Source organism: Erigeron canadensis, chromosome 9 (assembly GCF_010389155.1).
Source record: "Erigeron canadensis isolate Cc75 chromosome 9, C_canadensis_v1, whole genome shotgun sequence".
In the NCBI taxonomy this organism is placed as follows: domain Eukaryota; kingdom Viridiplantae; phylum Streptophyta; class Magnoliopsida; order Asterales; family Asteraceae; genus Erigeron; species Erigeron canadensis.
In genome coordinates, this window is record NC_057769.1 from 2,916,098 (window position 1) to 2,988,186 (window position 72,089).

General features: G+C 32.6%; 5 protein-coding genes, 2 long non-coding RNA genes and 1 pseudogene across 10 annotated transcripts in view; 2 read left to right on the forward strand and 6 right to left on the reverse strand.

Moving 5' to 3' along the window:
* Nucleotides 1-1,648: 1,648 nt before the first annotated feature.
* LOC122583848 (zinc finger protein CONSTANS-LIKE 9-like) lies at nucleotides 1,649-15,917 on the forward strand. Its single transcript, XM_043756225.1, has 3 exons — nucleotides 1,649-1,901; nucleotides 13,772-13,948; nucleotides 15,652-15,917. Exons 1-3 carry the CDS (start codon nucleotides 1,665-1,667, stop codon nucleotides 15,823-15,825), a joined length of 588 nt encoding a protein of 195 aa, XP_043612160.1. The 5' UTR covers nucleotides 1,649-1,664; the 3' UTR covers nucleotides 15,826-15,917.
* A 2,494-nt stretch (nucleotides 15,918-18,411) lies between these two features.
* Nucleotides 18,412-21,456, reverse strand: LOC122582475 (cytochrome P450 704C1-like). 2 transcript variants are annotated; one of them, XM_043754870.1, is made up of 6 exons: nucleotides 21,088-21,456; nucleotides 20,761-20,976; nucleotides 20,401-20,691; nucleotides 19,686-20,012; nucleotides 19,260-19,463; nucleotides 18,412-19,106 (listed from the first exon to the last, which is right to left on the reverse strand). In XM_043754870.1, the coding sequence occupies exons 1-6, from the start codon at nucleotides 21,415-21,417 to the stop codon at nucleotides 18,909-18,911; spliced, it is 1,566 nt and encodes a 521-aa protein (XP_043610805.1). In that variant the 5' UTR covers nucleotides 21,418-21,456; the 3' UTR covers nucleotides 18,412-18,908. The 2 variants fall into 2 exon arrangements, with proteins under 2 accessions (XP_043610805.1, XP_043610806.1); XM_043754871.1 differs by lacking the exon at nucleotides 18,412-19,106 and having other exon boundaries at nucleotides 19,380-19,603.
* A 5,813-nt stretch (nucleotides 21,457-27,269) lies between these two features.
* On the reverse strand, nucleotides 27,270-28,248 carry LOC122582477. The gene is made up of 3 exons (XR_006321188.1): nucleotides 28,234-28,248; nucleotides 27,908-27,953; nucleotides 27,270-27,409 (listed from the first exon to the last, which is right to left on the reverse strand). It is a non-coding gene; the product is annotated as an uncharacterized LOC122582477 (long non-coding RNA).
* A 92-nt stretch (nucleotides 28,249-28,340) lies between these two features.
* Nucleotides 28,341-29,450, reverse strand: LOC122582478. Its single transcript, XR_006321189.1, has 3 exons — nucleotides 29,417-29,450; nucleotides 29,199-29,233; nucleotides 28,341-28,394 (listed from the first exon to the last, which is right to left on the reverse strand). It is a non-coding gene; the product is annotated as an uncharacterized LOC122582478 (long non-coding RNA).
* Nucleotides 29,451-40,730: 11,280 nt separating this feature from the next.
* On the reverse strand, nucleotides 40,731-44,201 carry LOC122581517 (annotated as a pseudogene).
* Nucleotides 44,202-46,468: 2,267 nt separating this feature from the next.
* On the reverse strand, nucleotides 46,469-52,058 carry LOC122582211 (protein GAMETOPHYTE DEFECTIVE 1). 3 transcript variants are annotated; one of them, XM_043754570.1, is made up of 8 exons: nucleotides 51,584-52,058; nucleotides 50,630-50,704; nucleotides 50,174-50,254; nucleotides 49,945-50,099; nucleotides 49,103-49,851; nucleotides 48,399-48,710; nucleotides 47,440-47,557; nucleotides 46,469-46,710 (listed from the first exon to the last, which is right to left on the reverse strand). In XM_043754570.1, the coding sequence occupies exons 1-8, from the start codon at nucleotides 51,992-51,994 to the stop codon at nucleotides 46,686-46,688; spliced, it is 1,926 nt and encodes a 641-aa protein (XP_043610505.1). In that variant the 5' UTR covers nucleotides 51,995-52,058; the 3' UTR covers nucleotides 46,469-46,685. The 3 variants fall into 3 exon arrangements, with proteins under 3 accessions (XP_043610505.1, XP_043610507.1, XP_043610506.1); XM_043754572.1 differs by lacking the exons at nucleotides 46,469-46,710; nucleotides 47,440-47,557 and having other exon boundaries at nucleotides 48,623-48,989; XM_043754571.1 differs by lacking the exons at nucleotides 46,469-46,710; nucleotides 47,440-47,557 and having other exon boundaries at nucleotides 48,623-49,007.
* Nucleotides 52,059-54,274: 2,216 nt separating this feature from the next.
* Nucleotides 54,275-59,813, reverse strand: LOC122582210 (calcium-transporting ATPase 1, endoplasmic reticulum-type-like). The gene is made up of 9 exons (XM_043754569.1): nucleotides 59,722-59,813; nucleotides 57,948-59,444; nucleotides 57,739-57,811; nucleotides 57,528-57,646; nucleotides 56,934-57,215; nucleotides 56,369-56,752; nucleotides 56,037-56,146; nucleotides 55,626-55,854; nucleotides 54,275-55,170 (listed from the first exon to the last, which is right to left on the reverse strand). Exons 2-9 carry the CDS (start codon nucleotides 59,358-59,360, stop codon nucleotides 54,592-54,594), a joined length of 3,189 nt encoding a protein of 1,062 aa, XP_043610504.1. The 5' UTR covers nucleotides 59,361-59,444; nucleotides 59,722-59,813; the 3' UTR covers nucleotides 54,275-54,591.
* A 12,207-nt stretch (nucleotides 59,814-72,020) lies between these two features.
* LOC122582828 overlaps nucleotides 72,021-72,089 on the forward strand; it is an 809-nt gene continuing 740 nt past the window's right edge. The window contains exon 1 of the mRNA XM_043755264.1: nucleotides 72,021-72,089. This exon is cut by the window's right edge and continues 740 nt beyond it. The gene's annotated coding sequence lies outside the window, so the exon portion shown is untranslated.

Sequence of the window (72,089 nt, forward strand, 5' to 3'; positions counted from 1 at the left end):
GTTTGCTTGTGCTTATTCGTTTTTAGCATTATTGTCCTTTTTGCGGAGGAGGTGAGTATATTTGCATACATTTATGTTTATGTTGGATAAATTGACCACATCATGTTGAAGCCTTTTGTCCATGGTGGTTTTGACCATTTCATGTTGAAGTTTGTAAATCCATGTGTCGTAATTGATGTGGCATAAGCCCATGTGGGGCATTGTGATTATGAGGTCTAAGAACCTCCGGGGCCTAAGAATCCCGATAGTTGATATGATATGAGGCCTAAGAACCTCTGGGGCCTAAGAATTCCGATAGATTTGATTGTTTAGCTTATATGGATCCATATATGTGTTGTTAGTGTACAAGGTGAATATGTAAATATGACATGACGATGCCATAGGTTACATGTAAGAGTCCTTGTACTTTGCCCTCCTTCGTATTCGTAAATGTATGCAAGTATATTCACTAAGTCTTTGCTTATATTTTAGTTTAATCTTTTATAGGTAGTTCCGGAAGAAGGAACTAGTGTGGTTGATTTGACAGATTTGATAGAGCTTGAAGTTGAATTTTGCAAGACTTGAAGGTATTAGGTCATTCATGGATGAATGGCTAGCTTTGGCTTTTATAGGCTTAGAAGTCCCTCTCCTTTTGGCTCTTGATACATTTCGTTTTGATGGTCTTGTTTTGTTAAATTGTGTAAATGGGCGGGTGTAAGTTTTAGCAAATTGTGAAGTTGTATTTGGACGAAAATAACGTCAAATGGGTAAATGACCCATTTATGGTGTTCATGGGTTTTGAAACTAGACTAAGTTGTAAATCTGTTTATAACGTGTTTGTAATGTTGTTGGTAATTTCTGAAATGTGTTTTGTAAAGTTCGTTTTGAAATTTGAAGGTGACAAATTCGATTTGGTGTCAAAATGTTTTTAGGGTTGCTGACATGTTGCCCACTGCGGCGCAGTGGGGGTGATTTTACCCACTGCGACGCAGTGGATTTCCTCGTCCTGAATTTGTGTTCTTCCCACTGCGGCGCAGTGTGGGAGGGTGTCAAGCCCACTGCGCCGCAGTGGGGCTTTGAACCTTTCTTTGCTGAGGCTTTCCACTGCGGCGCAGTGGTGTTAAAAAAAAAATTTGTATTTTCGGTTTATCGAGTCTGGTCCTTTCAACTCATTTTCTATTTCTCAAGCTTGGGCCTAATTTTTTTTTTTTTTTTTACATTCTCGAATATGACTTTTATAAATATGAAAAAAAATTTCTAAATTTGACCCCTCGTAAAAGAATATCTGGCTCTGTCCATGATCGTACCATTTGTTTTAATATTTTTACCAGAAAAATGTACATATGTTGTACCGATTGAAAAAGAAAAAAAAATACTAATATCGTTTCTCATTCTTAAGTATTAAGCAAGATCATATTTTTAACATGTGTAAAATAATAAAGTATATATTATATTCTTTTCATTTAAACTAACTTTGTCGTGTGAATGTATTACACTATTACGTACTAATAATGTTTGCACCCACTCAACATGAACGTACATAAGATAAAAATGGGTCAACTTAATAATGGATAGCTTTTTCTGTTCAAGACTAAGTGATAATTTTCTATATATTAATAATAGTGTGTCACAATAGCATAGCCATGCACACTTTCTTCCCCCAAAACAAACACCACACGATCGATATGCTCGGCTTTAGCCACGAAAGTTTCCCCTCAGATTTTGTTACCTTGTCGGGGCCAACACCACGAAAATCACTTCCTCTAGCCATTCCACAGTTTGAGTTGGACAACGAATTTGTTGTCAATCAGGTGAACAATAACGAAATGTTTAACGAATTCGTGTCATCTCCAACTCGGTTATTTGACTCGAAGGAGAGCAATTGTTCCATCATCAAGATTGTCAAGTATGCCGATTTGAAGGTATTTTTCTTCTTAATTTTATTTACATCTTATATACCTGTAATTTAATTATGATCATAATTATGAAAAAAATTAATATACGTTTTTAGACAATTTTCGACTTTAACTAATAAAAAGCAATGATCAAGATTCATGTAACTATTATATATATTCGTCAGACCGGAATTATATATATAAGTTTACTAGATTTAATTAAGTCTCATATGGCCATATATATATATAAAAATAAAATGCTTAACTATGGGCTATAGTTAGCTAAACCCTACTAATACATATTCATTGGCATTAGAAAATGATTAGATTTGAACTATAAGACTATTCTACAACTTAAAAAAAAGAGAGACTATTCTACATAATAAGTTAAGGTATATAGTCTTCTTTTTTCTTTATTTTTAAAACGACATTCTAATCTACTTCTGTTCCTAAATTACATACATGTCTGGGATGAACCAGAACTCTCAAAAGATCTCTATTAAAACACCCCATAAATATGGAAAGTGAGACTCGAACCTAGGTAACTTCCTTAAGGTCAAAGACCTTATTAATGAGTTTGTTTTACGCTTAATTTTATGTCAACGGTCTATTTCATTTGCTTAGAAAAGATAGGCTCTAACAGTTACAACTCCACTATATAAACTTTGTTCCTATCATGGGATCTTGTCAAAAGTTATAATATACGTACACAAACTCAAAAACTTTTCTAGATTGGGTTAAGGGTCTATTTAGGTGTGGTGTTTTCTAAATGGGAGGTGATATTTGTACCACAAGCTTTGATATATTTAACACTACTATATATTATTTACTTATACAGTCAGCTATAAAGCTTGTATATTATGGTAGATGAATCAAAAGTTGTGGTACATTTATCAATTCTCTCTTTGAATACGATGTCTGTCTAAGATAGCTAGGTAGTCAGAGGGGAGGCCTAGAGGATGTGCAAACCCGATTCCCGGTGATACACGAAGCAATTGATGCATGATCAATTTCATGATGCACAGTGATTTTCAGTGAAGAAAAACCTATTGTTTTATATGTTTTACTTTAATACTTGTTTTATTTTACCTAAAACCTAGATATATATTATATATATAATGTATATAATACGCTAAAAAGATGTGTCATAATATAAATATATATTTGATTTTATTTTAATTAATGTCTAAAAAGTAAATAAGTAACTACTATGGAATTGTAATTCTAAAATTGTGATTTTATTATCCATATATAATTTTTTGTTATAATGCTAGTTATCATTTATAAAAAAATAAAATTGTTTATACATTTAAATTCGGTAGAAGTTATGGACATTTATTTCTTGTTTCGGCCGGGATATTTGAATTCTCAGAACCGCCACTGCTAGGTACAATAAGCATATAAGATTATATAGTGTTATTGTGTGTTTGAGTGAATGGAAAACACACCAGTACACTACATATCTATCAATTTTTCTACAAAAGGATTAGAAACCACAATTTTAGTCTTAGATACCGATAGGCCTAAGAACCTTAATCCATATTTCTATACTATAAATAAAGATTATTGTTGTAAAACTAAACAAACAGAATAATAAAGAATACAAGAGAAATAGAGAGAATGAAGTTCAATATTATTAATCTCATAAATACATTTGTTTATATAGATACAAGATGGAGTCTTCTCCAAGAAACAAATCTCTCTAACGTAATACAAAGATATTGTTACCATATATGGACATCCATATAATATTTATTCATAATACTCCCCCTTGGATGTCCATCGATTAAAGACATTATGCCTCGTTAAAACCTTACTAGAGAAAACCCAATGGGACAAAAATCTAGTGAAGGGAAAAGAGTACATAATTCTTTTGATATGCTTGGGGATGTTGCCTCATTAAAAACCTTGACAGGAAAACCCAGTGGGACAAAGCCTTGCTCAAAGGAAAAAGAGTGCAACGCGTATCTTCTCCCCCTCATGATCACATCACTTAAAATTCTTATCAATCCCAAACATATTCGATGTTTTGCATATTAAATGTCTAAATAATATAAATCTCTTTGCTTCAATTTCAGTGCTTCAGTGACACTTTCAACTCAACATTGTAATCATTATCTTGAAAGTCATAGGGGCATTACAGTATTATTTGACCCATAAACATGAACGTCATTTATCTCTAAGATTCGTAAACAAGATAATCCTTGTCTTTTATTTCACATTCCATTATTCAATCATTATTGAAAACTTCCTCATAGTTCCATTAATATTCAAATCATCACAATAAACGAAATTTATATCATACTCATATCCGGATTTCTTTAATATTTTCTATTCTCGAGAACTTTTCACACGTGTTTCCATCATTTTAAATCACAAGGCATGTTTCATGAATTTTATATTCCTCATGAAATCTCAATATCGAATGAGCTCTTTTCATATTCTTTAGACGCGAACCAAGACTTTCTCATTTTGCCAGACTTTCAATTTAGTTGCTTCCACCAAATTTCTTCAATCTCAACTGCTTGGACTTCATGTATCAAACTACTAGCGTCTTTTCATCTTTGACCAATTTTCCATATCATATCAATTTATGTGCATGCATACTTTCAAGATCCTCACTTTATTCAAACTCTTAGCGCTATCATATTTAATAAATCTCGACGTCGTTTTTATTTTCGATTCCATAAGTCTCTAGACATGTCACAACTCATGAGATCTCATTATTTCCAGGTACTCGGGGTTTCTCAGAAACCTCCATGTATAGTTTCTCATCATCAATCTCTTGGGGTCTTTGTACCTCGAATTTGACCATCGAAATTTTATGCTCCTTTTATTTCGAGGCTTTTATTTTGGAATCGACTTTTCTATCACTCATTATCAATTGGAGCATAAGCAGCTTTTTCGTCAGTTAACATTGCTGGCAATTACTAAATACTTTCAATGAATTATCCCACAAACTTTAAGCTTATATTCATTGGTGTGAGGATCTTTGATAATTCATTCTTAAGTTCTTTAGCTGCTTTTCACTTTCCCTAATGTAGGGAACATCTCCCCCTAATGTTGGGAAAACTAAATTATGTTAATGAAAACTTAAGCCATAAACAATATTCCAACGATGACTTTATTGAATACGTACGATGACTTTATTGAATACGTACACCTCTTTCATGTTCCAACTCATGCCCAAAACAGCCATACTAATGTCTAGTGTAATCAGACCGTTTCGAACTGAATCAAAGCATGAGCCTACACACTTCCAAGGCACGTCTATTTTCCCAACATTATTTCCAACATTCTTCAAAGTCTCATCTTTGTGCATTCTGGTGGAGCAACTTAATCATATATTGCACATTCAAAACTCTTATGAGACATTTGGTTTCTGACCATAAACTAATTTCAATGGGAGGAACATTATTGGCATGATGCAAGTTCATATTATTGCATGTTAAGTAACATGGCCCCAATCTATAGTCATTCATTTGCTCTCAATAATCATTATTGCCAATACAATATGGAACATGCTCTCAATCTTACAAGATAAGCAATTAATTACGCAAACATCATGTTGCGACTTTGGTGACCCATTTAGACGATGCATCGATTTTAAACACTAAATGGTATTTCGGACGATGTATAGGCCTACTTACATCTCCTTCGCATATGTTGTTAAATTAACATTTCCAGCTCATCTTTGGAGTCCACGTGTCTATGTTTTAAGTTTATTGTTTACTTTTATTTAAGTAATTTTATTTAAGCATGTGAGAGTAGAAGAAGTCATAGAAGTAGTGGGTAGTTTCCTATTTTGTTTCCTAGTCTTTAGGGCCAAGTAGAAAGTGGGTCAAGATAGTGGGTTTGTTCATATTTATCTTCATTGTATGCAGTTTTCTTAATCGTCAGAATTAAAAATCAGAAAAAGGCAACTTGCCACAAAAAGTCTTTGTGTTCTTAAGCATAATTTATCATCACTTTAATCTCTTGTATTTATCAAAGTGGTATCAGAGCCACCATTCAAGATGTCAGACCTGCAACTAATTGGCGGTGTGAAGAAATTGAATAACCAGATTTACAAGACATGGGCTACGTATCTTTCTTCGTATTTGCAGGGGCAAGATCTTTGGGAGGTTACTCAAGGGGCCGATACAGAGGAGCCCTCACCAGAGACGGCGGATGGTGCTCTACGGAAATGGAGAGTTAAAGCAGGTAAAGCGTTGTTTGTCCTGAAGACTACGGTTGAAGAAGAACTCCTTGATCATATCAAGGATGTGACTAATCCCAAAAAGGCGTGGGATACTCTGGCAGAGGTTCTGTCAAAGAAGAATGATGCCCGGCTTCAATTGTTAGAGAATGAGTTATTAAGTATAACTCAACAGGACCTAACAATTCCACAATATTTTCACAAAGTCAAGACTTTGTGTCGGGAAATCGAAACTCTTGAAAAAGAATCTGTTATTGGTGATGCAAGGATGAAACGCATTATCATTCACGAATTGAAGCCTGAGTACAGAAGTTATGTTATGGCTGTAGAGGGTTGGCCAACACAACCGACGTTGGGCGAGTTCGAGAATTTATTGGCTAGTCAAGAGACACTGGTCAAACAGTTGGGGAGTCTGTCAGTTGGGTCTAGTTCGAAGCAGGAGGATCAAGTTTTGTACGCCGAGAGATCAAAGGGTCGGTATAATAGTAGGCCTTAGAGATCATACCAGAATAACGACAAGAACAAGCCTTTTGATCAAAGTAACAAGAAGGCTGTGAATTCTGATCGAAGTGAGGGCTCTGGCGGACGAAAGCCTCGCTACTATGGAAAGAAATTTCCGTTTAAATGCCACAAGTGTGGACGTAAGGGCCACATGACTCGTAATTGTCCTGGTGCAGTGAACGATGAAGGGAATGCTGCTACGGTGGAAGTAGAAAATGGTTGGGACGTTGAAGCTTTAGTAGCTCAAGTAGATGAAGAGGTCGCATGTCCAGCCACTACTGAAACTCATGAAAACCGGTTAGATGACTGGATTGTTGATTCAGGGTGATCCAATCATCTCACTGGAGACAAGAAACGACTTCAGAATATTATCAAGTATGGGGGCAGTCGGGTTGTAACAATTGCTGATAACTCGAAACATCCAATAAAAGATATTGGTGATGTTGTTTTCAAATCAGAGGGTAGGAAACCCGAGTTGGTTTTAAGAGACGTGTATCATGTTCCAGGAATGTGAAGGAACCTCATTTCCGTGCCTCAGATGACAACAGATGGTTTGTACGTGCTCTTTGGCCCAAAAGAAGTGAGCGTGTACAAGGAATTTGAGACTCCATCGACACCAATTCTGCAAGGTCAGAAACATGAATCACTTTATGTTCTGAATGCTGAATCGGCTTATGTCGAAAAGGCAAAAGGAAAGCAGACCGGCGATTTGTGGCATAAGAGAATTGGCAATGTAGGGTTTGATAAATTAGGCCTAATGGTGCAAAGAAAACTTGTTGCTGGGCTGCCTAATTTAACCATAAACAAGGATGGTGTGTGTTCAGGATGTCAATTCGGCAAAGCCAAGCAATTGCCTTTCAAAAGCTCAGGTCATCGATCAACAAAAGCACTTGAACTTGTTCACTCAGATGTGTTTGGCCCGGTGAAACAAGCATCAACACAAGGTCTCAGGTATATGGTTACATTTATTGATGATTTTTCAAGATTTGTTTGGATTTACTTTATGAAGGAGAAAAGTGAAGTTCTAAACAAATTCAAAGAATTTGAAACTGATGCTGAACTCATGACGGGGTGTAAAGTCAAGTGCTTGCAATCTGATAATGGTGGAGAGTATATGTCCACTGAGTTCGATTATTATCTGAGAAAGAAGTTGATTAAAAGGCAATTGACATGTCCTAATACACCACAGCAGAATGGCGTCTCGGAGCGCAAGAATAGGCATTTGGGTGAAGTGACAAAAAGTTTGATTCACGATAAAAACTTACTGGGTCGTTTCTGGGCTGAAGCAATGCGAGTGGCCTGTTATGTGACCAATCGGGTCCCCTCACAGAGCCTCGATTATGTCTCACCATATGAGAAGTTGACCCGCACTAAACCAAATGTAAGTTATTTTTGAGTATTTGGCTGTGTATGTTATGTCTTTGTTCCATCTCACCTCCGCCATAAGATGGAGAAAAAGGCTATCCACTGTGTATTTGTAGGATATGACTCGGAAAGGAAAGGTTGGAGATGTTGCGACCCTAATAGTGGCAAAGTGTATGTGTCAAGGAATGTCATCTTTGATGAACAGTCTTCATGGTGGTCAAGCGAAAACAAACTGTTGCCGGACAGTGAGCAACTCAAGGAGGATCTTGAAAATCCAGAGGTTGTGTTAAAATTTACCGATGATGTTCATGTTGAAATGGAAGATGATCATGGTGACGAAAACAGAGCAGCCCGTAACAGTGATACCGGTAATCAAGGGAGTTTGGTTCTAAGACGTTCAGAACGGGTATGTAAACACAATCCCAAGTATGCATATGTTGCTATTGTGGAAGATGTTTTGACAGAACCAAGAAACTCAGAAGAAGCTATTCTAAAAGAAGAATGGCGACGAGCAATGGAAGAAGAAATAGCAACCTTGCATCGAAATGAAACCTGGGAATTAGTTCCAAAACCTGATGGTGTGGAGCCAGTGAGTTGTAAATGGGTTTTCAAACTGAAACAGAAGGCTGATGGATCAGTAGATCGGTTCAAAGCAAGGCTGGTTGCTCGTGGGTTCTCACAAGAATATGGCGTTAATTTTGAAGAAACTTTCAGCCCGGTAGCCAAGTTAACAACAGTGCGAGTCCTGTTGGCAATTGCAGCATGTAAACAGTGGGAGTTGACTCAAATGGATGTCAACAACGCGTTTCTTTATGGAGAGCTCGATCACGTGATATATATGGATCAGCCGAGTGGTTTTGAAAGTCAAGATCGTCCAGACTACGTGTGTAAACTAAAGAAGGCCATTTACGGGCTGAAGCAATCACCAAGAGTTTGGTTTGGTAAGATGGCTGAATTTTTAGAGTTAAATGGTTTTCACTTAACTAACGCTGATACAAGTTTATTTGTTAAGAAGATAGATGACAAAGTTGTTGTAGTCTTGGTTTATGTTGATGATCTTATTATCACTGGAGATGTACAAGAAGAAATCACTCAACTAAAAGCAAATCTATGTGTTAGATTTAATATGAAGGATTTGGGAAAGTTGGTTCATTTTATTGGTCTGGAGCTGACCTACTGTGAAGATGGATTTTTATTGCATCAAAAGAAGTATGTAGGTGATCTCTTACAAAAGTTCAATATGTTAACATGTAAGCCGGCAGTTACTCCAATGGAACCTGGTAGCAGGTTATATGCTCACGAAGGAAAGAAATTAGATGATCCTTCAGCATATAGAAGTATGGTGGGTAGTCTTATATATCTTACTCTAACAAGACCCGACATTTCGTTTGCCGTCGGGGTTCTGAGTCGCTTTATGCAGGATCCAAGAAAGCAACACCTGATAGCCATGAAGCGGGTGTTGAGGTACATTAGAGCTACAATTGGACAAGGAGTATTTTTCAAGAGGGAGTCGGGACCTAAGCTTATGGGGTTTTGTGATGCAGACTATGCTGGGGACTTGAATGAGAGAAGATCGACTACTGGTTATGTTTTCATGATTGGTTCGAGTCCGGTGTCCTGGTGTAGTAAACGTCAAGCTACAGTGTCGTTATCAACCACCGAAGCCGAGTATCGAGCTGCAGCTATGGCGGCTCAAGAGTGTGTATGGTTGGTCAGTCTCTTGAAAGGCCTGAATCAAAAGATGGACTATCCGATTCAATTGTTGTGTGACAATCAATCAGCGATCAAACTGGCTCAAAATCCAGTCTTTCATAGTAGGACTAAACATCTAGAAGTGGATTGTCATTTTATAAGAGAGAAAGTTTTAAGAGGTGAAATTGATCTACAATGGGTTGATACAAGAGACCAGGTGGCAGATGTGTTTACCAAAAGTTTGTCAGGTGCAAGAATGGATGCGTTCTGTGAAGATCTGAAGCTGATGGAAGCTGTAAATGAGAGGGAGTGTTAAATTAACATTTTCAGCTCATCTTTGGAGTCCACGTGTCTATGTTTTAAGTTTATTGTTTACTTTTATTTAAGTAATTTTATTTAAGCATATGAGAGTAGAAGAAGTCATAGAAGTAGTGGGTAGTTTCCTAGTCTTTAGGGCCAAGTAGAAAGTGGGTCAAGATAGTGGGTTTGTTCCTATTTATCTTCATTGTATGCAGTTTTCTTAATTGTCAGAAATAAACATCAGAAAAAGGCAACTTGCCACCAAAAGTCTTTGTGTTCTTAAGCATAATTTATCATCACTTTAATCTCTTGTATTTATCATATGTTCCATTAAATTAAAAGGATTCAGTCCTTATCTTTTTTGGCATATACTTTCTAATACAGCAAATGACCTCAATTTAAAATACTTAAATCTCTTTACTCTTTTGCATCATCATTGACCCGGGATGGTCAAACCGGTCATGCCAATTAATCAAATAATCAAAATCTATAAACCTTCGTTAGACTCATTGTGCTTCGTACAAGCTAATTGTATATCTCAAAACATTTGTTTCTCATGTAAATTTGTAGTAGTTCCTCAAAAGATTTCACATAATTTAATAAACTTAAAAGTACGATATTTCATTGACTTATAGTCATATAAAGTGAACATACAATTCGAGTTATATATATTTATCATTGTTCGACTATCAAAATATCTAAAACAGGAACAAATAAAACATGTCTAAACCATGCTCATTACATTAATCACTATACCACAAACTTAAACTTGCATATGTATGCATCAACCAAAATCAATCGAGATGCTATATCATTTATTTGCAATGTATATATTTATTTATGATTTCGTATTAACTTTATGATCAATACTAGCCCATTAGCTACGGTGTCATCATGTAAAATATATATTATGGTAACACAATCAATATGAATTATTTACGGATCAATTACTATCAAGTATATATTCTATTTCGCTAAATATGATCCGCCATGCATGTATTCTAATCCGGCCGTTCTAGCCAAATAAACTTATGTTCTCTGTCTTTGTTTATAATCTAGCTAGTTGCAAGCCAAGATTTTGACTAAAACTGAACTTCTTAAAAAAAAAACAAATCACAATTTGGTATTTATATCTTAACCTTAAAAAAATCTGAATTAGCTAGATATCATGTCGTTTTTGTAATATTCAAAATCTAATAAACAGATAAGCCATATAATCTATTCGCAAATCATCTGCAAATACTTAACTTAAATCATCCAATACATACATATAAATAATTAAATCAAATAATATATTAAATCTTTTATATCAATGGAAAAATATATAACTACGAATAGTGTCTCATAAAATAGAAATTCTAAACGAAAACTCTCGCCTTGTATTTTCTGATATAAACCCATGCCTGGTTTCAAGTTTTTAAACTTTAATTATCGTATATAACTCCAATTTTTTCTTTTTGATTAAAAAAAATAGATCGATGCAATAAAGGAATAATATATTTATTGTAGAAAATTATAACTAATTAAAAGATTCGTAATTAGATTAGCATCAAAATAAGTGGATAATTTACCTCAACAATACCACAAGTTAAACACAATAATACAAAGATGATATAGATGCAAACATCTTGAATGTGTGAAGCATATACCAAAGTAATTGATGAAGTTCATGCAGCATATACATATGAAATCTCCGTACGTGAGTATATTTAATCAAGATTTTCACGCTACTTAATAAGATCAAACGGTTAATTAATAGTTCAATGTTGCAGTAATAGATGTACATGTGACAAAGTTGAAGATTTACCTCAACTGATAATACCTTTTTCGCCTGTGAACTTCAATCTCATCAGATTTGGAACTTGTAACCATATTGATTTGTCTCAGTGTTATTGCTTATTGATGCGGCTGAAGTCGGTTGACATCTTTTATTTTTCTTTAAAGATTGCGGACTAAAAAAATTGTAAGCATAATACTAATGCGAAAACAAACTCAAGATAGACAAATTCTTATGCTTTATCGATCAACCATAATTTAGATAAATCTTTTCTTTCGTAACCAAAAACAAACTTAGATGATGAATAACAGATGAATAAAGATCCATATGTCGAAGATAGCCTCAAATAGTAAAATTAATTTGTGCTTGTTTTGAAAAACAAAATTACAAGCATACTACTATAGTGGTAAAAGATGCGGTGGAATTAAAGCAAAACCATTAAATAAAAAAAATATTATATAATATGATACTGTTTAAACTTTTAAAAAATATTAAAAAATATTATATATTTTTTAAAAGTTTATACAGTAATGAAATTTAAGCCATAAACAAGACCACCAAAAACTAGACCACCAACACACATCCACTATGAAAATCCAAAACAAATAAAAAATTTACAGCCGACGCAACCTAGTTTAAACCGATCATATTTTACAAGAACTGAAAATAGACAAATTTGTCGGTCAAAATTTTAACTTAGGATTTAGAGCGTGCTAATAACGTGTTGTAAAACTAAAGAAACAGAATAATAAAGAATACAAAGAAATAGAGAGAATGGAGTTCAATATTATTAATCTCATCAATATATTTGTTTATATAGATACAAGATGGAGTCTTCTCCAAGAAACAAATCTCTCTAACGTAATACAAAGATATTGTTACCATATATGGACATCCATATAATATTTATTCATAATAATTATATATTTTTTTAAAAAGTTAGAAAAAGAAGAGATGAGAAATGATCATTATACTCTTAATGAAATAAATTTACACAATTAATCCCTTATCTTTTAAATATCTCCGCTACCTCCTTTTGATCTATTATTATTTCTATATCAATTACATTTACATCAACCTGCATTACTCAACACCACCACCAATTGTTGCGCCATGACCACTTGTCGCAGACACTACCAGACCTTCATCACAACTACCATCGCCGCATTGCGCGGTTACGATACTAGTTTCAGTTTGTTTGTAATATTTGGAGTTAAACGATTAACGTTTTTAAACACTACAATAAAAAAGCTATATAATGACAAAAAATAACCTTATTTGGTCTCTAACTAATAAGATTTGTGACGAAAAGTGCACTTAAAATGTGGTCTCTAACTACAATAATGACCAAATTAAGCTTATTAGTGATATAAATTTGGTCATTACAAAAAAGAAATTTAAACCATATCCAACCGTCACCCTCTGTTGGATCGCGATCCAGTAAATCCATACTATTCTCATATGCGTCCGGTGACAACCCTTTAAAACGGATAAAGACATCGCAAGTACCGTATCCATACGTTTTCAACACGCAACCTATATGATTTTTTACAAAAAGAAATTATTTTTATTTTTTTTGGAATAGGTTTTTGTTGAAAGAAAATAAAAAAAATTCAAAAAATAAAATTGAAAAATCACACAAAAAGGAGAAAGAGAGAGGAAACAGATGGTTCTCACAGTTCTGATTCTCACATTAACCCTACGTTTGGTTTGTAGTTCTAAAACTTTTTCCAAAACCACATACTGGTATTTTGTGTTACCTTGTATGATTTTAATGAGCTAAGCTTGCAAGTCACGTTATTAATTTTTTATATTTTTGAAATAACATATTAATTAATTAATTTGTCATTAATTAAAAGTGGAATGAATTATTACATTTCCCTCCAATTTTTAATTTCTTCATTTTTGATTGAAGTTTGAAGAAATCTAAATTGAAAGTAAAAGAAAAGAAAATTGCTTAAATTTTAATAATGTAATTAACTAATGTATTGTTCCACGTAATTTTGCAATGTAACTGTTCATGAACTAGTCTAATCTCTTTTGGCTTCAATTTATATTCAATAGGGAGGCAATACAAAACAATACAATTCTCGATCATCGGAAAGTCCATTATCGAATGAGAGAAATAGCATCATAGAAAGCATGAACAAAGTGTGTCGTTATTCGTCCAAAGAGAAAAAAGAGAGCATTGAGCGTTACAAAAGCAAGAAAAACCAACGGAACTTTAACAAGAAAATCAAGGTACACCATACTTGATATGAGGCTTGGTCATTTTTGTTCAATTCTCTATATATATATTTTCAAGAGTTATCGACACAAATCGTCCCTGTGGTTTACCCAAATAGTCAAGTTTCATCCCTGAAGATCCGAAACCTCAAGGTCAATCCTTTATAGGAGGATAAGGTCCTATTTGGTCCTTTGACTTATTGACCGTCAACTCCCCACCGTTAACCTCCTCACGCTTTCCCACCCTTAAAAGAATACCAGGTGATACATACACATAATCTAACATATAGATAACAAATTCATTATACTAACTGAAATCATAAATATAAAAGAAATGCATTGTCTTAAGAAGAAAAATAGATCTAGAAAGAAAACAAGATTTACATCATTTATCTAATCACCATATCCATTTTTCTCATATATTTTTTCCTCGTAAACCACAGATCTGTATTATTTCTTAAATTCTCAAAACTCACATTTATAATAAAAGCCCAAAAAATGGAAAACAACTTATGTGTAGCAGCTTGACGAAGATCGTGAAATCAAGGATACCCATCATCAAAACAAAATCAAATCCACTTTTTGTTTTTGTTTTTTTTTTTTCTTTTTAATCTTCCTCTTATTTTTTTTTCCTACAATAGATTGTATAACTCACCATCATTTTTCAATCCAAATCTACATAGATCTCCGGCCAAGTTTACCGATGAAATAGCGAGGAATGTTGACGACTGAAAAAGGGATGTTTCATAATGCGATGTATCACTCGCCATCGCTTCTCATCTCGCTTTTGATTCCTCCGATCGATCTAACTTTTGTTGGTGGTTGCTGTCACTAGATGAAAACTCGATAGATAGATGTGGGAAAGAAGATGGTGTTGGTGTTGGTGTCGGTACGAGTGAGAGTGATCATGTACTGATGCCTGATGGTGTCCTAGTAAGTGGTTTGTAGAAACAAGATTTGTGGGTTTAATTTCTTATCCAAATCAAATGTTTATGGATTTGTGATTGTAATCCGAATAAATGAAGATCCAGAAATTAATGGGGTTTTATATATGTATAATATGTATACATACATACATGCATACATCATACATGTGTATATATGTAGCTGAAGAGAGAGCGAGCGAGATGGTGAGGAGGCCGCAGATTTAGGCCGGTGTTTTAAAGGGCTGCTGTCGGAATGTTTCTGCTGCTGCCGGAATATGATGTCACTCCGGTAAATGGTTTCAAATGTGTAACCCAATCACATGGGTTTAAATGTGTGTCTCTATATTTCTTCAGTTGGGAATTTTGATTAGTAGTAGTAGCGATGATTTGAATTAACCCATCTAAGATCTGACTTTGCTTTTTCAGATTTATCATTTTTGTATGTATTTATTTATCATCATGTTTATCATTGTTTTTTCATATCTTGTTAAAGAAACGGGGGAGACAAATAGAGTCAAAAGAGTAAAAAAGACTAGAATATCCCTCACGTGAATGGCATGTGAGGGGGTTAACGGTGGGGAGTTGACGGTCAACAAGTCAAAGGACCAAATAGGAACCTTATCCTCCTATAAAGGATTGACCTTGAGGTTTCGGATCTTCAGGGATGAAACTTGACTATTTGGGTAAACCACATGGACGATTTGTGTCGATAACTCTATTTTCAAGGAAAATGCTTCAATTTCCACAATAATAATACTACATAATGATAAACATTTTATTGTTTTTAAACAGTATGTATGTCGAAAAACATTGGCTGATTGCCGACCTCGTGTAAAAGGAAGATTTATTGCTAGATATAACGAGATCGGAAGATTGAAGAAACAAGATGGTGCTGAAGAAATGTTAAACGACGAAGGCGCCCATAATTGGATGTTAAACCTCTCTTACTTGTTCTCTTCCAGTTGAAATAACTGAAAAGAATAGTTCGACTCGTCTTTTTCAAAACATAAATGTGTACTAATTAAATAAACAAAGATTTAAACCCTAACGAGTGATATGTGTATAAGGGTTTTAAATCTTATTGGATTTGAATCCATGAATCAGATGCCTATAGGGATTATTTGGCACTTATCATAGTTCGGTTAACATTTGTGTAAAATCTTAAAGTTGGTAACGTACATAAAAGTAGCTTATGAAATCAGTATTCCTCTTAACTTAATAATCTTAAAGTTGTGTAAAATCTTAAAGTTGGTAATGTGCATCTTTAGTTGTATTTGAGGAAAGTTGGGGAAGGATGAGTAAATAAGGAGACATGAAGGTAAATGACAAAAAGTGGTTTGATGATATTTATTGATGATTTATAAAAATTAATCTTTTTCATAAGAAAGATGAATATATTATTGTTGTGAGTAAAAAGTGTTTATAATAAAAATCAAGGGCAGCTTAGACATAGGCCGATGTGAACGACCGGCAAGGCCTGGTTTTTTAGGGAGCCCGATTTTTTTTTTTTATGTATACATATAAAAAATATATATGTTTTTAACTAAGCCTATTACAAAACTTAACAATTATTTAAAAGTTATATAATGATACTTAACCAAAAAAAAAAAAATCCACTTACATATCTTTTATGTTTAAAAAAGTAATAATATTATGCCTCTTAAAAAAAACTTAAACATGCGCTGTTGTACCGTGTGCTAAAGTCTTGAATCTGCAATCAATTATCATTGTCACAATTTACAAAAGTCTAAAAGGTAACAAGTAGCATAGTCATATCTTTGAAATTCAAAATATCAAACTAATTAGGATATTTTTTAATTGATAATAAGAGTAATACTTATCGTTATTTTCATATATTAGTGTATATAATTAAAATTGTTCCACCTATCCTTCTGGCTTTTTTTTTTCCTCAGCCGAGACCCATAAATCCTCAGAGACAACACTGAAAAAAATTGGTAGAAAGCTAATGTGACATATTAATTAAGATGTTTACTAGAAAGAAAATTTTATAGCATATAACCTAATAAAAGTTACTCAATCACCAAATTTCAAAAAAAATCACCAAATTTCAAATGGAAAAAGACAGAATTTTATTTAGTGGGATGAGAAATGACAACTTGGATTTATTTGGCATCTATGAATGTAATGCAATAGAAAAGAAATTTCTACGTTCCATTATAGCCATAAATCCGTTCCCCCTTGTAGACTTTGTAATTTCTACGATAACGTGTATAAATAACAGTAGCTTTGTGTACGTCCAAATTGCATACGGTATATGGTTTATGATGGTTTTTAACCAGGGCGGAACCACATAGACATTAGGGTGGCTATGGGTCAATAAATATAGGATACCGGTCAATGTATTAATTTTAAACTTTTGAAAAATTTTCCTATCAAAATAAAACTTATAAAGATGTATCCGTACAACTAAATAACAACTATAAACTACTAAGTGTCCAAAATTCTGAAAACCCACTAAAAATAGCCATACATCCATTAAAAAAATGCAAAAAGTTGTAACTATTTAGTCGTTGTTATCGTTACGTTATGCTAATATAAAGTTAGTGAGAAAAAAATTATGCTACGGGTCACTTTCGATTCTGGTTCCGCCACTGTTTTTGACAGTTTTTTATGTTTTATTTTTTATTGCGGATTTTGGTATGTCTTATTGACGATTTATGGTGGTTCATGGTGATTTTTGGTATGGTTTTCTTATGTGTTACGAAAACTTCCTATTTGCTAAGGTTTCTATTAAATTTGTGCAAAGGATACTTTGAAAATATTCATCAACGATATCAAAATGTCTTTGTTGGTACACATTATCCGAAACCAATCGAATCACGGGGCTATTCAATCAGTAAAAAAAAGATCAATATGATTCATACGTTTGTCATACTAATCGAGTAATCGATGTCAAGTCATGATTATTGTCACCATCACATAGATGATGCCTTAACTTATTCGGAAGAATTTTACATCACCAAAACAAAATGTTAAATATGCAAGTATAACCACATATCAGTAATTGACGACGAACACAAACAAACGAGGCCACGGTTTGGTTGAACTCAAAATACTAAAATAAACACAAATTGCACAACATATAACTCGAATCACTTTATTTGTAAGTTGTAATCAAGTTTGTAAGTTGTAACCATTTCAATCTTAATCTCTCTATGTATAATAGTTTTTTTTAAATAACAAAATGTATATATCATGTAATAGATGGATGTCCGCGCGTTGCGGCGATACTAACAAATTACAACATGGTTCTATGTTTATCATTCAATTCAAAGGCTATCTACAAAATAGTTTCGTTGTATGTTTGTGTAATGATAGTTTTTGGGGAATTTTTTAGAGATATTTTAGTCTAATTGTGTATGTGACATATAAAAGATGTAAAAGAAGAAGGAGGTAATATAGTCTTTTTAGGTTCTTAATTACTTAAAGATGGAAGTCTAGTTTGTGTTGTAAGGGATTATAGATATAGATAAACAAAAATATGTATGAGTGAATGATAGAGAATGCAAATAATTCAAAAGAAAATGAGCATTTGAAAAGATAATACATTATATAGCTTGTTTTATAGAAACATAAAATGAATATAAGAGAAATATAAAATTTTAATTAATAATTAAACTTAACACATCTAATATCATAAAAATGAAATTAAAAAAAATAAAATTCCATCCTCTACAATTTGTATATAATTGAGAGAATTGAAATTATTCTCACTTCTCGATTCCATTATCCGATACAACCAAATAAGAAAAGTAATTCTCATTCTGTTTCTCCTCAAACACTCCAAAGCATATATGGTTCTTGTGGTATGTTTAATTTTTGCTTTTTTAGCCTCCTTCAATTTTTTTCTCCTTATATCATTCTTAAAATCTCAATTCTTGCATAAACCGTTCGTCCTCCAAGATATAAATTACTAAGCCATTAATTTAAGGATAGTTATTTAGTTTACTTGGAAGATAGATTGTTTATGCAAAGACTTGGAGGTTTTAGGGACCAGATTATTGATACAAATTAACTCATTTAAACTTTTAAGGCTTATGTAACATGAATCTATTAGAAACACAAATATGCAGTGGCCCGTCGATGTGCAAGTTAATCGAAATTCTATATGTTCTAACACATTTTTCATCGCTCAACTTGAAATTGAAGCAACCTATCAAAAGAGCAGAGAAAGTCTTCAATTGCCTATACGCAAACTCTCGACCTAAACAAATTCGCGGTCCTCCCTGTGTGTATAAACCAGACAAATCAAAACTGCTCATTTTAGAGTTCTTGTTTATTTAGATTCAACATAAATATAAAGCATTAACGCCTTATACATCATGTGGTTAGATCTATACATTATTTATAGGTCTAAAGTACAAATTTTACGTACTAACCTGAAAAGCTGTAAATTTGTAAGGGCTTTCTGGATGGAAGCAACCATTTTCATCAAGCCATCTTTCGGGTTTAAATTCAAGTGCATCATCGCCCCATATGAACTTCATTTTTCCCATTGCATATGGTAGGTAAAGCACCGAGTCCCCTTTCCGTACATTGTAACCATCTGGTAGAACATCATCTGAAAAACATGTCTTCGCGTCCTACATTACTCAATTATCTCCATATTGTTAATGGTCCTTAGATCGAGGTAGCAATTTTGATATGATAGCCTAAAAAAGTAAATGCCTAGGACCCCTTTAGTCCTGTAAGAGTTTTTTTTTCCCCCAATATGCATGATAGCCTATAAACACTCACTTTGTGAAATTAATGAGTATCTGAAAGATAAAATATCAATAAATAAAGTTACAAAAAAGATTCAATACCAATGGCAATGGGGGATAGAGTCTGATCGTCTCGGACAAGGCTGCCTGAAGATATTGCATCTTCTCAAGCGCAGCTTCAGTCACACGAGCATCAAAATTTGAAATATTATTCGTGATCTCTTCTTCCATGTGTGTTGCTTTTTTAATATCTTCCGCAACTTTTTCTTGAATATCAGGATGTTTGCAAAGCAAGTAAATGAACCAAACCATAGCAATCGCTATAGGATCTTTACCAGCTAGCACGTAGTTTAGTATTATATCTCGCAAATACTTTGGATCTTGCTTATTCTCTATAACAGTTGATAGGATGTCATTCTTTTTCTTCAACTGTGAGTTCCACAAAATTGCTTGATTGAATTATTTACAATTAATAACTAGGCTAGGAAAATAAAATATCCAGCTTTGGGCCACATTATTCGCGATATCTCTACAACAGAAATGTCGTTTGATATTTTCACGTTTCTTAAAATTGTGAATAATCTTGTCAATTTGATTATAATCGTGGAAACAAAATATTGAAGTGTAAACAAATATCAATTATTTCACATTTACAAATATAAAAGTTAATTTGTAACATCTAATTTCTTATCATTTCCACTTTGGTGAAGGAATTTGGCGGTGTTATAATTGACTTGATACAAGTAATTTGTTTTAAAACTATACCTCCATTTTCATATAATTTAGCTAGGCTAGGGGAAAAAAATATACAACTTACCGAAAGTTCATCCTTTAAGCTATGTGTTTGTTGAATCTTGATCTGGATGACCTTATAAACAAACTCATCAATGAGTTTCATATTTCTAGTTAACACGGCTTCAGATCCAATATTCAAAAACTTTTTGATTTTCCATGTTATGTCAACAAGTCTACGAATGATCAAAGTGTTTGCATCATCAAAAGCACGAGTGAACCTAGCACTTTCTTCGGTTGAATTACTCATGTTGTCAAGATCAACTCCAAAAGCGACTTTAAATAATGAATCCATCGTTGCCTTCATGAGCAAATCCTGTATATTAATTGTAAATGTAATGCCTGTAATCGAATTAATGAATATAAATAGTACAAAATACATTACATTCATATCGACAATTTGGTTGGTATTTGCTGCTTCTAACAATATGTTCCGAAGTTTTAGTGTGTTCTTTCTGAAAATTTCATTGCTATAATCTTTCAAGACTTTTGAAGATAACACATGACTTGTCATCTTCCTTTGTTCTCGCCATTGGTCCCCATCGACCGCAAATATTCCATCACCCAATAGATCCTTCATGATGTCACTAAAATGCTTTCCCTGCATTGTTAAAAAGATATGTCACACAATAGCCAGAGAATTAAAAAAAAAGAAAGACAAAAAGTTATAACAAGAGATTCTTTATATGAAGGCAGGCATGCGCGCACTTACTTTGCCATAATTTTTGAAGTTGGTCTTGAGGATATACTCCACATTGGCAGGATCACTAGTAAAAACCTGGCGTTGGAATGGAATAGCAATTCGATAAGTTTTGTATTTTGCCGCGAGATCAGTCAAGAAATGATGTGCCGTGTTATAGTTGATGAGTACATCAAGCAGAGTGGCACCAGTGGGATGATACTTCTTCTTCCCATGGTGATTCTTTTGTTGATCATATATTATATAATAAAGTAAACTAAGAACCAGAAATAAAGCAGATATTACTGATATGAACACTGAATTTGAAAGAAGATCCATGAAATCTGCCATTACTATCATCATATGTAAAATGATCTAGGGGGAATGTTTTCTTGTTTTTAAAATAAGTTGCGGATGATGAAGGTATGTACGTGATTGGTACTTACATTTATAGTGATTATAACTAGATTTTAGTCCCGTGTCCAACACTCAACACGAGATTTACGATATTATCAATATTAGATCTTCATACATTTAAGTCATAAAAGCTTATAATTTGAAGATATATGGTTCCAACTGTTATACTTTACAAGTTGTAGTACAATAATCACAGGTTCGTCACTATCATTATTAGCTGAGACATAATGATGGAATTGTTTGTCGTAGTCATTCCATAAGGCACATGCTATAATAATTTCTCTATTATACAATTTTTTGAAACCATTTGTACTGATAATGTGATATTATTATGAAAATTAATTAAAAATTAAAATATAAAATATTTGTGAATTTGTGATCATGTACTTGACATTAAAGCATACATATTTGATCATGATGCGAGCCCTTAACATTAATAAGTTTATTCTCAATCACTTATCCTATGATAGTTATTGATGGCTAAAAATAAATATACGCAAGGTTAACAAGTGTATTATTAAAGGAAAACAATACATAAACAGGAGTCTTTCAGTACAATTTATAGTGAATGAGTCTTTCAGTACAATTTGTAAGTTGTCTTAATCTGATCCATGCTATAACTTAATGGTTTCTCTAGTAAAAAAATACCCAACCATGACTCGAACTCATAAATGGTAAAAAGCACAAAAGTAACCCATATGATATGGGATCATTATATTGTCCTATACGTTATATGTTGGTTCTATTTAATTAGATGTCTTACCATATAATAGTGAAGCCCGTATATACTTTATACTATGCGATTTAGACAATGAGCAATTAGAGATGATTCAAAAAAAAACATCCGGAATATGTTACCTTCAAGAGTTGAACCCGTGACTTGAAATAAAAGCATCTCATCAATTGATCTAGCGTTCGCCGTCATTCTGATAAACATCTCATCCATGGTGTAAGAGAAGTATTCCACCTCCCTTAAATTCTTAGCCGGAGAACCACAATGTGGTGGGCATTAAATGTAAATAGCGGCCCACCTAGAGGTATATATTCATCAGGGTGTTCCATAAACCACATTAACGTTTTCACTTTGTATAAAAGTTTGTTCATATGTATAAAATACATCGTGTTTTAAGGGTGGCGAATTTCTGTTTGATAATTACTTAATTAGCATTCCACAAACGGTTACAAAAATTGTCACCCACCACCTCCGCCATCAAACATTCAAACCCCAACCCCACCCCTGATCAGATGGCAGACAAGGGTAGTAAATTGATAACGAATAGTCTCTGTTTGTGTAGGGTAAGAATCCCTCCTGGCAGCTTACAACAACTTGACAACTTGTGTCACTACCATATGGGGAGTGATATTTACAACAAAGGTACAAAACTTATTGCACAATGTACGACTGTACTATGCAGAATTTATAAAATTTGTTGTAGATTGTTAAAAGTTGTTGTAAAAATATCATTTCCCCTACCATATGCTCTTCCTCTACATATAAACACATGGCCTGCATGTGGTTATTAATGTTGTTTTCCAGGTTGATAGTATATTTGGATCTACTATTTCGACTTTTGTTTTTTCTTTGTCTGACATGGTGATGACGACATCTTTTGGGGTGACACCTTGATCCTAATGGCTAATCCATTTGTATTCCGTGGCGGAGCCAAAATTTTCATTTTGGAGATGTCGAACAGTTTTTGTGATGCGATGCTGATAAAGAGTAAATTAGACTACAAAATGAAATTAAAGTTAATTAGTTTGCTAATTACCTTTAAAACTAAACAAAAACATAAAAATAATACTAAAAATATAAAATTTTATAAAGATTGGGGGACTGTCATAACCAATACATAGCTCCGGCACTGTTTGTATTTTTCTGATGATAAGACATGGCTGTCACTTTTCCTACCACCCGATCCAAAAGGGGCTATGTGGCCCCAACCTTCATATGGGTCATATCTTGTATGATGCGGATAATATCTCATTTGTTAAGGGGTAACCCATTAAGGCCTTCCAGTCTATATGGGCAAAAAATTGTAGCTTTGCATTGTGTGTGTAACAAGAATTGTAACCCGCCTATTGCGCGAAGTTGGAAATACTACCAGAGGCGGATCCAACACTATAACAGGGGGGGGCTGATAGAACCCAGCCAACTCAAGCCCAATACCAATAATTTTGATAACTTACTTACAATGACCCCAGCCCAAAATCCCAAATAAACCTAGCCCAACTTAAAAAAAACCCATTGCTTATTGAAAAAAAAATATTCCAGGATCTCTTTTAACTTTTTAAAAATAAAAACGTGGGTGTCTAAGTGTTACTGTCTTAGCCTTTGAAGATTTGGTGAGAGTTTTCAAGGCACAAGATTAATAACAACAACAACTATTCGATTATTTTAGATTGATATTTGTTTATTCCAAATCCAAAATTTTACTTGATATTAGGTTGTAAAATTATGAATTTTTGGTAAACTTTTATTTATGATTATTTCAAATTCCCAATTTTTCTTGGTATTAGGTCATAATTTTATAAATCTTTGATTATTCTATTATGAATATCATAATGTTATGAACTTTTTTATGATTCAACTCTAGTCGGAAAGTTGCTAGTTTATATTTCTTTAAGTTGTTTATGTAAAACATTATTAGTTTTATTAGTTATATTCGTTTTATTAGGAGACATGGAGAAATACTTGAAAAGAAAATTATTTTCTTCAAGAGATGATGTTATTAGCAGCGAACCTTCAACTAGAAATGTGGCTCATAGTATTTAGTGTTATTTGTATGTTGATTTTAGGTTATTTTAGGCTATATTTAGTGTTGTTTTAATTTTGATTCTGTTGTATTTAGTGTTTAGATGCCAATTTTAGGTTGTATTTAGTGTTGTTTGTATGCTGAATTTAGGCTGTTTTAGGCTATATATAGTGTTGTTTGGATGCTGCTTTTAGGTTGTATTGAGTGTTGTTTGTATGTTGATTTTACTGCTGTTTTGGTGTTGTTTAATTGTTGTTTTGATGCAGTTTTTGGTGCCGTTTTAGGCTGTTTTAGTGCTGTTTTTTAGTGCCGTTTTTGGCTCTGTTTAAGGCTGTTTAATAGCTTCTTTTGCTGTTATTAAAAGTTGTTTTGTAGTAGATTTATGGCTGGCCAAAAGCTGCTAAATTGAGGCTATTTAGGTGAGGTTTTGTGTTATCTAAAATGCTGTTTTTGGTCCATGTTAACAAGTTGTTTTTTTTTTTTTTTTGTATGCATAAAACCGACTTTTTTGATTTTACCATGATGCTACTTTGTTCAAGATTTAGGTCTTACTAGTACTATTTTGAGGTTACGATGAGGCTATTTATTGGGAGGCTATTTCATTGTTTTGAAGGTATAATTTTTTCGCCCTCACCCTCTCATTTTTCTGGATCCGCCACTGAATATTACTTTTTTTTATAAAGACTGATATCTAAAGACGGTGTTGCCCGGAAGACATAACAATACTTAACACATAGAAGAAGGTACTACACGAACAATAAAAACAGATGTAAGAAATTATTTAAAGTAAAAGTAATTTAGTTGTAGCGGAAACACTAAACAATTATCTAGCCATTGGTCGGTGATTCCCGGCTGTTAGGACCATTTAAAAGAAACAATAAGGAAAAAAATGAAATATAAAAAATATAGCAATTTTAGATAAATTAAAAAAGGGTTAAAAGCTAACCCTCTTGTTATAGCGGAAACAATAAATTATACTGTGATGGTTACATGACTATTGACCGCGGTAACAAGTATTATATTTTTTTCTTATTTAAAAGTGGTTTTTTTTAATAAAAAAAGAAGAAAAAACATTATTAAAGCTAATATTATTAAAGCTTATTAAAAAAGTGTTTTTTTTTAAATAATAAAAATTATTAAAGCTAATATTATTAAGTTTTATAAAAAAATATCAGGGAGACTAAACGATGGCTAAATGAACTATTAGTTACGATCGGGGTTAATAACTTTAATATATCAATAGTTACGACCATAACACAGTAAATAAATGACTAAATATATACTATAAAAAATTATTAAAGTTTATAAAAAACAAAGAAAAATTTTTAAAATGGAAAAAGAAAAATGAGTGGGAAAAAATCTAGTTGAATGATAAAGCACTATAAGCAATTTATTAGTTTGAAGTAGTTTGTGATACGAAAAGTAATAGCATATGACACTAACAACCATTCATAACAAAAAAAAAAGAATCTTAACTACTTCAAAATGAAACTTTTTGACATCGGTTTCCTGGAGTTCAAAATTTACAAAACATAGTAATCAAAAGCACTGCCACAAAAGAAGAAAAGCTAGCAGTTTCATTTGTAAAATAAATTGCACAGAAAAGAAATTGACAGAAGACAATGACGACCCCAATATAGAGCACATCACTAAAAATGATTAGAAACCATCTTATGCCTTTTTTCATATTGCTGCAAGTACCTTTAAAAAGGTATTGATATGCATTTAGCATCAAATTCCATGTAGCTTACCCTAGACCTTTTGCCTAGCTACAAACTAAGCAATGGCTTGCAAGATATGGTTGCAAGGCCGCACCATCCAAGGACACCTCGTGTATAAGGCCGAATACACACACAACACTACATCGAAAAGTTAAATAAAAAACAGTTTTAGATATTGTTTGGTTCCACACATGAAGTCTATCTGACTATTCCACATGATAAATCTGGCTGATAAAATTTATAGAATCACAAAGAAACTTCATAAAACGCATATAAGAAGCTATGTAATAATGTGTACAACAATATCTCATAGTTCCTAAAAGACTTGTAACCTTAAGAAATCATTTTCTTTACCGTCTTAAAACTTCCGCCATCATTTGTTGACCTAAGGTACACTTTTTATCAACTTTATAAAACCTCATGTCCTCATATATATCTAATATGCAATCTACAAACATTTTCTTATCCACATCTCAAAATTTCATATATATTTAAGCGCTAACTATACAAAACCACCCCAAACAGATAGATAAACTACGATTAGCTAGAGCCTGCAAGTTCACCAAACGCAAAAAATCATCGGTTGAGAAAGTTAAACACCATATTATTTTTCTTGGTCTATCTTTTATAGTTCTAAATAAAATGTTTTATGCCCATGAATTGTGCTTACATATGGAATCATGGATTGTGCTCAAGGTAGATAGTGGTGAGCTTCTGTCTTGAATCAGGAGCAATGCCATTGAATGGTGCTAACTGGTTATCATTAAATCATAGATCTACTAAAGTTATGATGAGAAAACAACCAAGTAAAATCGCCAACATTAAAGAAAAATAATGTGTGATAATAATTAGACTTTGAAGCTACAATTGATCTAATACTACAATATGGTGTTACATTATCTCACTTATATTACAAAAAACTAAACTATTTGTAACCAAGTAAAATCGCCAACATTAAGGAAAAATAATGTGTGATAATAATTAGATTTTGAAGCTACAATTGATCTAATACTACAATATGGTGTTACATTATTTCACTTATATTACAAAAAACTAAACTATTTGTAGTACCAAAAGGTTCAGTTTAATAATCCTAAATTTCCTCTCCTCTTTTCTTTTTAGTGAACTTATGTACGAATGTACTATTAAACATAAAACATATTAATAACTCTTTAACTCCATGTGTACTTATGTACAATTAACTAATGTTACTTGTTACCCGACCCACCCATTTTACCACCTCCGCAGATAAAAGTCATTAATGATGAATTGCTAGTTTGCAATATCAAGTAAAAATGATGAGACTAAAATGTGTTATTACCATTTTCATACTTGATATAACCAGAGAACTTTTTACAGTTTGGGGAAAAGACTCCACTTCTACAATTATAGTTTATCATTTTCTTCTTGAGCTGCTTTACCAGCGACACCTCCCGCGAACTTGATCCCATTAGTGACATGTACCTGCTAAAAAAATCTAAGCTAATTACTATCTATAATCACATAATAACATAAGTTATTTAATGTAGATAACTGAATACATGGGTGATGAATACTAAAAAACCAACTTGCAACACCCCAAAGATTTAGACTTTTTTTTATACACAAACGCAGTTACAAACTTAATATATATGGGCAAGTAATTATCAGTATATTTTTGAGACTAATCAACTACAAATTAGAATAACTCTAACGAATAAAAAGTAACAATTATGTTTGATCGAATCTTGGGATCAGAAAATCAGTCGAGGGGCTGTTTTTGGGTCCTACTTTTCGGTCACTTAGAAACCTTCATTTCAATAAACCTTGCATCAATTTAAAGACATCTGCACTTACTTCCATTGTACGTTTTAGTTATCCCCAAAACATAATACACGAAAAGTTACGGTTTTCCCAAAAAAGGATCATAAGAACGTCATACTAACTAATGATTTAGAAGCACATAAAAAAATGAATGCACACCTCATTTTTTGTGTTCATCTTCATTCTCTAGCATCCACAACACATGCTTGTTGAGAAAATAACCCCAAACTCATTTATAAAATTCGAAAATCATAGACAAAGAAAAACAACAAAGAGAATAGCAGCAAAGGTGTTTTTGACTTTTTTCAAATACCCTAATTCATAACAGTTATTATTGCAACTAAATTAATACTTTTAAAACAGAGAAAAAAAACTTAAAGCAAAAACAATATCGTTTAACATAAAGTAATATGTTTCAATAAACCCAAAACCAAACTTTTTGATTTGGTTTCAGTTTGAGTAAAAAAACAATAGACCTCACTCACCAAATAAATATAGTGGATGTCAAACCTTTCATGAATAAGCTCCATGTGTACTTGTGTAGTTCCTCAATGATGACATGAATGCCAAATCCTTTTATTCAGCCCAATGACTTCATTAAAAAGGGTTTTTTTGCGTATTATTAAGAGACATGCTAATTGCACACCTGCAACCCAAATACAAAATCAGTTACACATTGCAAGTTTTAGCAAAATACAATCTTAGCAAATACTACGAAAAGAAATAGCCTATACATTACAAGTTTAAGCAAAAAACGTAATATACAATAAAAACCCAAAAATGACTACTACCAGTTATAAACAATGGCATCTTAAGTAGTAGCAAGAAATCTAAACATAAAGACACATAAGATTCAATGTCATGCATTCACAAACCTATATCCAAGTTTAACCAGTGCATATGATAAACACCACAATAATTCCATGTTGAAAAAGATAACGGGATGGCTAACCTGTTGCAGGTATGCTGAGAAAAAAGGACCCGAAAATATTGGCTACTCCACAGTTAAATAATTGGCCAAAAAAAAAACTTACATCCGTATTGCCAAATTCGTAGTGTATAGTTAGTCAAAGTTGCTTTTCAAAGCAAAATTTATAATCATAATACCAATTTAAAAATAAATCAAAACCCCAGTAGATAATATAAATCAATATATACAAAAACAAAAAAATATAAGCACTATATAATTTGATCTGTATGTGGTCTTTTAACCATGATGTAAGCATCGTCATTTACACCATATACAAACGATTTGCTAACAAATATCACTTATCATGTCAGGTTTAGAATAACCTAGTCACAAATAAACATATTCACATAAAAAAGAAAAAAATCTCCAACATAAGCGGTAGATAAAAACCCATTGTTACAAACACACATACATGGATTCATAAAAGAGAGCATTAGATAAATAAAAAAAGAAACAAAATATTTAAAGATAAAGACTTACTTTGAATGTGTAAATATTTGTTTATCTTCATGTACCTGTTGGCAAAAAATATCTCAGCAATAGATAAAAATAAAAAATCAAAAGATTTATCATAACAAAAATCCTGATGGGATATCAAACAAATCAAGAATATATTTGAATATTGTGAAAGATAAAGTATATAAATCTAAAGTAAGAATTGTTAAAAACAATTGAATCATATTGTTATTGTCACTTACCACTTGAAGTTGTTGTGTGACATTTTTTTTTCCGTTCACTCAACTTCCGGCTAGATCGGCGGTGTATATCTCCGGTGAACCAGCCTTAATCGCGACGCCATCCCCTCCGGCTAAACACTACAACCACCCATTGTCTTCCTCCACCACCGTCATCTCCGTTCACCCAACTTACCGCTAGATCTAGTTAGAAGTCAGATGTGGGTAAATGTGTGTTCAGTTTTTGATTTATTTCGTGACAAAAAAAAAAGATGAGAAAGAGAAAGAGAAAGAGAAGAACATCTGTTTTTTTGAATTATTTGGATAGAAAAGAAAAGAGAAGAGTATAAAAGAAGCTTGATTGGAAGTGTATTCAAGAAGCTTTTACAAACATCATCAGCCAACCCACTTTTCCCATGTGGCAGCCTTATATTGGTGACACATACCCTTTGCTTAGTTCATCATCTAATCTCCTTTAGTAGTATTAGGAGATTATAATATGTATGAAACTTGAGCCCATTTGTGTGGTGTCGGAGACAAAATTAGTAAGGTATATTCATCTGTTACACTTGTTGCAAACACGGCTAATTGTGACTGTTGAACGCGACTGTAAAACCATGATCACAAACAAAATATTAATATAAGAAATACAAAATCGATCGGAAGGATTGTACAATTAAACAAGTTAAATTAGCTACTGCTGACTAGGTTGGTTTACTATTCCTTAAAAGGAACAACATTAGCAAATATTTATTTGGGTGAGACCATTAGGCGTGTTCATATATGATCACAGTTCTGTAAGTAGCATTTGGTCATTAAAAAAGTTCGGATTAATCTATATTTATATTATCTATATTGAGGTTCATTATTGTAAAACAAATATGAAAGTAAAACAAATAAAATAAAATCTGGACTATTGGACCATGAAAAACTGATGCACGGAGTCGGAGATTTATAAAATACAACTATGAACTGATGCACGAGAATATTCATGATGCACAATGAATTTTAGTTAAGTGAAATGAGTTGTTTTATTTGTTTTACTTTAATAATTGTTTTCTTACCCTTAACCTATCTATATTATCTATACTGTATTATAAATGAACTAGATTATTAACTCGCGTAATACGCGAGAGAACACATAAAAAGTATTTAAATATAACACCAAGAATCCACTTGATCATATTTTAATAGAAGAACACATTAAGATGAAACTCATAAACGTAAGAAAAACCTCTTTTGATAAAAATAGAACCCATGACTTTAAAATAATTTAATTATTAATATTTTAGAACATCTTACAGTTAACTTTTGTACAGGATGCAAAAATTTTATAATTTAATATCTAAAATGAAGGCTTGATAAGGCGCATATATGTATTTTTTTTATGTTTGACTAATAAAAACTCATGTCATCTTTGACTTATCGATCAATCATAACTCTTGATTTCTTTAAATTGTCTTTTGCTTTCAATTTTGACTTTTGTTATTATATTTATAAATTAAAAAATATGGGCCACAAAATTTAAAGAAAAAGGTAATAGACGAAACCCTAGCCCCAGTACCACAATTGTATATAACTTACTAAAACTACGATCCCTATGGCTTGTTCATTTATCGTGAACCATCCATTTTTTATTAATCATCTCTATAGTGGTAAATTTTTACAAACGGGCTCTTCTCAAGCTAAAAAGACAAATATGTCCTTTCAAATTTATTATTTTAATCATTTATTTAAGATTTAAATATGAAAAAAACTATCACCACCAAGACACATTTAGATTGTATGGTTTATAAATTTGTTTCTTAAGTTTTTTCAAAATGACGATATAAATAAAACATGTTTATTTAGTGTAATAGTAAAATTTTCAGAAAGACATAATATCTTCGTTATTATACAAAATCATTGATTAGATTATTAAATTTGGGGTTTATGTTTTTTTTATGGCTACTTATTCAAAATGGGCCGATATAATATGGGTGTAGCCTTTAGTCCAATAGGTGTAACCTGTTCAAGGGAGCTTCGCCCTTATCGGGCGGAGCCATCAAGATAATATATAAAAGGGTTGGAAGCTGAACGTATTTGAAAATGATTTGAATTTGATGAACGACGATCCGAAGGTGGTGGTGGTTGGATACGATACATCCTCCGGTATGGTGGTGGTGAGGGTGGTGGGGAAGAAGGCTAGTAGTGGTGGTGGTGGCAGATCGAGGTGTTCAAACGATGATGCTAATGGTGGGGGTGAGAGGATTTGAAGAAGAAGAAGAAATGGGGGGGGGGGGGGGGGGATGTGTGGCTCATAATTGTTTTCGAGTCCTCTTGAAAATAAAAGTACTCAGATTATCTTCTTTCTTCTGTTAATATATGTGTGTGTTCATATTAACAAAAAATAATAATATAATGTAATGATTTATACAACATCCATCATTCTCAATACCATGTAATATTGGAATATAAAAAAAATAGTAATATGTTTTTCTTTCTGACAAAATTTGACACAACACATAAAAGTCATTGCTTGAAAAATTTTGGTTTAGTTTTTTTTTTTAAACTCTATAATTTTTAATAGGGAAATGATTATCCCTCAAATTAAATAGCTTAAAGTCCTCTTAATTATGAGATGATGACATGTGAAAAAAGAATTAGTGGATACCATATGTCACCTTCTTATAATTTTAGAAAGATTTTTATGTTAATGTTTAGGAGGATCTATCATTTTCTTTCCAAATAACAATTTAATTGTTCACTTATAAAATGTCAAGAAAATATATTATTCATAATCAAAACACATTGGTGAAACAATATAAATGACAAAGATGTGAAGAAATATAAATTCGGGTTACACTATATAAGACTACAAGGTTTTTTACCCGCACGATGTGCAGATATTGAATTTATTTTTTTAAAGTTTTAATATTGACATTGAAATCAATAATATATATAATGTTCAACATTTAAATACCAAAAAAAAAATTAAAGTTAGTTGAACATATTTAGAAACCTAATGGTGTTGTGCTACTTGAATAGTGAAAATTAGTTTAAATGAGATTGACAGTATCTTGTGGCTGCATATTTGCTCTAAATATCGTATTTGATCAGGAATAATTGTAATTACAACCTATGTTTTTATTAAAACAATTGCTACCCATGAAAGAAATGAACCTGTATAACCCGTAACTTCAATGAATCAAATTGTGATATCATTATTTAGTTAGAAATATTTAAATTCCTATAATGAAACGATTTTGATAATATACGATTTGATTAAATGAATCCAAGATCAAAAAAGTTAGATAAAGAATATTGCCTTTACAGGGAAAAAAAAGATATATAGAAAATTTAAACTCATATTTAAATTTATACGGTTTTAGTTTTCTTTTTTGCATATGAGATTTGTTTCTTAAATATAAGGGATTTGGTTTCTTAAGTTTGTGTATAAATATCTTTTTTTTATTTAATATTTAATGGATAAATATTGTCAAAAAAATGTGATAATGACACATAGGATAAAAACTTATGTGACAAATTTTAAAAATAGCTTTATATTGAGGAGGTTTTAAAAGGTTAGGATTCTTATTGTTTTAATAAATATATAGATATGTAAAAGTTATGTTTATTATTATTATTTTTATCATGCTTATGTTGATAAAATAATTGGAGTTGAAAATTTCTTTCAATTACTAACATTGTTACGTTTTAATAATTTACCTTTATAAATATATAACATTATGATTTTATGTTTGTTATATTTAATATACGTGCCGTTTGTCATATGCAAAGATAAAAATCTAATGTACTTATGTGGTCATAGTTATCTTTTTGTCATTTACTCGTACTATTTAGTAATAATGTATGTATTTCCCGTGTAATACACGAGATAAACGTGATAAAAAATTTCATAATACTATAATTAGTAGTTATAGATTAGACATGGTGAAATATATTAGCCGACCTACACGTGGTTCGATGGCTTTAAAAATTTAACTTGAAACCGTAAGTAAAAAATAAGGTAATATTGCTAATAAAAAATAATTTTTATCGTAAATGGTTCGAAAGATATATTTGTTATATCTTTCTACAATGACGATGTAAATTTAGATATTGATAAAACATTTTTATTTAGTGTGACAATAAAATTCTAAAAAAAAACTATATATATAATCTCTTTTTGTACACAAAATCAACTATTTAAGGGATAATGCAGAAAATTAAAAGCACCTTTCAACCAATTCACAAAAATAGCACTAACCTTTAAAGGTTTTACTTTTTAGCAATGAACTTTCATTTGTTATTGGATTAATCCAACACCGACGATGGCGGTGTTGGAGGTGGAGGTGCATTCTTCTTCGAATTCTTTAACTAATTTAAAAACCAACGACGATTTGTTCGAGTTCGAGCTAACCTCTAAACCTCTTCCATATGGATATGTGTCCTCTGCTCATGAACTCTTCTTAAAGGGCCAAATATGGCCTATGAAACTCTCGTCTCACCTTGAACATCCTCGGGATCCCCCTTCCGGCGAAAAACGATGACATTTATAGTAAAAAAAATGCCCATGTCACCAGGTACGCGTGTCAAATGTTACTATTTTCGGCGATAAATGAAAGGTCATTGCTAAAAAATAAAACTTTTAAAGGTCACACACGTGTCAAATGTTACTATTATGTTATTGCTACAGTTATCTCAATATGTAATTACTAACTTTAAACAACCGTATGTATCCATCCAATAAAGCAACATATAATTCGCAGTAATATTACAGTACTAACTTTAAACTACATTATGTATATTTTTTTGGATGTGTTTTCGTTTAGAACGACATGCTATATTACTCATACTTTTAAATTACATGAATATCTGAAATAGAACTTAGGATTTTTAAACAAAAACTCCTTATTAATCATCCTTTACAAATGTGGTAGGTGTGATTCGAAGTCATGTTGATCTTGTTAAAGTCAAAGACTTTATCAATTAGAAATCAACCCTATTAATTTTATCTTAATTTATAACTTCATTAATTTAATCCAAAAATGCAATTCGATATTTGAAATTTGATAGCATAGCCCTTTCACCGTACAAAATAGTTATAGTAAGATATAATTACATTACATATATTAGATTAATTATATTATATTAAATATATATGTAAGTTTTGGAGTTTATGTATATGATTTGGAAACAATTAATGTTTCTATATAGATGGATCGATATATATAAATTCTTAAAATATTTATGTTATTAATGTTTGTAATTTGATGATGATAATTATGTTATTTTCATCTTGTAAGGAAAGTATTAGGCGTACACCTTTTTTTTTTATCTAACTAGAGTGAAGACCCGTGCGATGCACGGTTTGAATTTTATATTTTTGTCAAACGCTATATTAACGAACGTGGTTTCATCTTATAAACACAAATATAAAACTTGGAAGGGGCTGTCTTGGAACGGTATATTTACTCAGTCCACCGCACACTACACGGTTTGAAATCAAACTACAATTACGAGGTAGTCAAAGAAAGGGGCTGTCTTGGAACTGTTAAAACTATTGGTGCCAATATGATCACAACAGTGGATTTATTCGCTTATGATTTCCAGTATCGTCAATGCATCCCAACTTGGAAAACTTGTCAATATTATCATCAAATCATAAAATACAATTATATTCAATCCTAACACATAACTAAATTACAGTACTCCCTTATAAGAACAATACAAAAAAGGGCATTTTCTTATGTAGTGTCTCAGTCCGGGCCCATTTTTACCCGCTACCCAACACGACCCAAACTCTCCCATTTTACAGCCTCTAACCTAAACAGTTAGCAATATAAACACATTTAACTCGTTGCCCACCCGACCCGACTCACACACTTTACAGCCTCAAACCAAAACATAAGTAATAATGCAACCGTTTAAATCCATTGACCTATAGAACCAACTTACCCATCTTACAACCTCTAGACTAAATATCAAAAAAATAAATATAAATGAACCCATTTCAACCCATTGACCAAACTCAACCAAAAAATTTTCTAATTTACCACCTCTAACCTATACTTTATTTGAAAAAGGAAAACCTGGATATTAAAAACGTGTTGATTATTATTTTCATTAGAAGTCAACCAATGATATATATCCAACACGTGTTGATCATTTTCTTCCTTTAAATTATTTATCCCTTTCAATGGGAACAAAAGCTTCGATTGGAGTTGAAACCTGTTGCACGATCAGATAAATAAATTAGAGTTATAGCTAATTAAACGATAACTGAAGACAATAAGATTCCTCGAGCCAACTTGTTTTGTAATGAAAAGGATAACGTGAAAAGAGAGATATATAGAGGAGTGGATGATAGTTTCTAAATACCTATCATCTTGAATTGAAGTTAATGCTTTTATATCCTCAAACACTCTCTATACTCTGAAATAAGAATATCGGTTAAAGACAAACAAATATACAAATGCATATAAATCATTATCAAAGAATATGACTAACATAATACCAAGAATTCAGAAACCACTCTTCTAGGCATTTCATCAAACTCTTAAAGTGTAACCTTATAATATCACAATTTTTAAGTACCTAAATTAGAAAAGAATAGATGAAATAGAAACAGAGGAGTTTCAATCCAAAATTTTCATTCATTTTTTAATTTATAATAAATCAAAAAAATGGTCATAACCAAAAAGTAATGGTCATAAACCGTATATGTTCTTCACCTTATATAGATGGATTGAAAGAACTGGTATGATAATTTTTAAGTAATAATGGTGGGAAATTGAATGGGTTAGTATGAGGGGCATCAACATTATAATTATTATTTGTTTGTATTTTTCAATTACGTAAGTGAAAGGGTGGAGGCTGGGTTTATTTTTATAAAACCGATTGGAATCTTTTAGGTTGGGCTGATGAATTATAAGGGATATCAAAAGGTTATAGTTAATGACTTAAATCATTTACTTGTACTATTATTGTCATACTAATACCAAATTACCAATATCAGAATGGTTAAATTATAGATTATTAATCCTTAATACTCCTTCATATATATAATTAAGTAATTAACTAACCTCATTTAGTACCCTAATGAATGAAGTGCCAAAAAACATTAGGCCTTCAACTTTATATTATAATAGATAATTGTTTATATGGATTATTATTTAAGGGGGTTCTTTGTCTAATCATTTCAAGTAAAAGTATTAATATTGCCATTTAATAAAGATGAAATAGTTAAATTTGATCTAATGGTTATAAATCAAAGATATAGTTCATCCAAGGGTTCTTATTTGTTTAGGAATGAATTTAGGACCTTGTTATATATATATTGGTAGATAGCCCCCATGTTGAAAGTTATATGGGAGAAAATGTCTAAAATACTCTTAATGATATATTACACTATCAGATCCTTATCTTTTAGAATATTTCCAATAACCCTTTACATCAATTACTTTTACATCAATGATCTATCCCGCCTCTACCAGCAATAGTCGTCTCCCACCACCACAATCACTGTAGCCGCCACAAATACCGCTGTATTGCGCAGGCACCGTGCTAGTCTTTATAAGAGCAATCACAGTGGGCTCGTTCTCACTCGTTCACCCATTCGTCCATCAATGGAGGACGAGTGCACACCTCTAGGTGTCACTCGTCCATGGTTCGTTCTCGCGACATCCGTTCCCACGGAGACGAGTATTTTGTTTGTTTGTTTGTTTTAATTGGTGTATCAAGTTCAAATTTGTAAACGTTGGCTTTCAAACGGTCATATTTGACCTCTTCATGCAAGCAACGGTCATATATGTGACCTTCTTCTCCAACTTAAACTTCAATATATATATATATATATATATATATATATATATATAGGGGACAGTCAAATAAGAATGAAATTAAAATAAGAACCGGTGAGAACACTTAAAAGCTACATTTTGATGCATTAAAGGTCCATAAAACTGACATAGTGCATAACTAATTATCATTATTTAAGTGTTTAACAACACATTGATCCGTCAAAATCGAAAAAATCACGTTTTTTGTTGGATGCATCATTTTGATGAATATGTATCCAAGATGGATGCACAAAACAAAAAACGTGATTTTTTCGATTTTGACAGATCAATGTGTTGTTAAACACTTAAATAATGATAATTAGTTAAGCACTATGTTAGTTTTATGGACTTTTAATGCATCAAAATGATGTTTTTAAATGTTCTCACCGTTCTTATTTTAAAAGTGTTCTCACCGAAGTGTTACCCTATATGTGTGTGTGTGTGTGTGTGTGTGTGTGTGTGTGTGTGATCAATGTCGTTGGACCGATCAAAATTATAACTAAATACCACTAATTAGCTTGGGGCAAGTAGAGTATCGTATCCACAGGGAATCAATGGAGAGTGTTAAACAAGTTACAAGAATTAATTGAACTAGACATAAACTTAAAATGATTTGATTGATTGATTTGATTAACAACTAAACTTGATTATAAACTTAACACAATAATACAATTAAATAAAAGGGATCATTCTCATGCTTCAAATTATGTTTTCAAAAGTATAACCTAACTTATGTTCGTTGGAAATCACATAGACATGATTCGTTATAAGCTTGGATTGAATTAACGTTAAGAACTAAATTAATCGGTTGTGATGATTCAGGATAACGAAAACCGGGGAATTGACACAACTAGATTTTCTATTTATTAACAAAATTACAAGTTCATAAGAGATTCTTCCAATAATAATTGATTAACAAGAATTTGAAATCAAAAGATAGATGGAATTCATTCAAGTCATAAACTAGTAATCATTCAAACAATCCAAACAACATTAGATGTTAAAACACAACTAAGAATTAAACATCTAATCCACTTTGAACATAAGAAAGATTAAATACAATTGTCTTACATAATTGTTCACATGAGAATGATCAAAAGAGAATTAGCCTATAATCTTCATCATTGATAGCATCATTGATTCTTTAATTAGGGCTTGAATCTCCATGGAATTGTGATTTGATGATGATCTTGGGGTGTTGTGTGTGTTAGAAAACTGCCCAGGTATGTGAAAATATGAAGTGGTAACTTCCCAAATCGTCCATGAGGGAGTTATAAACTGAAAATTAATAAAACCCTTTAAATTCGGAATTTTGATGCAGCTATGGCTGTCCCAGGCGGTCACCAGGGCGTCCCAGACTGCCTCCCAGAAATGGCGATTTTTCAGATTTTTGCTTTGACACTTTTTGACTTGATTTTCGACTTTGCTTGACTTCTTAATGATCCATTTAACTTCAATTTGTCACAAATAACCTGAAACACTTAAACAAACATAAACAAGCCCTAATCGTCTATTAATCTTCACAAAACTTGTTATTTTCATATCTTAAGATTAGACTAATTAGGCGTTCATCAATATGTATATACACAGCCCGCATATATATCTATCTCTATACTAAATTTTTCCAAAACAACACCCATTTTTACCATACAAAATGTCTAGGAACTTTAGCAACCAACGGGGTGACGACTTCTTTAACGCGGCGCTTAACTACTCGCTCATCAACTCGTCCGCTCCATCTCAAGTTTCTCACACCTCACCATCCACACCACAATATCCACCTTACATACCATCACCAAATGATTATCAATACCAACAATTACTACACTATCAACAATGGGTATCCCAACAACAACACCCCTCAACAATGGCTACATTCATGGGGACGACCGAATCAAGGATGCGAAGAAGAAGTTGATGGCAGAGTATACACCGATCATCCAAGGTCCCGGCGGTGTTTAGTAGGTTTTTTAGTTGGTTTAATATGTTGTTTTAATTATTATTATATACCGGATAATTTCATTTTAATTTTCTAGTTTAATGTGTGTTGTAATTTTTTTTCTAAGTTTTTTTTTATATATTTTTTAAAATTTTTATGAATGAAGTATGTTTTTTTTAATTAATTGAATGGTTTTTCTAAGTATTTTATATATATATATATATTATGTATTTTTAGTTGTTTAAAAATAAATAAATGGTGGGTCCTAGACTAGTTCTAGCATTGTGAGTGTTTTTGGGGATTAGTCATTGGTTAGTCCTTGGGCTGATGTGCAGGTGATGTGGTGCTGACAGACACTAGTCCTTAGAGGATGAGTGCCTCCGACTGTGAATACTCTAAAATGAATATCCCCCATGTTAAGAGTTACATGGAGAAAAATGTCTAAAATACCCTTAATGATTATATTACACTATCAGTCCTTTATCTTTTAAAAAAGCTCTATTAACCATTTACATCAATTACTTTTACATCAATTATCTACACCACTCGACGATGTCTCTAACACCAACGCAGTCGTCCCCCACCACCACACCATCGCCGCCACGAACACCGCCACATTGCACGGGTACCATGCTAGTTAATCTCTAATTATTTAATTATATGGGTATGATATCGACCGATATAACAAACATGGAGTTTTGAGCAAGGCTGACAAATCGTGTCTTAACAGGTCTTAATAGGTTCAGGGCGTACAAATTTATCAGCTTTCAAACATGAAAAAGACTCATGTAACACTTGCCTTTGATGATTTGAGCTTGACAATTTTTCACTTTATGTATAAAAAAAGTTAAACGTTATTAAAAACAATTATTTTTTAAAATTTTAAAAATTGCATAGAACATTTTTTTCTTTAACAGTTACTTTAACATAGGTACCAAATTATAAGCCTTAGTTTCGAGTTTACTAATAAAGGGAAACCAGTTCGGGGTTTGCAACAAACATGTAGTTCTGGCTTTTCACACAAAGGCAAGGCCAAACTAATTAATCAGATACACATGAATATGTGAAAACTATAAGACCGAACTACACAATATGATAACTTTTATATAAAAAAGAAAAAAAAAAACGAGCCGCACTATTGAAGGTCCAAATAAACTGAACTTTAGCCCAAAAGTAGCAAAACTTTGACAGCCCAAAGTCGCAGTTCGGCTTTAAAAAATAAAACAACAAAACTAATTTCTAGTGAAAAACAAGTGAGTAATTCTTTGAAAGAATTAAATCCACTATACTCATTCACAACTAAGTTAATGCGATCGACACAATTGTTACAATTACATGGAATGAATGAGTAATTAATTATACTCGATTATTAATCATAATAAGGATAAGGAAAGGACAATGTTACTTCATCAATCACTAAAATTTTATGTTCTAACGGAGCATATATAATTCGAACATTTATATGAGAATTCTTAAATTTTGAATGAGTTTTGATCGCATAAATGGTTCTTCAGTTATGTCTAGTTTTTGCGTTTTAACTCATTTAAAATTTTAAGGCTTATGTAACATGAATCTATTAGAAACACAAATTTGCAATGGACCATAATCGAAATTCTATATGTTCTAACTTGAACTTGAAGCAACCTATTAAAAAAGCAGAGAAAGTCTTGAGTTGCCTATACGCAAACTCTCGACCTAAACACATTCGCGGTCCTCCCTGCGTATATAAACAAAGACAAATTAATCATCGATCTGTTCAGATCTTTATTTACATTTCTCTATATAGTTTGTATACTTTTCGGTCTAAAATATAACTAAATCATACGTACTAACCTGAAATACTGGAAAATCTGTAGGGGCTCCCTGGATGGAAGCAACCATTTTCATCAAGCCATCTTTCGGGTTTGAACTCAAGTGCATCATCGCCCCATATGAACTTCATTTTTCCCATTGCATATGATAGGTAAAGCACCGTGTCCCCTTTCCGTACATTGTAACCTTCTGGTAAAACATCATCCGAAAAACATGTCTTTGCATCCTACATAGTTTATATGTCTCAATATTGTTAGAAAAATGTAGTTCACAATCAAATATTTAGATGGTTAATATTGTAATCCTCTTTTTTGTTAAAATAAAATAAAATAAATTTATCCCTTTAATTATTGTTTTAAAGTTAAAACAATAAAAATTAATGAGCCCATTAACATGGAGTATCTGTATGATATATCTATCCTATTGTGAAACTAATGAATGAGAAAAATATATAACAATAAATAGAATAAAGCTTAAAAAAAAGATTGAATACCAATGGCAATGGAGGATAGAGTCTCATCGTTTCTGACAAAGCTGCTTGAAGATATTGCATCTTCTCAAGCGCGGCTTCAGCCACACGATCATCAAAATCCGCAATATTTGTGATCTTTTCTTCTTCACCCATGTGTGTTGCTTTTTTAATATCTTCCGCAACTTTCTCTTGAACTTCAGGATGTTTGCAAAGCAAGTAAATGAACCAAACCATAGCAATCAATATAGGATCTCTACCGGCTAGCACGTAGTTAAGTATTATATCTTCTAAGTACTTTGGATCTTGCTTATTCTCTAGAAACGTTGATAAGATGTCATTCTTCTTCTTCTTCTTCAACTGTGAGTTCCACAAAACATGGATTCATTAATTTATTAAGCTAACTAGCTTTTTATTTTTCTAAAAAAAAAATTAACTTTACCCCATTCACGTCAGGGATTGAACCCGACTCTTTTCCCCCGTAGACTAAAGCCTCTGCCAAGTTAGCTAATACGACAATAGTGAATTTTTTTGCACAAGATGGGCTTTGAGCCCATGGCATGGAACTACAAATATCAACCCATTACCACTCTATTCGACACACCCAAGTAGCAAGCTAGAAAATCGGAGAAAAACAATGATGTAATTTTGATTTTGGGGTGAAACCCATTAATTTATATCCAGCTTTGGGCCACATCATTCGTAATATCAGAAATGTCGTCGTTTGATATTTTCACGAAAGTTTCTTAAAATTGTGAATAAATTTGTCAATTTGATAATAATTGTGGAAACAAAATATTGAAGTGTGAACAAATATCAATTATTTCACATTTACAAATATCTATACTATATTATAAAAAGAATAGCCCTTTTTATTTTTGTTAATGTTGAACATATGTAATATTTTCACTTAACACCCCTTAAAATACTTTCATATACACTATCCTCTTAACATTAATGATTAAATTACACTGTCAGTCCTTTATCATTTAAAATATGTCCATTAACCTTTCACATCAATTATATACACAACTCACGTCGCTCCACCACTAACAGTCGTCCAACCATCACACCGTCGCCGTCACGACCACCGCCGCATAGCGCGGGTACCGTGCTAGTAAAAGTTAATTTGGATGAAGGAATTTGGCGGTGTTATAATTGACTTGATACAAGTAATTTATTTTAAAACTATACCTCCATTTTCGTATAATTTAGCTAGGCTAGGAGGAAAATATATACAACTTACCGAAATTTCATTCTTTAATTTATGCGTTTGTTGAATCTTGATCTGGATGACCTTATAAACAAAGTCATCAATGAGTTTCATATTTCTAGCCAACTCGGCTTCAAATCACGACTTTGCATCATCAAGTCGACGCATTATCAAGGAGTTTGTATCATCAAAAGCACGAGTGAACCTAGCACTTTCTTCACTCGAATTACTCATGTTGTCAAGATCAACTCCAAAACCAACTTTAAATAACGAATCCACCGTTGCCTTCAAAAGCAAATCCTGTATATACATATGCATATTAATTGTAAATGTAATGTAATGCCTGTAATCAAATAATATATAGTGATGAATACAATGTACATTACATGCATTCATATCGACTATTTGGTTGGTATTTGCTGCTTCTAACAATATGTTCCGAAATTTTAGTGTGTTCTTTCTGAAGATTTCACTACTATAATCTTTCAAGACTTTTGAAGATAACTAACACATGGCTTGTCATCTTCCTTTGTTCTCGCCATTGGTCCCCATCGACGGCAAATATTCCATTGCCTAATAGATCCTTCATGACGTCACAGAAATGCTTTCCCTGCAATATATATGTTCGCAAATGTTATAGTTTGTAAGAGAATTTAAATAGCTATAGCAATTTAATCTCGAATATTCAAATTACATCCATTTTTTTTTTTACGAATATGTGCAACTAGCGCAAACTATTTTAAACAATATTGTAATAGGGATAAGTATCTGAGAATGTAATAAACTATGCACGAATGTTTATTTTATGTAATGAACTACCTGGATGTTTATTGTACGTAATAAACTTTTTAATCTCGGTTATTGGATGTACCCGAGTATATGTGGTAACTATATAAGCTGTCACTTGTAAGTTTTTTATTGCTTAAATACATCCAACAACCTGGATTTGAAATTTCATTACATACAATAAACATTTAAGTAGTTCATTACACAACATAGACATTCGTGCATAATTTATTACATTTCTAGGTACTTATCCCTATTGTAATATGAGATAAACTGAACAATTATGGATTCACTTGTCACAATTTGTGTAAATATTTAGGTGGTTGTGGATGTGTAAACCTTTGTTGTTTTATAAATTAAAAATTCATAAATAAACAAAAACAAAAACATGTGATTAATTCAATTCTATATATTATTAAGGCATGTACATGAGTACATGTATTATATATGCACTTACGTACTTTGCCATAATTTTTGAAGTTGGTCTTGAGGATATACTCCACATTTGCAGGATCACTAGTAAGAACCTGGCGTTGGAAAGGAATGGCAATTCTATAAGTTTTGTATTTAGACGCGAAATCGGTCAAGAAGTGATGCGCCGTGTTATAGTTGAGGAGTACACCAAGCAGAGTGGCACCAACGGGATAATACTTCTTCCCATAATGGTGATTATCATAAATGATATAATAAAGTAAACTAAGAACCAGAAATGTTAATGATATGAATATTAATGAACTTGAAAGAAGATCCATGAAATAAACTGCCATTATTAAATGATTGAGAGGGAATGCATGTGTTCTTAGTTTTGATTAAAACAAGCTAGTACTTTTGGATGATGAAATTACGAGACAGAATCTTATATTTATAGTGATCATAATTATTGCAACCTTGGTGAATGTTTTAAAATTTACTAGAGGGTACCCATGCTGCCGTGCAATATACGCGATGCTGATGTGACGACGCGAATGAAGTGATAATGTTGATACATTTTGAAAAGTTTTTTTTCATTGAAATAGAATTCTAGTGTTAAATTAACCAATAAAAATATTACAGAACTACTTATTCCAAATCCCCAAAGACAAAACATACTTGCATATCAGCCAAATGTACACCACACACTTTATGCATAAACTATAACTTTTCATCAAAGATCACAACTCACAAGTTAGCCTCAAAGAACCCATCTACCAGTAGTCCAGTACAATACCCGGATTTGATTACATTATCATCAGCTATACGTATCGAATATTTTTTTTTCCCGAACATTTACGTATCGAATATATAATATTGATTCAATATCAATAGCCTACTTCAAATTTTTAAAGAACTACAATCTTAAACTTGTACAACCGTCCTACTAGTTTATATATAGTAGATGCACCGAAACTCTAAACAGATAGGCGGATCCGTTTCCGAAACTCCATGGAAACGTTTCTGCATACGAAACACGTATGAAACCTTACCTTGACTTTTCTATAGATACCGAAACATTTCTTTGAAGTTTCCATACTGTTTCTAATTTATATTAAGGTTTTAATGAACTTTTTCTATTCCCCAAACCCAAACAGGCTATATTATATACATTTTGATCAACATTAAAATTTTTATGTTCCAAATCCAATTATTAAACACTAAACATTCAATGAGTGATCATTGATCAAGCATATATTATACAGTTATACATATACAGTTGTACACACGCTCTCAAGTCTCTCTCTATAAAAATCGATATAATTTATATTTGTATATTATTTTATTGCCGTTCCCATATCCTGAATTTTTTGGTTTTACCGTTCCCCGTTTCCGTATCGTTCCCGTACCCTTTTGCTGTACCCGTTTCGGTGATACATAGCTGATATATTAATCAGGAGATGGGTATTATAAAACAAGTTATAAAATAAAACAAGGGTTTAATCACGGGAAGACCAACATTCTTTCCCATTTGTATACGATTGCCCATTATACTTTTTTATTGATGAGGTTTACCCACAAACTTTTTGTTTTTGTACACGGTTGACCCATAATTGACCGGTTTACCGGTTATAGTCGGTTAGCGAAGCTGACATGGATTCACGACAGATTTAATCTATGGATCACTAATGTACTTTTCCTTTTATACATGATTGGCCATTGAACTTTTTTAATTGATGTATATTACCAAGAAATACATGGTTGACCAAAACTGCTTCTTTCTAAAAAGAAAACTCAGAAATTTTAATAAAATAACAAAAGCAATTTGTACCAAAACACCCAAAATTAAAATCCGCACAAACCCTAACCAACAGAAATACGAATTACAATTTTCTGGTAACTGAGCGGTTAGCGGTTAGAATTTTTTTTAGAAAAATCTTTTGGTTTTTTTAATTAAAATTTATGGGGTTTTTTTTAGAGAAAGAAGCAGATTTAAAGATTTGAGTATGAGAGATTGAATATTTAGGTAAACCATGTACAAATTTTAAGAGTTTGTTGTTAGTACACATCAATAAAAAAAATTTCAATGGACAACCATGTACAAAAGGAAAAGTACATTAGTCATCAAGTGATTAAACCTGTCGTGTATCCATGTCAGCTTCATTAAACGTCCACGTGGTTGCCACGTCATTAAAAAAGGGTGATTACTGGTAATATGGGTCAACCGTGTACAAAAAAAAAAAGTTTGCGGGTAAACCTCATCAATAAAAAAGTATAAGGGGCAACCGTGTACAAATGAGAAAATACGTTGGTCTTCCCGCGATTAATCCCATAAAACAAATAAGACAAGATATTGACTCTTAGATCATGGTTAAGTTAATGCACGAAGATTTACGAGACAATTGAAGCGGATACGACAGTTCTCCGTGACTCAAGATATTGGGGCAAGTGCTATAGGGGAGTGGGGGGCAGATGGTATCTCGGCTTCCCACTAATTTCTTGTAATTTCTATTAATTTCTAATAAAGTGATGTTTTTAATTAATAAAATAATAACAATAATAATAATAATAACATTTTCTATATAAAATGTATAGATCGGAATTATCATTATGCATATAATCATTTAAAATAATTAATGTAATTAATTAATTTTAACAGTGTCTGCTACAGTCTAATACAAAATGACACAATAAGATGATTAAATAATCAAAGAATTGTGAATGAATGTAATAATATGAGACGGTCCTCCATTGAGGCCTGAAAGCCACCCATTAATTTACCAGGAGAGGGTTTTGTCAAGCGTTTTTTGATCAGAAATTAAGAATCAGATCTCAGTGGATCACCCAGTAAGGTCGCTTAAGCTTCTGCATAATGAAACATAATTCTTTTTAACAGCCTGATAGTGAGATTCAGGTACGGTAACCATAAATATTCACAATTAGGTTTCAAAAACAGCAACGCACGTCAAGCGTAGTACTTGTGACACTTTGCAAACTCAACAGTATATGGTTTCAAATGAAAGCTAAAGCCAACAATGATTAATACAAATTACTGACAAGAAATACAAAATCAATCTGAAAGGCTGTACAACAAAACAAATTAAGTTACCTACTGTGAATAGGTTATAGGTTTGCTATTAGCAAATGCTATTGGCACAAAAACAGAAATCCACACTTCTGGATAGGTTTGCGAGTACTACACTACAATTTATGTTAATCATTAGGTTTACGACTTCACTCCGTAGTTGAGTCTATACTTTTCATATTAGTCAAAAAAAATCCCGGATCATCCTATACTTCAAACCATAGTTATATACTTATATCTATACACTATTGAATAATCATTTCATCATATGAGCTTTTGGGGATTCATTTCATCATTTCATCACTGCGTAGAACTTATATCTATATGGATTTCTGCTTTTGGGCACAGCAAGAAATTGAGAACATTATCAGATTGCTTAGGTATTCATTTAATTTGTCAGATCTCCTCGCTGTCTTACAGTCAACTCCATACGGAATTCTTTGCGTTTTGTTTTCATCATCATACGCATTGTAAACGGAAAAAAAAAACAAGTTATAGATACCACTTACAAAATTGTGCCTTTCGTTTTGTGCTTTCTAACATTCTTGAAATGTGATGGTTTCAACAAGCGCTTAAAAGGAAATGATACTGTTCCACGTGAACTTCCTTGCTTCCTTCCAACCCTCTCTGCATAAAGCCATAAAATAGCAGAAAAACTGGTCAAATTATGGGAGATGAGAAGTTGAGTAGCATATCATTTGATCCAATTTAACTACACTTCCACACATCAGAGGGCCATGAAAGATACGATCATTAGAGAGGCAGAGATATAGTATACTATACCCTATTTACAAATGGTGGTGGTTACGGAGGACAAGAAAAATTTTCAATAACAGGAAATAGATAAATTTTGCAAAAAGATAAGAATATCGATGCATGATTAGTGAATTCCAACTGGAATCTTCAGCATTCAGTACGTAATAACATGTAATAAAAAGCAAAATCCAGTTCGTGAACTAGATTACTGAAGAGAAATTAAAACCAGAAGGACAGGAAAAAATTATACATGAATTTGAGAAGAACCTCTTTCTCTACTAAAGGTGCCAATTTCAACTCATATACAGATAAGACGGTAGATTCATAACTCAAATTATTGACAATTTTAGTAGGTCAAACAGGCAAACTAAAAAACTAGCTTAAACACAAATTTAAAGAGGGAGAGGTTTGCATAGTGTATTTGTATTTTGCATAAAACTTCCTAAATTGTTTAAATCAAATATGTAGATTATCATAAGAATATACATTTTACTTGATCATATTTAATAACTAACTAGTTAATATAAATTTAATAACTTTGAACAGAAGGTGATCAAAGTCAACCAGAACAGACTCGTTTTGACCCTTATCAAAGATTAGCCTATTTAACCCGAGCCCATTTTGACCGCTTACCCAACTTGGCTACCTCCCTCTCAAGGTAACAAACAGTAAATTTACAGCTGATAAGGCTTTTGCTAAGATGACCAGGTACCTGATGAAGACTTCTCTGTGCACAGATGATTCATTTGGCCATCATCTTTTAGCTCTACTTGGACTTCCATTGACACATCTTCCACTGGCTCCTGAACAGCTGAATTAGCACCATTGATTTGCAACTCATCATCAGATCCCAAAGTGGCCATTGTACAGGAAGGCAAAATGGAAACATCTTCACCCATTACACTTAAATGTTCGCTTGGAACAGATTCACTCAAAGATACACCAGATAAGGGCAAGGATGAGCTTTCTCCTGTAACACCAATATCATCTCCTGTATCCCTTATGTTTTCTCTTTCCAGAACCTCTTCAAACAAAGATGCATCAGATTAGAACAATGATAGGACCCAGAGAGAAAAAAAAAAGCGATAAATTTCATAAATATATGAAATAATATAGTGATAGGCAGTGTTAACAAGACATGACCTATGTTAAAAACGTAAGTGAATACTCCTACTAACGCTTCCCATTCAGATAACTTCAACAATGATGATAAGCATATGTAAGCTCCACACTCTAACCGTATTTACATGGACTTGCGTAAAAGAAATCCATAACCTACTAAACTCCCAATTCGGATCCTTATCTAACGAATGGTACATATCTATTCAATAAAACACCCACAAAACTTATTCATAAAAAGACTATTTTGCAAGGGTCAAACAGTCAATAGCCTATCAACATTATTTTGGACAATACCTGCTTTGTTTGATGCAATCATTGGTGAACATATAGGAGCACCTGATGAAAAATCGTTGGCTTCTTCACATTGGAGCGTAGAAGGATTATCATCAACTGAATTCACAATTCCTGCAGTTGAAAGACCACTAAAGATACTTTCAGTTCCTTTCTCATCACTGACATATACATTTGCATCTCCATCCTCATTGTTGGCTTCTCCTTTGCATGCCTCATGAACTTCTGCTTGAAGATTTTGCTGCTCAGCTTCAGGGCAAGAAACACATGCATTCAAGTCGGTTGGTATCTTGGGTTCTTCTTCTATAACCATATCACAACTTTCACCCACTTTAACACTATCTATAACTTCAAATTTTTCATTTGCTAACGAGGGTTTAGAGTTAACAATATTTAACAGATGATCCTCGCCCAGAGTATCCATGACTGAAGTATGATCATTCTTAGGTTGATCATGTATCTTAGAATCTAAATTTGAATCATACACCATGTCTTTGAATTGCAATCCATGTGATGGCAATCCATCCATAATTGTAACGAAGTCAATAGCTTTCACCTTTTTTGACTCTCTATTTGAAGCTGCAAACGACTTTGCCATGTCATCTAATTGCAAATCACCTTCACCACTGGAGATGGGGTCCCACTTGAGCCAGTCATCAAAACCGTCGGTCTGCTCAGCTTGTGATAATAATTCAATCCTAATAGCCTCTTTGATGAATTTCTTCTTCCGTAAAGAGCTTTCTAGTAGAGATCTGCAAATCAATATGAAAACCGTATTTCAGGCTTCAGCAAAATGAAGAGCAACTATATAACTGGATTGAAGAAGCATTTCTAATTGCTCATACCTACATGCTTTTGAAACAGATGCCTTGGCACGTTCCATGGAAAACCCAAGTAGGCATGCCAAATTAGCAACATCATATGGTCCTCTAAGTTCGGTTACAGAAGGTGCGGCACTTGAAAAGATAACATTCTTTCCTCTTGTCCAATCCACTAACAACTGCAGATAGCTTTTTTTGAGATAAATGTATACAAACACACTCATACAGACACACAATACAAGATCTATCATACCTTAGTATTCGATATCATCTGCCTTCTCAACTGAGTATCCATAATAAGACCGGAATATGTAATTTCAAAATACACTCCTCTCTGCACATCAAGAATAATAAAAAAAATATTCCTCAATATCAAGTAGCAAAGTAAACCAAACATAGAAAGAGCTCGTATATCAATGGGCCTGTTTGGCTTAGCTTCTTTTGTTGAGCCCTGTGCTTTTTAACAAAAAGTTTATCAAGGTTAACAAGCGAATCTAAAAAAGCTCTGCATTTTTGGATTTTAAATTCAGCTTATTAAGGCTAATAAGGTGATAAGCTGTTTGAATGAAAAACAAGTTTATTCGGCTCTTAATAAGCTAATGTGCTATTAAACATTTGAGCCTTCTTGATAAGCTAACCCAAATAGGTTCAAAGTATTCAAACAGAATAACAGATACAACATCAACATCAGTATTTGTAGATCAATAACCTCAATTGCAGCCTTAATTAATGGTTGCTTCAGCCGGAACCGAGTCTCCGAAAAATCTATAGCAATTATATCAACCTATACACAAACAGACACAGCATCCTTATTATTAGTAATTATGTTATCAACAAATTGTGGCTTCCTTTTGTATAGTTTGTAAGTAATCCTCTACCCTGTAACAATTTTAATAATTTATTTCCTACTAGATCATCGAGTCATTACAATCTTCATTTACGAGTAACATTTATCATTATAAACAGATTTAGCATTTTTTTTATATATATAAATTACTCCCCTGTCTCAAAAAAATATCCATCTTTCTATTTTAATTTGTCCCAAAAAGAATATCCATTTCTAAAACAACATACCAAATTTCTCCTGCTACACCAAGTTCGACAATTTCAATCAATACAAAACAACACGAGTCATATAATTATAAAGATGTATACTTTCAACATGTCAAATTTCCTAGTCACACCATCGAGCAAAACTCACATTTTTCATGTATGCACTAGTTCCACATTCCTAAACCCGTGTGCATAGTGGATACACGTTTAAAACGTCCAAACTTTAATTTTTAGAAACTATAATTTACTTATGCATTCATTCATAGATATAACTTTAATGAACATAAATTAATAATACGAGTAATACGACAAGCACCCAAAATTCAAGGATTTTGCTAGCTATAGCTCTCGTGAAAATGATATAAAACACACATAAAGGTATCGTATATAACGACAAACATTCAAGCACAATACTTTTATGCAATGTCTAAATGAGTTCACAGTTTAATAACGAACAACACAATATATCTCTATCTCTATCTCTACTAGATTGTAATGCATTTGTTCCCTCCATTTTTTCAACTTTACACAAGTAAAAACCCCAAAATACCCCTATCACTTGTTCATTATTACCCTTAAAATAAATCTCAACTACTCGTTTTTTTACTACCTCATAATTTTTACAAGCTTGATCAAAAACATCTTGTTTCAAAGGCAAAACAGCAACAAGATCATAACTTTTAATAACAGGGTTGCCCGAATTAAGCGCGGCGCCTTGCGCAACGGAATCAACGACAACCGTGACACGTGTGTATTGACGGAACGGAGTATTTAACGGAATATTCAGTAACTGACGGTGGAGGTTAACGGAGGTTGAAATAGAGGGAGAGAGTTTGAGAATAGATGAAAGTGGGAATAAGGAGATTGAACAACGGTGTGATTCTGACATCACGCCGGTGATACTGCGCGTGTATGCCACGCCGGTGTAGCCGAGTTCGAGGAGTTTGATTGTTTGTTTGAGACGTGTGGTTTTGTGTGATGGAGAGTCTGTGTATGGAATGTTTAGATCAAAGAATGTCATTCTGTCTGTGTGTGTGTGTGTGTGTGTGTGTGTGTGTGGAGGTTTTTGTTATTTTAGGGTTTTAGGAGAGATAACGGAGATGATTGAGATTGAATAATAATAGGGCTTTTTATTTTAAGAGACCCGACCCGTGTAGAAATAAACCCGGTTTTTTTATTAAAAAAAAAAAAATGTAAACGCAACCTTTAGAGGAAAGTTTAGTTGCAGAAAACACCCCTTATTTTCCATTTATGTTTTCGAAGAAAATATGAAAAACAGAATACGCGTTCTAATCATAGTTTTTTAAAATTATTTTCCAAGAAAACAAAAATAATGTTTTTCATTTTTCCATAGATAAGTTGAAAACATATTTTTCTTGTTTTCCATTTGTCATTTTTATTTTCCATTTCATTCCTCCCGCTCCCCTCACATCTCTAACATGTTTTTTAGTTTTCTAATTAGAATTCGTTTTCAAAATTTTTATTTGTTTTATAGGAAATAAAAACTACTTTCATTTTTTAAAAAATTAGAAATGAAAAACTAGAAAACATTTTCTACAACCAAACGCATCCTTAGGGACTATTATGTGTCTCCGTCCCAAACTCATTCATCCCCCATGCACGAGTCAACACCATTAGGTGAGGCTCATCCCTTATTCATCCTTGATTGATTAGTCCTTGCAAGGACAAGTTGATTTTTAGGTTATGTAAGGTGTTTAAGGGATTAATGTTATAAATAATGGGTTGTATATTAATCTTTGTATTTGGGATGTTTTAGTAGATAAGTCCTTGATTAGTCTTTGTATGATGTAGGGCCGTCTCCGAAAATGTTAAAATAAATTCGGGCCCGAGGCAAAATGAAAAACTGGCCCTTAAAATTATAGTCGATAAATTGTTCTCGACCAACTCTTTTTAATCCATGCGGTTAGAATAGTAAAAAAGTAAATAAAATAGAATAAATTTTGTTTACAAGAAACAAATCTCAATTTTCTGGGCCCAATTATCGCATGCTTCACTGATTTGTTATCAATATTCTTTGTTTACCATAAAAACCCAAAAATGTCATTCTTCTTTTTGGGCCTCCTATGAAGATTGGGCCTTAGGCTTGGGCCTAGCTTGCCTAAGCTAAGAGCCGGCCATGGTATGATGTGGGCGTTGAGCCGTTGATGTCGAGCTGATAAAGACTAGTCATTTTGATAGATGAGTCTGGACGTAGTGTAGCATCTTAGAGATATTGTTAAGGAGCCTAAGCTAAGAGCCGGCCATGGTATGATGTGGGCGTTGAGCCGTTGATGTCGAGCTGATAAAGACTAGTCATTTTGATAGATGAGTCTGGACGTAGTGTAGCATCTTAGAGATATTGTTAAGGAGGTGTATTAAATTTGTATACTTTAACATATAATTTAGAGGTTGTCTTTTCATGTAAAAAATATATTTTTTTATGCACAACTTAAAGGGTTTTATTTAGTATTTTTTTTTTAAAAAAATTTTACTATATATGATGAGGATTTTTTATCAAGTTTTTTGACTTTAATTAAGTTATCTTATCACTTATTTCAAACTTATTTTTTTGATCATTCCAAAATATTTGTTTATCAAAGTTTGTGTTTTACCTTGTAAGATTTGTGAGACATCTTAAGAGTACATTTGGAGATCGGTCGTTACTTTGCGATACTAATATAAGTTGTGTAAATAGAAGTTGTTACTGTAACATTGCTTGTATTTTATTTGATTGAAAAACCTGTTACAAGTTAGTAGCAAGTAACTTCAATGGATGCTAGCATTTCATTGCGGTGTTTATATGCCAAGAATATGTCTTTTAGCCTCAAGAAGAGTCTCACACAAGGTTCGATACATCATCATTTGCAGTAAGATCATTATTTCTAGCTTCATGACTTCATGTCACAAGGGGATCAAGCAAGATGCCTATTTTATGCCAAATTAGTTGATGTTCAAACTTTGAAGTTCAATTCGGTTAATAGGAATTTCATAAACCTAATTGAAGTGCTTCTCTTTGTTTCAACATCAGGTAAGTGTTTCCCCAATTTAATTGATCTTCGTATCCGGATGGACTTTACAAATTTTTCCGTATCGAGTCGGTCTTATTTGACAAAAGCTTTAAAGAGGCAGACTAATAACATTAGCATCTTCCAGTTAATCCATGGAGATTGCATTACAACAAAACATGCAGTATGTGTGTAAATAAAAACATTCGGATAGGGTCAACGTAAGTAAGGTTAGTTTAACCATATTAACGTCAACAATCACAAAGTTGCGGGTAAAGAGATTACACAAACAGATATACATACACGAAAACTGCATCGACTAAATAGAAGTGAGAATAACTTTTAAATTGTTTCCGTTCTGGTTCCAACCAATTTCAGCTTTGCCAAAAGTCCTGAAATATGATATGGAGTAAAGAAAAAAAAAAGAAATAAAAGATCACGCTAACTTCTACCAAAACTATTGCTAGAAATTTGTCCATGCTCCGGCCTACCCTTTCCATTTTTAACTAGGCTATGGGCTTGTGAGAAGGCCGGATCACAAGCAATATAATGTCAGTCAACAGATTTATGGATATTATAGGGAACATTAGCCACATTTATCTGAGTTATGATATCACTCTGTTTTCCGCTTTAAAGGTCTTGAGCTAACTTGACTTCCGTTAGTTAACCGGCCCACGAATTTAAGAATCTCATCAATCAATATAACAGGTAAAGCAACAGCCAATACCAGCAGCCACTCGTTGAAGCTTAAAGGAACAATACCAAACACTTGTGCAAGGAAGGGGACATATAGGATCACGAAATGAAGCCCAAAGGAGACCGACATTGCTAAAAGTAACCATGGATTGACCCATGGTGGCATGGTCAAAAGGCTTTCATCTTCCGAGAGGGCATTTAATGAATTAAACATCTCGATTGCAACCAATACTGATAGAGAGAGTGTCATGGCTTTGACTTTCCCGCCTTGGAAATAATCACATGGGTTAGTGTCAAACTTGAACAAATGGTCTCCAGCTATGAAAGGTGAGACGGTGAAATTTTCCCATGATTTGCATTGACCCCAGTTTGAAAGCTGGGAGTAGGTGACGAGGGTATGACCATCTTGACTGAGGTCAATACCCAAAAATGAGTCATGAGTGTACCATATAATGAAAATCCCCACGGTCGCTATGCCAACATAGAGACCAATTACCTGCGCAGAATAACAAGTTTTTACTCATCAATACTCAAAACTTAGATAACTATGCAAATCTTTCCAAGATAAGAATGGGATGTAGTACAGGAGGCAAAATGGGAAAGGGTATCTTTTTGTACAAATCTGTGTATTGACCCAAAACACTGTTCTATCTTCCTTTAAAGCTTTTACACATAAGTTTTGTCAATTATGATTACAAAACTTACAATGCTTAGATAATAATATTACTATTGAAATGAAATGAACTAGGAGGTTTTATGCATGGATAATACAGTTTGGGCGACTCTAAACCCATTTGACCCACTATTTTTTAAATTTCACATGTGTGAAGTGTGAACCATGAGATAAGACACAAACATAAACTAAATAGGCCCATTCTTAGATAGATGGACTGAGTTGACATTTGCCATCTCTAGTTGAAAGTGATGTATGGTAATAGAAGAAAACAATACCAGATAGCGAAATAAAATCCAGGCACTGATTAATGAATCGTCACTCCTGCGTGGCGCCTTTTTCATGATGTATTTGTCAGGTGGGTTAAAACCCAAGGCTGTGGCGGGTGGTCCATCAGTCACAAGATTGACCCATAGAAGCTGAACAGGTATCAGGCCTTCTGGAATGCCGATGGCAGCAGTTAAAAAAATGGAGGCAACCTCACCGATATTTGAAGAAATCATATAGCTGGCAAGCAAACAAAAATACAATTAACTTTTAAGAAAATTCAGGTGAAGTATAAAAATCTATATACTAAAAGAGCAACTTTTTTTTATCAACTAAATCTTGATTTCTGTAAGTGATTTCTGAAAGAAAAAAAAGTTATTAGAGCTTTTACAAAGGTAAGGCAATATGGAAGAGAAACGCACCGGATAAAGGCCTTCATATTATTGTATATTGACCTGCCTTCTCCAACAGCAGCCACAATTGTGCTAAAGTTATCATCGGCTAAAACCATGTCAGAAGCTTCCTTGGCGACCTGCACAAATTAATTGTAAAAATAAGTTATTTAGTAGCATTAGTTACTTTGACCACATACTCAATAAGTATGAGTTTGTTTCCGGTAAAATGCCTAACAGGAAGTACGGTTGTGAAAGTAAGTGGCACATGATCATACTGTCATACGCATGTATATTCTCAAAAAACAGATGTACAGGCAATCAACCCAGAAATCTTAGGACTTAGGAGCAAAGAGAAATACCTCAGTACCAGCAATACCCATTGCAATTCCGATATCAGCCAATTTCAATGCAGGTGCATCATTCACACCATCCCCGGTCATGGCAACCACTTCACCTGCATCTTTGAGCAGCCTCACTATCTCTTGCTTGTGACGTGGTTCAGCCCTAGAGAATAGAAGACCTCCTTTGTATGCTAAATGAGCTTTTTGATCTTGATGATTGAGATCCATAAATTCCCTTCCAGTTAAGCTCCTTGAACTGATGTCCTCGTGTTGCCCAAATACACCTATTTCACGACAAATTGCTTCTGCCGTGTTCTTGTTATCTCCTGTGATGACAATAACTTGAATTCCAGCTATTCTGCAGTCTTCAATGGCCTGGGGAACTTCTTTTCGAGGGGGATCCTTGAAAAATATAAATCAACACAAAATTCAGTTGAAAGCTCTTTGTAGCTATAGATGCTTGGGCAGTGTTTGTATATGAACATATATAACTGTCCAATCAATCACAACAAAAAGCAAAAAGTTCTCCCAACTAAACAAACAATAGGAAAATGAAAAGCATAACAAGAATATCGGTACTCACCCTGAGTCCAGCTAATCCAGCAAAGATTAAATTACTTTCAATTCTAGAGTAATTAGATGGATCAAGTAAAAGATTGTGAGCAGGATGGTCTTCATCGCCATTGTATGTTATAAACTCTGGAGGGTCCTCCTTGTACGCAAAACCCAACACACGCAATGCACAAGAGGACAGCTCGTGAAGACTATCTAGGATAGTTGATTTGGACCTGTTGTCAAGTTCAACAACAGAACCATCAAGCAGCTGAATGTAGGAGCTCCTTTCCAACAAATTCTCAACAGCACCCTGTATAAATAAACAGCAGCTTCATCAATATGACCATAAAATCTACAATTTTGACCACATTCTTTAATACAGCTAATCATATATGGAACTCAAATCTTACATCAGGGTAGAAACTCATGCATGGTAGTTGATATTTTAACTAATTAATGATTACTTTTGTGTCTCGTATCCTACAATTGGCTACAATATCATACAACTTTTCTTTTGAAAATCATAAAAGTGAAACGGTTCATTTAACATTCTCCTATTTCTTACAGCTTCATTTTGAGCAAGTTTAGATATAACTGGAAAGAAGAAAACATAATACATTACCTTTACAAGTAGTGAATTTCTCCCAGACTTGGAGACAATGACCCCCATAGACTTCCTATCACGGTCAAACTCAAGAGTGGCAATTCTGTTTTCAATTTTACTCCACTGCTGAGAACAAACTGCAAGTCATACAGATAAGATGTAGGAAACATGTAAGTTCATATGCATAAGCAGATAAGATGGAATAAACCGTTAGTGAGTAGTGACTTACCCATAAGGTCACCATCTCCTGTAGATGAGCCAGAGCCCAATCCAGCTGGAAGACCCATTTTCTCAACAAGAACCTGCAGACAAAAACCGACAATTGAACTATTTCTTCAGTCCAAAACAAGTTACTACTAAATATTAATGTGCAATTCTTACTAAGATACACAGGTTACCGGAAGATATAAAAATCCAGACTACTTTGAGTTACTATACCTTTAGTGCTGCTTCAGTTGGCATTCCAGTGGCAACATAACCCTTTTCGGATCGTTCAATGCCTGCATCATTGGCCAAAGCAGCAATCTTTGCAATAGTCTGAAGGTTAGTATCCATTTTCCCAGCTGGCCAGTCTTTTATTTTCCCATCCAATGGATTGTATGAGGTCCCTTCAACATTGAATGATCGCAAAGAATTTGCCCCATGACCCATGGCAACTAGCTTGGCCACAGCCATCTGATTAGTGGTCAGAGTACCAGTTTTGTCAGAACAAATCACTGTTGTACACCCAAGAGTCTCGACACTAGGTAACTTCCTAACAAGGGCATTCTTCTGAGCCATCTTACGTGTGCCAAGGGCCAAACAAGTAGTAATCACAGCAGGTAAACCTTCTGGGATTGCAGCAACTGCTAATGCTACAGCAATTTCAAAGTAATAAGTGCACTTCTCAAATGAAAACTTGAAGTTCCTTGGCCACCCATCAACATACTCCCATGTGAGGAAATACTTTACGTTGATAAGCCAAACAAGAAGACAAATTAACCCAATTAGCATAGTCAAAACTTCTCCAAACTCATTCAACTTCTTCTTCAGCGGTGTGTCTTCTTCATTCTGAGATGCCTCTTGAATCTGAGAATGCACTTTTCCAATCTCGGTATTCATCCCCGTGTCTGTAACCATACAGAAACAGTTCCCATTTACAACAGTTGTCCCTGCAAACACCATACATTTCTTCCCTTGGATATCCGACTCTTCAGGAACAGGTTTAGTAGTTTTACTAACGGCCTCACTCTCTCCAGTCAACGACCCTTGCTCAACTCTAAGAGTCGAACTAACTAAACTTATAACCCTCATATCAGCCGGGAATTTATCTCCAACCCTAAGTTCAACAATATCACCAGGAACAAGCTCCTTGGCAGGAAGACCATTCACTTTCTTACCATTACGTATCACAGCCGCTTGTTCTGACTGAATCTCCTTAAGCGCTTCCAAAGCTTTCTCCGCATTACTTTCTTGCCAAACACCAACAATCGCGTTAACAATAAGTATAAGAAAAATCACCAACGGCTCAACAAATGCCGTGATCTCCATCTCACCGCCTTCTTCACCATCATACCACGCTAACACAAACGATATTACAGCCGCAGCAAGTAAAATCCTAACCAACGTATCGTTAAACTGATCCAAAACTAAACGCCATATCGACTGCCCTTCATGTTTCTCCAACTCATTACTCCCATACTTCAATAACCGCTTCTTAACTTCGCTATCCGATAATCCACTCTTACTATCTACCTCATAATTTAGTTCACATTCCTTCACATCCTTCGCCCACGCCGCATACTGGTTCGGATCTTTCGACGATTTCCCCGAACCCTCTTTCCTCCCATAATTTTCCCCTCCTTTACCCATTAAACCCTCTATATCACCAAATCAATATATATATATACCAAAAATTCCAACTTTTTGATATTAAAAAATCCTCAGATTAATCCCCTGCATTAAATTCACTTAAAATTATCAAAATTTTCACTTGAAATTAATAAACCAATAAAACTTAAAAAAATCTTAAATATCTAAAATAATTCGTCTTATAAAATTTCTAATATCAAATACATAAACACTATAAACCTGACCTATTAAAGTATGGAACACAGCAATTGTGCTATATATATACATATATATATATATAGTTATTATTACGATAAAATTATATATATATATATATATATATATATATATAAAAACACTGAATAAAAAGTGTTAAAATTACCTGAAATTGGAAGAAATTGGCATGGATATACAGCAATTATTGAAGCTATGTATTTTTTCTTCTCAAATTTAGTGATTAATTTTACTCTGGAGAGATAAAAAAAAAAAAGAGTTAAATTTGATTATATATAATATAGAAGATTTATGAAAATATTGGAGAGATTTGAGTGACAATGAGGGAAGAGATCTAGTTAAAAAGAATCAAACTTTATTATAGAAAGTTGGTTTTGCAACAAAAAATACAATATGATTTATAGTTTATTATTGTTATTATTTCATTTTATTTTTTATTACTAAGAGTTTGTTTCCTTGAAGGTTCGTTAACTGAATTTTTTGATAAGTATTATTTGTTTTTTAAGTTTAATAAATAAAAACAAAAAAAGGATCTGCATTTGTTGACAAATTAATTTTTTGTATTTAAATTGTAGATGTAGATACGTAGATGTCTATATCATTAAAATAAATTCCACTAATGGTACGCCACGTAGATATTGGGCCCACCAAGATGTGTTGGAATGCTGATGTGGATGGATGTGATTGGCAAAGTGTTTTAAGATGGTGGGGACTAGAGTTAAAATCATTGACATTTGCGTTGTTTCTATTTTTCCAATTTTTATTTTTATGTGAGAAAAAAAAGGTGTGGGAGAATTGAAAATGAGAGCTTGTTAATTGTAGTTGTTTTTTATTTGGGGGATAATAAAAAACTTTTGATGGCTAACATTCTAACAAGAGGGCTGTCAACGAGCCTTTTCGATTGTTCTGGAGGTGTTCGGTTTTTAAGCGTCAGTCTTTTTTTTTTTGGACTCGTGGGTTTGTTTTGTTTAATTGCTAAAAAAAAAAATAAGAGATGTAAAAGAATAAAGGATAAGATGTATATTTGTATATGAAATGAAATTTTGTAGCTGGAGTAATGTGTTTATGTAAAAATGTTTGACAAAATAATTAGAATGGAAGTTATAACCCTAGGTTGTTTAATTTTTGACTTGTTAAGTTTTTTATTTCAACTTTAATTTTAGTATCTTTGTTTGTGTAATATAGTAGTTAATAAAAATTAATATTATATTTTAACCTCAATCTGTTCATATAACTTATATGAAGTGTTATATAGTACAAACAAATTTTTTTAAAAAAAATGTTACGATATGAGACGAAGTTATGGAGGGAGTAATATAAAATGACGTGTTTGAAAAAGAAATAGATAGTAAACCACTATGTTATACAAGTATACAATTACATAAGACGTATTATGTAAATTATACTTTTTTTAAATGTTAATCCTAGTTTAAAAACTACTTTAAAGAACTTTTGGTTTAACAGTTTGTTTTTGTAAAGCTCTCAAAGTTTTTTTTTTTTTTTACCAAACTAAGCTTATAAAATTTGGTTTATAAAAACCATAAGGTTTAAAAGTTAATAAGAACACAACACCAAACATACCCAAATAAACTATAGCATACGACTAGGTCATGATGAGTTGATGACCATATGACAATGTCAACAACAATATTGTGAAGTCATATTGTTACATCTCAACTTTCATAATCTTTTGAAGTTGCAAAAGCTCATCTATAAATGGACAAGCCTTCTCCATAAACTTTAGTTCGTTTATCTATATCTATAACATATATATAGCACTTTTCTTGACATATCACATTATAGTATTGTAACGTTATAGTTATCACAAAAGTAAATTTTACTTATGGTTGTAATTCAAATCCGTAAACTTCGATAAGCTAATTATGTTGGGCAAAACTTATTATGTGTTGCCTTTTTCCCGGTATATCTTCGCTAACACCAAGTTAATTTATATAAAATAGAATTTAAAAAAAAGAAGTAGGAAAATGATAATGACAGCCCTAAGGGTTGTCATTAGGAGGTTATTACACGCATAAGAACTTGTACTTTATACATTAAAAATCGTCCCCTGAATTTTCGCATGATAAAGTACAAATTTTAATGCAACCAAATAATTTATACTGACAACCCTAAGGGCTGTTATTAACAAAACCCAAAAAATTAACATATATTGATCAAAGATTTTGAAATAAAAATAATTTATTTATCCTATATATAAAGCATTACTTCTCAAACGTTTTATGTTTTAACAATAAATTACAACTTTTGATCAATAAATAGTGTTGTTAAACTAAAGTTTAAGATTCTCTGGAGGTTAAAATATATTTTTGTGATTTAGATCTCTATATATATTATATATGTATAGGTTTTCACTTTTCTTGTTGTGAAGTATAATAATATTGGCACAAAGCAACAGGCGGAAACTTCCTTGCAACTAGTGGGAACCCAATTGCCACATTCTCGCTTTCAAATGACATAACAACCACCAATGGTGACTCACTGACTCTACCAGATCCGCAGCATATTCTTGTTTTTTTCGGTCAAAATAAGAAGAAAAAAAAAAGTAACTACTCAGTGTCGTTTGTTGTGGTTTTGAATCTAATACTTTGACGTTGTATGGAGTAGGTTAAGTTGTAAGCAAACTTTACCTCTACCTAAATAGAGAGACTGCTTTCATGTTCTACTTAAATGGTAGAAAAAGTCATTCAACCTTTGCATGGAATGAGAATCAAACTCATAACCTTTATAAATATAATTCCTATAAAAATAAGCTTCCACATTGTCATGGGCATTATTTAAATAAAAAATGGGGAAACTTGGAAGTAAATTAGTATTTCAATCAACCTCATAATTGGTGTTATCATGTTGCTTGAGGAAGAGTTTCACTAAAATGGAGACGAACCAGAATAACGTCCAGTCTTATTTTAAAGCAAGAAAAAATTATATTAAGCTTTTCCCGATAAATAAAATATAACAAAGAAGTTATTTGGGACTAGAGGTGGAAAAAAAGGTTTTGAAAAAACGGGACAAAAAGCCAAAATCAATCAAAACCATATTTGACCAATACCGGTTTCAGTTTTGAAAAACCGACGGTTTGAAACCGACTTCGGTTTCTAGTTCCTATGATTGGGTCTATATCGGGTCGGACTCGTTTTTAAGCAAAAGTAAAGGTTGATCAAAACCGATTCCAATTTCCAAACTCGATTTTTCATTCCGTTGACCAACCCACTCAGGTTTGGATCGAGTTGGTTTTAGCTTTTAGGCATGAATATATGGGACTAATGAAAAGAAAAAACTTAACTCATATCTATTACGACACCAACATGTGTAAACTTATAGATAGTGCATGATAATCATGGACACTCAAGTATTTTTAACTAGAATATTTGTTATAATTTTCAGTTTTATGGTTAATATGTTATAAAATATTACATATGAAAGAATTATTAGACTGATTTCTTATAAAGATATATCATTTTTCATCCATTTTTTACATAGTAGCAAATTAGGTAGAATTTAACGTAGTTGAGAACTAGATGACTTCAACATTAACTCTTTAAAAAACTTCAATGATATAATTTCATTTATTGAGATTTTATATCTATTATGGCATGTTAAAACGACTTTATCGGCTTATAGTCATTCTTGACACTCGGTGCATATCTTTGTTTTCTTATATTGCTTTTTCATTTGTTATCACATCACTTATTATATAAGTCTAGATGAAGAATCCTAACTTACATAAGTTAAAACTTAAGACATCATAATCTATTTTTATTTTTATTTTTGAACTGTAAAAAAAAAAGGATAAATTACATCCAATTAACAAAAAAATAGTTAATTTTTTTAAAAATATATATTTTTACATACATATTCGAATCAAAGGTAATGTCAAAGAGATTTCAGGCTCCAACCTACTTAGGTTTCAACTTATGGCTAACTGCTATAATAGTATAATCCATAATACGAGTAATACTCTATATTTCTAAATCTATTCAGATTAAACTGTATGTATACATTTAAGTCAAACTTGTTCAAATAAACCAAACCTTTTCTTTAATGGTAGATGAGACATTTTTTTGAAGACGTATTCTTGTAAACTTCATAATTTTGGAATCATCATTCATTTTTACTATGTATGATAATGATATTCGATTACAGTGTCCGCATCTATATGTTTGCTTTTGTTATGCATGATCTTTATTATACCATAACTACCAATGCTTATGTTTTAAGAAAAATCCAAAGAGCTTCGTTCTTTTTGCATTACAAATAAGAAAGCAAAGTTTATATAAAAAAAACATGCACATTGTTTAACTTTGGAAGTTTGTTGAAGATCGAGGTAAAGAATCTTAATTTAGGTTGTTACAAAATGTGTACTTGTAAATTGTAATTTACCAAATTGAAGAAAACTTATCAATTATATTAAAACTTACTATCCTCTTAGTAGTTAAGTATTTTCATAATAACCATTTTTTAAGTCCTTGTAAGAAAGAAAGATGGGCTGCCACTTAGAATCTTTGTTTACAAAAACTTTACGAAATAAGTTTTTTTTTTTTTTTTTATTGATTTGAGATATATAAGAGAAGAAAAGAAAAGATCTATTTTAAAATAAATATTCACATTATCTATCTATACTCTTTATAAAAATGATCACATATCCTAATTTTAGAAATTGTAACACAATAGTTATACACGATATTCCTAAATTAACCCTTAATAGACATCTACTATGGAAAAAGTTTTTATAAAATACCAAATTTACCATTAATTATTTAATTTACACTTTAAACCCTTATTTTAAAAATTAACACTCTAAGTCTCTCTTCTAAAATATTCCACCACTACCTTTACATCAAGCTGCACCACATAACACTGCCACCACTACCACCAATAGTACCGTCATTGACACCACTAAACCGTCGTCCCGCCACCGCCGCTGCATTACGCGGGTACCATGCTCGTACTCCTTTAATATAATTATTCACCCCTATAAATAGATAATGTTATTCAAATGTTACATACGAAAGTACTAAATTGTCATTAATAAACACACACTATAAAAAGAGTTTTTATAAATTATCAAATTTGTCTTTAATGAATTAATTTATACCTTAAATCCCTATTTTAATAAATAACACTTTAAGCCCTTTTTCTTTTTAAATATTTCACTATCACCTTTACACCACCACCACCACCACCAATAATACCGTCACCGACACCACTAGACCACCGTCTCCGCCACCACCGCATTGCACGGGTACCATGTCTGTTTAGTTTTAAAAATACACATTATAACATTATTTACCGATAGTCCTATCAGATATTATTTATAATCTATTTTAGTTTTTATAAAGTTGCTAAAAATAAAAGGTAAAAATATGTCTTGAAACATTTCAAAATGGATAATGATATATATGCCTAATTCATATGCCTAATAATATACCTACTTCATACTTAACATGACATATGTTTTCAACTAATTTTCTTTCATCATCTATAGCTTTGATCTTGTCACATGACATGATCTTTCTTTTAGTCCTATTTTTAGACACACAAATTAAGCACATTAATCATTTTTCTTTCAAAATAGAGACATAAACATCTAACAACCATATGATGTAATTAAGTTAGCTCTAATATGGTCTTAATAATTTAATATGGATACCATCGTCAATCATGATCATATATATAAATTTCCAGGTGCCTTGTTATTTTCACCGGAAATGAAGAGACCCCTTTCAATTGAGGAGTGGGTTGCCCCAATTGCCTCCAGAAGTCGCCCTAATTGAAGTGTGTATAACCTGAGTTCGTCCCAATCGAGGGATGTATATAAAAGCCCCGTTTCCAAACATATAATGAACATGTTAAAGTGCATTATTTTTCCTATCTAAAGTACAATACCATCTCATTTTTGGGGTTTTGAACCAGCATTATATTCGTACGGTTATTTTTGTCAAGTAACAAAGGAACAAGTTTCGCATGCAGCTCATACAAAAGCCACCCGACAAGGATTTATTAGTAATTATCTTCGGTATGGTGTTGGATGGTGGTATGTACAAGCAATGAAGCACCCGAGAAATTGCCAACACAAGTTACCTTTGATTCCCCCACCTTCAAAGTAAAAAAATCTCTTGACTTTGACTCTTGATCATGATCGACTTTTAAAGTTTGAATATGTTTTTATAATATATCCATATTTATCTTATATTATAAAATAAATTCACCCTGTCTAAATTTTAAGTTGTAACATTTATTTTTTCAAAATTCTCCTTATCTATTCTATATATTTATCTAAAATAACTATAATACATTTTTTCTTTCCTCCATAAATTATTTATTTCTCCAATTCATTCAAAATATTTTATCTCAAAAACTGTATATCGATAAATTATAAAAATTATATGTGTGTTCTTAAAATTTCATGCTCTTTCATTAGAGATGTCATTCGATATACTTTCGACGAATTTTTAAATCTGAGGGAGGAACTCGTACGGTTAAGGCATTGGCTATCACACTCTATGACCTATCACACTCTATGACCTATCACCCCATCATCTTACCACCGTAACGCGCGGGTACTTACTCTCATATATATATATATATAAGTTTTAGGTAAAATAAAACGAGTATTAAAATAAAACAAATAAAAAAATAGGTTTCTTTTCAGTAAAAATCATCGTGCATCATGAAAACCATCGTGCATCAATTGCTTCGTGAATCTTCGTGCATCAATTTAACCATGATCTAAGGGTCAAGATCTTGTCTTATTTGTTTACTTTAATACTTGTTTTACAATACCCAACCCCCTATAAATGTGATTTTTGAAAAACAATGAATGAATAAATAAAAGATTAAGCATACAACTATATGATATGGTCATGCGTGTTTTTTACGTTAAATCTACAACCGCTTAATGAAACACCACTTTGTTATGAATATTTTACTAATTAGATTGTCATTACAAGTTATATATTCTATATTATTTGTGCAATAAAACCAAAAAACAAAAGCAAATAAAAAAAAGACTTTGAAAGAAGCCAAAAATAAAACAAAACGAACATGTATATTTATTTTGTGCATGAAAACTAAATATCAAAAAGAATCGAATGCCAAATACAAAAAGAAATAAATTGAGCAAGACTAATAGTAACACAATAAACCAAAAAGAAAAAAGTCAAAATAGGATGGGACGTGACAAAATCTAGATGGGAACATGTGCGGCATCACAAATTCCGAATGCTTCGATGTAGGGATGTGCAAATGACCCGACCCGTGAAAACCCGACCCGACCCGCGACCCGTGAATGCATGAAAATCGAAACTCTGACCCGGCCCGTGAAGGTCCGGATCGGGTAAGGGCGGGGCTTAGGCTTTCTTCACGTTTTTTTGGTTTTTGCCTTCACACGACCCGGCCCGTCCCAACCCGCGTGACCCGTGACCCGCAATTGCAACAAAAACATGACCTGTGACCCGGCCCGTTTGGGCAACGGGCGGGTCGGTTCGGGTCGGTTTCGAGTCGGGCGCGGGTCAACGGTTCTTTTGCTCATCCCTACTTCGATGTTTTACCTTAATATAAAATTTTTGTTGTAAGACCAAAGTAAATTTTTTGAAAGTTTTGGGGTGAATTTTGGAAATTATATGTTAAATTCAAATTAAAATTTTGAAGGTTGAGTGAAAATTTAAAAATCTTAAAACTATATTATTCCTTTCCATTTCCTTTAATATAGAACGAGCATGGTACCCGCGCAATGCGACGGCGGTAGTGGGCACGACGGTCTAATATTGTCGGTGACGGTATTATTTTTGGTGGTCTCAAATGGTGTAGGTTGATGTAAAGGTGATAGTGGAATATTTAAAAAGATAAGGACTTAAAGTCTTAATTATTAAAATAGATATCAAGAACAATTCTAGTAATTCAAAGACATAAATTATTAAAAAATAAAAAAGGCTCTTTTGTTTTATAAAAGAGTAGAGATAGAAAAGAGAAGTATAATAAGTGCACCATGTAAGAAAATCAATGATATCAAAACGCCAGGTCATATGATAACCTTAACAAGTGTAGCATGTTTGATATTGACAGACATCACTATAGCTAACACTAGACCCTTGTCACTTGGGGAACTTTGATAAACGCACAAATGATACGGCAAATAGGTTTCATAAATTCATGCAAAATAGAAATATCAACATAAGGACAGTGTTAAACTATTCATGGATCAAATACATGAAGAAGCAGGCTTGAGTTAATTAACGTAATATAATGCCAAAAGCCACACTTAGTCATTCTATATCATCTAACAAGAAGAAAATTGGGGTAAAAGTTTGGAATAAGCAAGTTCCATCAGAAGAAGTCATCAAAGGCCCCACTCCCGATCACTTTCCCATTTTTCAGATCCTGCACAAAGCAACCATCAAGGAAATAAGAGATATATAATACAGTTTCTTTTAAGTTTTCTTGATTCAACAAAACTGACATGCAGCCAAGGGGTGATTGGAAGAGCTTGACAAAACGAGTGGAAAAGGTATGAAGGTTTAAGTGAGGCCAACAAACTTCAAGAGAAACTAGACTTACCTGCATGTTTTTGAGGCACAGAAAGATAATAAAGTATCATCCAGAAATAAGCAGGAGTAGTGACGGTCTATGGAGTAGTAGTGGGAGCTGGGAAAGTTAAGAATTAATGGATGTGACATCAGATGAGGTAGAAGTACCATCACTAGAAGCATCTCAAAAAAAAAAAAAATCCTGAAGTTACACTCGAACTGGATGAAGCACACAACATACTTTTTAGCTCCAAAAATTGGTCTGACATGCTGTATATCATCCCAAGGCACACTAGACACATGTGGCGTTGGTTAAATTACATATCAGACATTCAATCTTTACTTCCAATAAACTTTATAAGCTATTCATAAGATAACAAAAGATTCTAAATTAGTCATCCTAACCTCTATTCTATCTCTCATGTCCTTAACACTGTTTTGGGCACCATTTTTTTTACCAACTCGTTTCATATCTCCTTACTTGCCACAAGCACTCTAAGAACTAGTCTTAAATTAAAGCCGTTTGGAAGGAAAAATAATAATCTAGATTAAGCCAGTAGCATCAAGATGAAATCTCATGTGCAAGAAGACTAGAAATAAATGTGAATAAACAAGTGTCAATTAAATAATTACATTTATTGCTATACTGATGTAACAAGGCAAATGTTCCTACCTAAAATCACAGAAGCCATGGAATAACGGTTTGGAACTTATATCTAGATGGTGCTCATCAAACCTAAGAAATAGGAGTATATAGGACTATTATACATTACATTCATCATATAGGGAAGTAAACTTTGAGCTGTATCTGTAAGATCAAGAACAACACATTAACAACAAATCCCAGATAAATAATTCAGCTCAGCGTATATGAATATAAGACGAGTTTTGAGTTTATGATTTAAGTATTATTATGTGATTTGCACATGTACTTCAACTTTAGCTGATACAAATCCCTCAATAATAACCAGATAATATTCGTATGTGATGGATTCGGCTATAATACTACCTATTCAAGGCATCCTGAACCTGAAGTTGATGTACCTTTTTTTCAGTTTCTTCCAAACTTTTGTTGATTAATTTCGCTTGATTCCTGCACTTCAGCGTACTTCTTTTCACAATCATTGGCTCTTTGTCTCTCTGAATCTAGTAAAACCTGTATGCATACATGTACTGATGTATGTAAGGTGGATAATTAAAAAAAACTGGATACTATTCGAGATATGTAACCTAATTCTACATTAATTATGACTACATTTTAGAATACTTTTGGGAATGTTTTACTGAATAATTCACCGTTTTATCTGTGCTTATTTAAAAATGCTTATTACTTATAAAATAAGCAGCTAAGTGGTTTTCACTCTGTAATGGCTTACCTGCTTAATTAAAGGCAATAAGCAGACAAACAATTAAATACGCAATCCCAAACACGCCTTGGTATATATCTGAGTATACTGACTTACGTAGATACATAGTCACCACTAAAAACCCTTTGATTCGTCCACCGCATATATCACATAAATTAGCCATCATCAAACCTTTTTTTTTTTTTCGGGTTGCTGTATATATATATTAGCCAACATATATCGAATGTTTTTGGGGTTAGGGTTTTAAGGAAACTTAAAGGCTGTACGGAATTTTTTTGATTGAATCCATTCTTTTTGTTGTTGTTGAAATTGGGGAAATAAAATTTGTTGGTTTTTATGATTAAACAATTCCATATATGAAATATTGGTTTAGATGGATTAAAGAAGGCGTCAGTTATCCGACAATATTTTTGGTAACTCAACCAGACTATTAATGATAGGGGCCGTTTTTACTTTATTAGATTTGCCATTACAGACATGGAGACCACACTTTTTTGAAAGGATATGGCCGAGATACCAAAAACTTTGGTTGGGATACACCATCCGTTAAAAGAAAGACGAAAAAAGGAAGCTGCAGGTATAAAATAAAATGACTGATAGTTATGGGGAAGATGAATGAGATACTGGATGACTCATTCTAATTATTAGGGACTAAAATAAAAAAAGGATTAACTTTGTGATATTGTTTAATACTTTAATAATAATTAACCTAATTAACAATAAGGAATGCATCAACAGGCCAAGTATGGGTAGCCCGTATTAGTGTGGGCTTGCTCAGAAGCCAAGGGCCCAAGGCTTCTTCAATAAAACTTATAAAAGGTTTGCGTGTTTGGGCCAACTTTAAGTAAATTCACCAACACCTCAAACGCTCAAACAACATATATATGTTGGATCATTCATAAATGATAATCAGATGGATGTCCGCCCGATGCAACGGTGATGTGGAAGCGACGATGGTGTGGTGGCGGCGGTGAGCGCGTGGTAGTGAATGTAAATTAGTTGATGTAAGAGGGGTTAATATGTTATTTTAGGATTGGGAGATCTATGTTGTAAGTTATTTCATTAAGAGTATTATAGATATATAAATAAACATGTTTAAATTGGTGAATAAAGAAGATGGGTAATATGATCATTTCAAAGTCTTAATTACCTAAAAAAATTAGGATAGTTTGCTTTATATAGTAGTACATGACATAAGGAATTGTTTACTTGCACTTCATCCTGATTGAATAGTACTTAGAAATTCAATAGCTTTACACTTTTGGCTTTGGATGGTCAAAACAAGTACAACTATCGTTGAGAAAATTACGTCAAAAGCTACATTTCGTTACGATTGTATCAAAATAGCCAAGTTTTTTCGGATTATCACAAAATAGCCAACAAAATCGCAACAAAAAATGTCAAAATTAGGGGAAAAAATGTTGAAATCTCAAAATAATGATAATCTCAATAATAAATGAAAATTGCTAAAAAAAAAGAGGGAAATCGCAACAAAAAATAACATAATTTTCTTTTCTTTTGCTTTGTAGAAGTTCATGATTTTTTTTTTAGAAATTGACAACCTGGCGAAAAGATTAAAAGAAAAAAAGAAAAGAAAACATAGTAGTTTATGATAAAATCCATGGATACAAACATTCAGAATTTTGATAACAATGTTTGCATACTAGCTAATTTAATAACTTAAGCAAATATAGGGTTGATAACTCATTTACTGTGCACCTCTTGTAGCTCATTACAGTTCACGTCTTAAATATTAATATACTATAAAATAAAATATGTCGTTCGGGCGTTGCTATAAAGATATTACGTTTGTAAATGATTTAATGATAAATTTTATTTAAATATATTAAAGTAAATTTATTAGTAGAAATAAATTAGTAAGGACCTACTTTAGATAAATAGGTATATCAATATATATTGGTATTCCATTTTGAATTTTTTAATTGGTTTCAACTTTTTCCGTTTTTATCTTCGACATGTTTATTGTATTCCTCACATTAGTAATGTAAATACGATATTTAGTGTTTTGCGACAACATACGTTTAGAATTGCTAGTGTATAATTAACATATTAGTAATATGCATGTATATATTAAAAGGGTTTTACTCGCTTTCGCTAAGGTGCATTAAATAGTTGTCAGTGGTGAAGCCACCTTATGACTTGGATGGGTCGTGGCCCGTCCTGGATTTATGCAGCATATGTATATTAAACTTAATATATGGCTTTTATATGGGTTTTGACTTATTATTGTTAATTTGGCCTATTCCCGACAAATTTCCTGGTTTCGCCACTGATAGTTGTACACTTAACATAAAAATTAGGGACAAGCTTTTAATATGTAAACGTACAACCTTTTTATGCACGTTAAATGAAGCCTTAAGGGCTTTATTTAGCATTTTCCACATTAAAATAGCAAATTAAACACTAAAATTAATTGGAATGTATTATGGTATAAGTCACCTCATGATCGATGTCTCATGCAGCCCATGATGCCAAATCATTTTCACTTTATCCCCACACACTCATCATCCACCATAAAAAAAAAAATCAATAAACTCACACCTTACATTTTGCACTCCATCCTTTCCCTCATTTTCCTTCTACTC

Excerpts from the sequence above, each read along its gene's own strand:
- LOC122583848 (XM_043756225.1), top strand. The coding sequence starts at position 1,665 with ATGCTCGGCTTTAGCCACGAAAGTTTCCCCTCAGATTTTGTTACCTTG. Across the intron at positions 1,902-13,771 it reads TCAAGTATGCCGATTTGAAG|GGAGGCAATACAAAACAATA; the intron begins GTATTTTTCTTC and ends TATATTCAATAG. Across the intron at positions 13,949-15,651 it reads ACTTTAACAAGAAAATCAAG|TATGTATGTCGAAAAACATT; the intron begins GTACACCATACT and ends GTTTTTAAACAG.
- LOC122582211 (XM_043754570.1), bottom strand. The coding sequence starts at position 51,994 with ATGACATTCTTTGATCTAAACATTCCATACACAGACTCTCCATCACAC. Across the intron at positions 50,100-50,173 it reads AGATGATATCGAATACTAAG|TTGTTAGTGGATTGGACAAG; the intron begins GTATGATAGATC and ends AGCTATCTGCAG. Across the intron at positions 46,711-47,439 it reads AAAACGAAAGGCACAATTTT|AAGCTTAAGCGACCTTACTG; the intron begins GTAAGTGGTATC and ends TTCATTATGCAG.
- LOC122582210 (XM_043754569.1), bottom strand. The coding sequence starts at position 59,360 with ATGGGTAAAGGAGGGGAAAATTATGGGAGGAAAGAGGGTTCGGGGAAA. Across the intron at positions 56,147-56,368 it reads TGGGTATTGCTGGTACTGAG|GTCGCCAAGGAAGCTTCTGA; the intron begins GTATTTCTCTTT and ends TAATTTGTGCAG. Across the intron at positions 55,855-56,036 it reads AATATGAAGGCCTTTATCCG|CTATATGATTTCTTCAAATA; the intron begins GTGCGTTTCTCT and ends TTTGCTTGCCAG.
- LOC122582475 (XM_043754870.1), bottom strand. The coding sequence starts at position 21,417 with ATGATGATAGTAATGGCAGATTTCATGGATCTTCTTTCAAATTCAGTG. Across the intron at positions 20,692-20,760 it reads ACCAAATTGTCGATATGAAT|GATTTGCTCATGAAGGCAAC; the intron begins GTAATGTATTTT and ends ATTAATATACAG. Across the intron at positions 19,464-19,685 it reads TCTATCCCCCATTGCCATTG|GACGCGAAGACATGTTTTTC; the intron begins GTATTGAATCTT and ends TGAGTAATGTAG.